A 67,027-nucleotide genomic window follows, 5' to 3' on the forward strand; every position below is an offset into this window, starting at 1 on the left:
TTAAAGCTTTCAAGAAACATCCAAAAAATTATTAAACAAAATTGACTTAAAAAATTTGAGCTTTTCCGCATGCTCCTCCCCCACCCCCCTATCAAGCGCTGTGCTGGCTGGAGTTCCCGGCTCCTGCTATGCTGGCACCGCTGTAGTCTCCTTCCAGCCGTGATCACGATCATCTGCTGGGACCTCATCGCCCATGAATGAGATGTTCTCTACTACCTACCAAGATCTAGGAGGTCCAGGAGGTTGCAGATGGGCTGTGCCTGGAGGTAGGGGGGAAGATGGTAAGTAGCACTGAAGGTTAACATTGATGCTTGCTTATTGGTGGATATGCCTCCACTGAGGGCCCCCCAGGGCAGTAATCACCAGTGATGATATTGTCAGAAACCATCATTTGCAGGAAACCAGCTTCACAAAAGAAGGCTACAAGTACATCAAAGTTAATGAAATCAATCAAAGGGAAACTTGAAGAACAGAGACCAGAAAAGTAAAGCCTATTATGGCAGAGGCTACAGAGCAAATGAAGCACATCCTTGCTAATTTCAAACACTACCAGTTCTTTACTGGCAAAAACATGAATCCAGACGGCATGGCTGCTCTTCGGGACTACCGCGAGGACGGGTGACCCCATATACGATTTTCTTTAAGGGTGATTTAGAAAAGGAAAAAAGTTAACAAATTTGGCAATTTGGGTCTACCACCTGTCATCATGACTGGCTGCTGCTCTTCATATACACACCACGACTAGGGCAAATAGGACTCGGACTCTTCATTTATTTTTGACCTTGATTTTCTGGGGCAGAGGCATTAAGTAAAAAACATGTCATGTAGATTGTCTAAAAATAAAATACATTTAAACTAAAAACAAATTGAATCTTTAGTTAATGTTTTCATACAGAAAACAATCGGCTCAGGCAGTTTTATAGGTGAGTTCTACAAAGCTTTATAGAAATAGATTATTTCAGCCCACTATTAATAAGTCATTTATGAGTCAAACATGTAAATTGATTAAAGAAAAATTTAAATGATATTCTCAACAGATGCAGAAAAATAATTTTCATACCTACTCACATTAAAATTGTTACAAGTTAGGAACAGAAAGAGTAAATATGCTCAATGACGAAGTGTTGGAAGCTTTCCTTTTCTGATCAGAAATGAGACAGGAATACCCAGAATTATTGTTTCCACTCATCATTTTTCTGCAGGTTCTAGCTGGTGCAGTCCAACAAGAAATAAGAAATACGAGGAATAGAACGGGACGAACCAAACTGTCATTGTTCTCAGATGGTAGATGGGTTGTACCCAGAAAGCACCAAAGACTGACAAATTAAGAATTAAGCCCTGACTGGCATGGCTCAGCTGGTTGAGCGTCCTCCCACAAAGTGAATAATTGTTGATTTGCTTCCCAGTCAGGGCACATGCCTGGGTTGCTGGCCCAGTCCTCGGTTGTGGCACATGTGGTTGGGGCGGGTGAGAGGAAACACATCAACGTTTCTCTCCCTCTCTTTCTCCCTCCCTTCCCTTCTAAAAATAAATCTCTTCTTAAAAATTTAAACAGGAATTTAAAAAAAGAATTAAGAAGGTAGTTTATTGCCCTGACTGGTGTGGCTCAGTGGGCTGGGCATCGTCCTGCAAACCGAAAGGTCTCTGGTTCGATTCCCGGGTCAGGGCACATGCCTAGGTTGTAGGCCAGGTTCTAGGTCAGGGGCCTGTGAGAGGCAATCCACTGATGTTTCTTTTTCCCTCCCTTCTCCTCTCTCTAAAAGTAAATAAAATCTAAAAATAAGAACATAGTTTATCAAGTTGCAGGATTGATAAAAAAAATCAATTGCTTTCAAACTTGTTGGAAAACAGAACTTGAAGGAAACCTTCCATTTGCCATAGCATCAAAAAATAACAATAAAGTGAGCAAAAGTTGTGCAAGAGGCTCCTTATGTCCTAGCAGAATGTGGAAACTGAGGCAAACAAATGGAGCCCAGGCTCACTATGCAGACCTGCTCAACTGTCTAACATGTATGAATGTCAAGTCTATTTATTGGCTTGTAAAAATGTTAGTTCAGGGTATTCCTTGTAGAAATCAGAGATGTAAGCCCCATGGAACTGGGAAGGACCAGAACTGACAGGGCACATCTGGCAGGAGCTGAGCTCTGGAGGCTGCTTGTTCTGGGTGTTAAGGATCTAGAGCTACTCCCCATGATTATGTAATCCCTGACTGCCCAGTGCTTCTGGATACTTTGTTCATGCATTGCCTCTCATCGAGGCACACCCCTCAGTGGTCTCCCTGACCCCCAACTAGAACTCCCTGTGTGAACAGCAGCAGGAGGCCTCTGCCCAGGCTGCTCCCTCCAAGACCTTGCCTAGCTATAGCTACAGCTACATCAGGGGTCTGCAAACTTTTTCTGAAATAGCTTAAGACTAAGTATTTTAGACCTTGCAAGCTACGTGGTCTCTGTCACAACTATGAACCACACCATTATAGCATGAAAGCAGTCAAAGACAACATGTAAACAAGTGAGTTTGAGTGTGGCTGTGTTTCAGTGAAACTTCATGAACACAAATTCAAATTTCATACTTTCCACGTGCCAAAATATTACCCTTAAAAAAATTTTCCAAACATTAACAAAATATAAAAAGCCATCCTTACTGACAGACCATACAAAAACAAGCAACAGGCCTATCAGCTGCAGGTGATACTTTGTCTTGCTTCATCTGGCTGCCCTCCGATATGGCAAAAGGTTGGGCTGGGTCTTTGAGGCCTGGTCAGGAATAACTGGTATTTTGGAAACATCAGCATTGCAAGTGCTCCTGGGAATAGGCTTCTGGAGAACTGGGGAGTTTTAAGCCATCTTTAATAGCCTTCGGTGGCTTCTCTCACCCTAAGTTAGGATTGGAATGTCTTAGGATGTTATTTGTGGCCCTCTGTGACTTGACCCCTGCCTGCAGGGTCACTTTCAGCTCCTCCTCCTTCCTCGAAGTTGCGGGACTATAGTCCCTCTGTCAGGGCTGTGGCTTGTCATGCTTCTCTATACCATGGCCTGGCTAGCCATAGCCCTAAGCCTGCTCTCTTCCCCAGGCTGAGTTGGAAAGCCTCCTATCTTCTCCCACACTGCCATGATTCACACTTGGCCTGATGTAGCCCCCAGTGTGCTGTGGACTCTATCCTTAAAAAAAAAAAAAAAAAAAGATTTTATTACTCATTTTTAGAGAAAGAAGGGAGGAAGAGAGGGTGAGACACATCAATGTGAGAAACATGGATCTGTTGCCTCTCACGTGTACTCTAACTGGGGACTGAACCCACAATCCAGACATGTGCCCTGATGGAGAACTGTACCAGGGACCTTTCGCTTTGCAGGACCGCACCCCACCAACTGAGCCACACTGGTGAGTGCTCCCTGTCCTTCTTACACATGTCTGCATCCCCAGGTGGGGAGGCTTCTTGGAAGTCACCTTGGAAGACTTCCAGAGAAAAGGTAGTATTTCGGTGCTGGTACAAGATTTAAGATTTTCCCATTAGGAAACCAGAAGTCTCTGGTCTAGACACTGATCCTCCGGAGCAATTTTTGCTCTGCTTTGGACTTGAGTCCTTGAGAGGGGAAACGGCATTCCCACTCCAGGGCAAGAAGCAAGGGAGTTAGTGGGGCAAAGGCTCTGAGCTGATCCACCCTGGGCCAGTCAGTGAATCCTTTCTTTCCCAGTCCATAAAACGTGCAGGCTCACTTTTACCTCTTCACAGGTTGTGAGATATTTTGAATGCTCTTTGTGAACTGTGGAACAGATTTTTAACTAGCTATGCCCCTCTTGCGAGAGAGGAAGAGAGGGTGTGCTGAGGAATGATGTTCCAAATTTGAGATTTCGATCAGGAATGGAGCATCTTGGGGCCTTCCTGGCAGCAGCACCATGCCTCTTCCCACACTCACTGACATCCTCCAGCCTCAGGCTTCTATACACCATAACGGTGGGGAGTACATGGGTAAGGAGAGATGAAGTTGGGGTGGTGGCGGCGGGGGTGATGAGGTCTGGAACGTGGGGCAAGGAAAGCAAGGGTCCTTTTTTCGCTGGAACTCAACACAGGAACAAAGAAAATATGAAGAAAGGAAGACTGGGCACCAAGGCTAGTGAAGGACTGCGGGTTGCGGTAGGGGGAACCCATTCTCAGCATTACCTGGTGGGACAAAGTGGGCCAGGAAGGGAGTTTGACGAACATCTACAGAGCAGGGAGTCGCCATTCTCTCCAGGAGGGTCTGTGAGTCCCGCTGGCTTCCAAGATGAGGCCTTGGAAAGGCAAGGGTAGATTAGCTGAAAGACATCCAAAATGGCAGAACCTGGAGAGTCATGGCTTCTTGCAGGTCGCTACTGGGTGGGTGCACCACCTGGTGGCCTCTGCGCCACAGCTGGAATCACCTTGGTTCTGGTGTCCTGAAACCAATAGCTAGCTGGCCTCTTCATGAGAGACCTCCAAAAGGTCCTGCCAGCCCTCCTCTGCAGCTACAGAAAGAGAGAAGAGGGTGAGGGAAAAAAAAAAGAAAGAAACCAGATTGAGAAACAGCTCTATGTGCTCTTGGAGCAAGGTTGCGTGTCTCTGCGTTCCCCACACGTGGGCAGCTGCAAAGACTGGGCAGTGTCTCTCCGTTAGCGACCGCATGTCCCTTCCTGGCTCGCTGAAGGCGGCGCCTGCGGAGCGGGGTGCTGTGTGATTGATGCGGGAGAGGAAGGGGTCAATCAATCATTACCTTTACGCTCCACCCCACCCCCGAGGCGGTGTCAGGCTAGTTGGGCCCGGCAGGTTGGCGAAGAGGGTCCGACCAGCGGCTTTCAGTACAGGGGACTGGGGACGCTCAATCACCGCTGGAAACCTGGCAGAACAGTGATGGGGCAGAGCCGCCGCGGAAGCGAGGCCCAGGCCGCAGCGGGCGGGGAGGAGCCCCGGGGAAGGGGGCGGGCTGGGCTGGGCTGGGCGGGGCGAGAGTCCCATCTCCGAGTCATGCTTGGAAACTGCTGGAAGTGATCGCAGTACAGCCACTCTCGCTCCTTCCGCCGCACGCGGACAAAGAGTCCACCCCGCCCCCTTCACCAGCCTAGGCCGCTTGCCTCCCACCCCCCAGCCGAAACCGCGCCCTGCGGCGAAACTCTGGCCCTTCCTCCAGCCCACCAGAGGGCCGGGGGGCGGGGGCTGCCCGTAGTTGCACCTGGAATTCCGCACCTTCCCGCGGGGTGGGGCGAGGGAACCCAAAAAACCTTACCCGTATCGGAGAGTAGCAATGTTTAGGGCAGATTCTAGGAGGGAGGTCGAGGCTGGGAGCGAAGGTCGGAGTGACTGGCCGCCTCCCACTCCCCATTTTTAGGTGTCCGTCGAGGCTGGGACTCACGGGTGGAGGTGCCTGTCCCACAGGTGTTTAGGGTCGTCAATGAGATCTTCCATTCCATGTCCACCGCTTTGTCATCTGAGCATTCCCAATTCCTAGTTCTGGTGGGGTCATGCCTTGGTAGTGCGGAGATAGAACTACGTAAACTAAAGTAGAGAGTGAGACCGACCCCTCCCGCTCTTCGCCAACTCCTTACCTACTTTGGCCATTACGTCTAGGTGGGCGGGAGGCGGCAGGTGCGAGGCTGACAGACAGCCTCCTTTAAGGCGGAGGGATCCGTGGGCGGGCAGCTGGGTGTGCTTCGCCTTATATAGAGCGGCAGGATGCGCACAACCCCTCTCTTGAGTCAACCCCGCGCACGCAGTTTGCTGTGTGTGAGCCAAAAATAGTCCCTGCTCTCTAGTACTTGCATCTCTTCACCTTCAAGGTAAGGCCACAGTCGTCTTCTTCAGACTTTCGGCTTGAAGGTCCTTTCGAGCTGCTTTCGTCTCTCTCTACAGCTCAGATTTTGTAGTACCAGATGGCCTTCCTTGGGGCGGGGGAGGGCAGTAGGCTCTCAAGTGTAGCTTGGTTTTACAAATAATGCGTTTAGGCGGCAAGGTGTCCCCCAAACGACTCGCCCTGGCCGAGGTGGGCCGGGGAGTGGGCTTGGGGTAGTGGGCAGTTGCACGTGGTGGCCGCGCCGGCCTGGAATGCTGCCATCTTTGCCCCTTCATTTCCGCACGCGGCTACGGATGGCTGGAGGGTCCGCAGGAGTGGTAGGTGGTGGGTGTGCGTGCTCGAAGTGACTCAGCACAGCCTGGTATTGCCCTGGCTTTGCCACCTCTGTTTATGGGACGGGTTTTGTCAAATCTGTGAGGGTCCGCGGCTAGGAACGCTTTAGACTTCCACTGGCCCCTCATTCTTCCAGATCTTCCCTGCAGTCCGGTCGGAGAAGGAGAGGGGGAGGGGGCGGACAGGGGAATACTAATCATGGGTTCCTCCTCCCTTAGAGCCGGGATTGTTCTGGAAGCTTCTGGAGCCCAGCGCCCCGCCCAGGTGCCCGGATGCTGGGGCGCAAGGAGGCTGCGCGGTGGCGCCCCCTCCTCGCGTGTTTCTGGCTGACGGTTGTCCCCCTGTGAGGAGGGTCGGCCCGGTGGACCAAGGCCACCATCTTAGTTGTGTTTGGTTTAGGCCTTTGCTTTATAGTCATGTGTGCTGAAGGGTCAGGATTGAGTTTTTTGCTCTGTTCTTTGTTTTAATGGACCCCCAGGCTGGTATCGCACTGATATTTCTAATGAGGGAGCACTTTCTGATCATTGCCATTTAAACAGTAAAACTAGTGACCTTGGGTTTTTTTCCCTCCATTTGGTACCAAGAAAGATAATAGAAGTGTAGTGAGTGATTTCTAGCTATAAATACGTGTGGATTTCCTGGGATTCTTACTTGAGGTAACGTGGGTTGGGGCCACTATTCTGTATTTTTAAGAAGCTGCTAGGTGATGCTGAAGCTTTTGGTCCATGGACCACTTAGAGTAGTTTGGCCTCCAAAAACCCTGATCTTTTATTTTGTTGAAAAACATGTTGGTTTTTCCTCACTCAGTTGGTTTCTGACCAAGCTTACAGCTTGAAATCTTTGAAGAAAAGGCTCTATAGTCTTTTGGAAATGGATAGTACCCAGGTCAAAGCAATTTGAACTAAGTTTTTAAATTTTTTCATTATAATTGTAGTGGACTTTAGTAGTCTCAAATTTGTGCCATCACATTTCTTTGTCATTTTTGACTGTTCTTATTCTAGATGCCTGAGGAAGTACACCATGGAGAGGAGGAGGTGGAGACTTTTGCTTTCCAGGCAGAAATTGCCCAACTCATGTCTCTCATCATCAATACCTTCTACTCTAACAAGGAAATTTTCCTTCGGGAGTTGATTAGTAATGCTTCTGATGTGAGTGCTCTGGCAGTCTTCATGGGTGGTGGTGTTTTGGTTTATTTTGGGGGATTTTGTGGGGTCTACTATTGAAGGGGGGGATAAACCTTGCATTTGAAAAACGTTTGTCTTGCTGTATGTGGTTGGATGGGATATTAAAGGCAACTGTATGTGGTTCTTAAACCTTAAGGGGTTATCAGATTTGAGGCTGTTTTGGGAGTAGATAGCAAAAAAGGGTGTTTTTTTGGATGAAGAGGTATTAAGAAAGCAGAATTGTACAAATTGCAATTTGTGTTTTTAGGCCTTGGACAAGATACGCTATGAGAGCCTGACTGACCCTTCCAAGTTGGACAGTGGTAAAGAGCTGAAAATTGACATCATCCCCAACCCTCAGGAACGCACTTTGACTCTGGTAGACACAGGCATTGGCATGACCAAAGCTGATCTTGTAAATAATCTGGGAACCATTGCCAAGTCCGGTACAAAAGCATTTATGGAAGCTCTTCAGGTACATGGTATTTCAGCTAGGCACACCATTTATCTATGTTCTTTGGCTGTTTTTTCAAAACTTTTTTTTTTTTTTTTTTTTTTGGCAGGCTGGTGCAGACATCTCCATGATTGGGCAGTTTGGTGTTGGCTTTTATTCTGCCTACCTGGTGGCAGAGAAAGTAGTTGTGATCACAAAACACAATGACGATGAGCAGTATGCCTGGGAGTCTTCTGCTGGGGGTTCTTTCACTGTGCGAGCTGACCATGGTAGGCTGGCTTTCCTGTAAAGGTGTTGGGGTTTGAATTTTGGGGAAACCTGAAATAGACGTCTTCAGTGTCCTGTCTGTAAAGCAGTTAACCTTTCACTACAGCTCTGCATTTACTTTCATTTCCTTAATACTCCATTGTGAGTGCCTTTAATTTATTCATTCATTTTTTAGGTGAGCCCATTGGCCGGGGTACCAAAGTGATCCTTCACCTTAAAGAAGACCAGACAGAGTACTTAGAGGAGAGGCGGGTCAAAGAAGTGGTGAAGAAGCACTCACAGTTCATAGGTTATCCCATCACCCTTTATGTGAGTATGGACTGGAAAAAACCTCACATGAATGGTACCTGCTTCTGTGGAGAATTGCAGGGTCCTTGATTTATTTATTTTCCTGGTGTTCTGTACTCTGAAACTATTGTCCTTGGTACTTTCAGTTGGAGAAGGAACGAGAGAAAGAAATCAGTGATGATGAAGCAGAGGAAGAGAAAGGGGAGAAAGATGATGAAGATAAAGATGATGAGGAGAAACCCAAGATTGAAGATGTGGGCTCAGATGAGGAGGATGATAGTGCTAAGGATAAGAAAAAGAAAACAAAGAAGATTAAGGAGAAATACATTGATCATGAAGAACTGAACAAGACCAAGCCCATTTGGACCAGGAACCCTGATGACATCACCCAGGAGGAATATGGAGAGTTCTATAAGAGCCTTACCAATGACTGGGAAGACCACTTGGCAGTCAAGGTAAGCAACCCTTTATGGCGGTTCAATGAGGAACAGGTAGAAGGGTGTTGCTGTTATTAGACAAATGGAACTTGCCCAGCTGGTTGGTAGCTGGGGACTGAATGCCATGGCGCTACAGGAGTTTACTTGTGACTTTAAGGGTGAAGAAATGACATCCTTTCCAGTGACCTCACTTCGTGTCCATGGTAACTTTATACATCGTGGGTTCAAACTTGACTATTCTCATTGACCCAAGTGTTATATACAGCTTGTAGTATTCTAGATTCATTTAGATGAGAGATATTCTCAACAGCTGCCCTATAGAGTGCTCACTCTCTAGTGCTTAGGGAAAATCTTTGTTCCAAACAGTTTGATAATTTGGTGTTGGGTCCAAAAGCTCTGCATAACCTTGAAATGTGTTGTTGGCTTATTTTGAATTTTAGCACTTCTCTGTAGAAGGTCAGTTGGAATTCAGGGCATTGCTGTTCATTCCCCGTCGGGCTCCCTTTGACCTCTTTGAGAACAAGAAGAAGAAGAACAATATCAAACTGTATGTCCGTCGTGTGTTCATCATGGACAGCTGTGATGAGTTGATACCGGAGTATCTCAGTAAGTAACCTCTTGGCCTAATATTACTTAGTTGAGTAAAGTTCTATGAGGATTTAAGCATTCTCGGGGACTGAAGTCTGTATCTTACATAAGTAAGGATATTCTGCAACATAGCCAGTGAAGGTTCAGTGTAAAAATGTATTCTGCTGAATTTAGATGAACTAAATTCGTCTGCCTTTTTTTATCTTTTTTTTTTTTTTAACTGAGCTCTCTTTCCTGTGATTGCAGACTTCATCCGTGGTGTGGTTGACTCTGAGGACCTGCCCCTGAACATCTCCCGAGAAATGCTTCAGCAGAGTAAAATCTTGAAGGTCATTCGTAAAAACATTGTTAAGAAGTGCCTTGAGCTCTTCTCTGAGCTGGCAGAAGACAAGGAGAACTATAAGAAATTCTATGAGGCATTCTCTAAAAACCTAAAGGTAAGGAGGCAGCAAATGCTTGCTTACTTCATAATTAAAATGGGTTTCTTTTTTTCCCCCGTTCACAAGAGAGGGTAAGAGGTTATTTGCAAATGAGACTTTTTCCACCCCCACCCTTAAAGCTTGGGATCCATGAGGACTCAACTAATCGCCGGCGCCTCTCTGAGCTTCTGCGCTATCACACCTCCCAGTCTGGAGATGAAATGACTTCTCTTTCGGAATACGTCTCTCGCATGAAGGAGACCCAGAAGTCTATCTATTACATCACTGGTGCGTTGGAGCCTGGGTCTTAATTAAAGCCTCTCCTTAGAGATGTAGGGATTAGGGTGTGGGGGGGCCCTCAATCGGGTTCATGGGAACTGATGGTATGAAGATTTTGTCTGAGTCACATTTCACTAATAACCCTATAGGTGAGAGCAAAGAGCAGGTTGCCAACTCTGCTTTTGTGGAGCGAGTACGGAAGCGGGGCTTTGAGGTAGTGTATATGACAGAGCCTATCGATGAGTACTGTGTGCAGCAGCTCAAGGAGTTTGATGGGAAGAGTTTGGTCTCGGTTACCAAGGAGGGCCTGGAGCTACCTGAGGATGAGGAGGAGAAGAAGAAAATGGAAGAGAGCAAGGCCAAGTTTGAGAATCTCTGCAAACTCATGAAAGAGATCTTGGATAAGAAGGTTGAGAAGGTAAGCAATTCTGGGGCTGATCTGTTTTGTAACAGATGCCTTTGGATTGTTTCCCTTAGAATCTTGTGTTGTTATATAATTAGTGGTTTTAAGCAACCTAATTTAGAGCCATCTGACCTTGCGCTCTCAAGCAGACAAATTTAAGGTTGAAATTTGGCAAAGGTTAGGCAATTATTTTGAGAATAGAACTTCAAATACTCTTTCATATGGAAGTGGTGATCTGGTTTAATATAACCTAAGGTTTTTATGCCTGTCCATAGGTGACGATCTCCAATAGACTTGTGTCTTCACCCTGCTGCATTGTGACTAGCACGTACGGCTGGACAGCTAACATGGAGCGTATCATGAAAGCCCAGGCACTTCGTGATAACTCCACAATGGGCTACATGATGGCCAAAAAGCACCTGGAGATCAACCCTGACCACCCCATTGTGGAGACACTACGGCAGAAGGCAGAGGCAGACAAGAATGACAAGGCTGTCAAGGACCTTGTAGTGTTGCTGTTTGAAACTGCACTGCTCTCTTCTGGCTTCTCACTTGAAGATCCCCAGACCCACTCCAACCGCATCTATCGCATGATCAAGCTAGGTCTAGGTGAGTACCCATTAGCTGAGTGTGACAAGGAATTTGGGGAGCTGGTCTTGTGGGGACAGGTAGGACTTGGGTCAAATCTCTTGTGACACCCCCCCACCCCCCACTTTTTAGGCATTGATGAAGATGAAGTAACAGCAGAAGAACCCAGTGCTGCCGTTCCTGATGAGATCCCCCCCCTTGAGGGTGATGAGGATGCCTCTCGCATGGAAGAAGTAGACTAGGAGTTTCTACCTGCAGACCTTGTATCCTCTGTGTAGTGTCTTCATGGCTTCCCTAGCAGCCCTGAGTGGCCCTAGTCCACCTGGTTTTCCTATGCTGTTTAGTGGGGTTTTTTTCCTCTCCTGTCTTTGCCCAAGGCAGGTTACAAGGGCCTCAAACCCTTCCCTTCTCATATTTGACATTGGGTTTGGATGTTGTGTATTTTTTATTTTGTTCTGAAATTAAAGTATGCAAAATAAGATGCAGTTTTATGTAGTTTTGTTCTCACAAAGTAGATAGAAGGCTAGTTTTTGAGTTCCCTTGGCTACTCTATCCTGAGTCTCACCATCAGAACAGGTTACGGGGTACATACACACAGTAGTACATCAAAAGCTAATGTAGCAGTTGAAGTCACAACACTGACTAGAGAACTATATATCATGTTAACACTTTCAGTCCCCTCTGTAAAGCATGTACTTGTCAACCAAAGCACAAGACCAAGCCTATTGCAGCAATTTAATAAAATAAAATAGAGCAGAAAGTTACATTTCCAAAGTACCAAAACCTGCAACTGGCTTGGGGATCAGAGCCTAGGGTTCCAGGAGCATAGGTGGTGTTGCTGGGCAGGGCTCTCCCAACCCCTCCCCCTAGCAGAGCACCATCTTTCATTTACCCTAGGAAAGCAGCATACCACCTACAATCACCAGAGTAAGTAATGCAGGTCTCTGGGAAAGAGGCTAGAAGGATGGGTATTTAGGGCATGGGAAAGAGGCTAGAAGGGTGGGTATTTAGGGCAAGGGACAAGCACATGTGAGGTACATAGCAGTGTTAACAGGGCAAGATTTCAGGGGATTTGAGGAGGAAGAGACTCTGGAAGATGGTTCTACCCTGGGGCTCAAGAATCCTGCCTACTAGAAGACTGGTGACTTAAGGCAAAAGGAAAGGCTGCCTCCTGGCCTCCCTGCCCTTAACTGCAGAGCTGGTTTGTGATACTGAGAAAATACCTACACTTTGTCCTTGAACTGGTCGCCTCTGATAAGTTACAGTAGAAAAGGAAAACGGTAAAGTATGGTGAAAGGGTCCTACTTCACTTTGCCCCTCAGGTCCCTCAGACCTTCTGCACTGGGGACTCTACGGGCACAGCCTTCTTTCCCCGTTGCTTTAAACGGCCCCGGGCATAGACTCTGAGCAAGAGGGCAACAAAGACCACAGCCACCCCCAGCCCACCCACCACAGTGATGGTGTGGCCGTAGAGGAGGCAGGAGAGGAGAATGGCGAAGGCCTGGCGGAGGACCATGATGATGGTGAAGACTGCAGCCCCAAACTGTCCAATGGTGTAGAAGATGAAAAGCTGGCCACATGCAGAGCAGATGGAGAGCAGGAGGGCATGTGCAGCAAACTCGCTGTGTCTCCCCATGAAGCGGGTACCCTCCAGGAGGGCCCCCTGTTCTAGCAGGGAGCCCACAGTAAAGAGGCAGGAGAAGAAGTTGACCCCAAACATCATCTGCACTGAGGACATCTTATAGGCGAACAGGGCATCCTGCCAGTTTGAGGTGAAGCTGTCAAAGGCAATGTAGCCTGCCAACAGGATCAGGCCTGAGAGTGTGGTGGCCGGGGAGCTTCGGGGCTCTGGTCCACTGGACAGCAGAAACATGCTCACCCCAATGGAGATGAGGCCTGCTGTCAGGTATTCCCAGTGTTCATAGCTGCGCCGAGACACCAGCTTTCCCATCAGCATGACAGGGATCACCTTAGAGGCCTTGGCCAGCACCTGGGTGGGGAAGCTAACAAACTTGAGAGCTTCATACTGGCACCAGCTGCTAAGTACATTTGACAGGCTGGCAAAGGAGTACCGGTACATGGGTGCCCCATGTCGGGGCTGTTTGCAGAGGAGGCAGTAGAGGCCGGCCACAATCAGTGCCAGCACTCGGTTCATTAGCACCAGGAACTGAGAGTCTGTGAAGCGCTCACCTGCCCACGTGGCTGTGGCCCCATAGCTCCGGGTCATCACTCTTTCCTGCAGCACTCCCCAAGTCAGGTAAGACACCTAGGTGGGGAGGGTAGAAACACAGAAGATAAAAGGAAAAGGCTGGCAAGAAAGGATCTCAACAACCTCCCTCTTCCTCACAATGCTGTTTAAATGACTTAAAAGGACAGCATACATATTTTGGTTCCTCTGGAATAACTAGAAGTTTCCCCTTCCCTCCAAAGCCTGGATTCATCTTGTAAGGAATCAAATGTGTGTGATGTGAACTTTAGAACTATCCAGACCCTGTGTGTCCCCACAGTAGGATTGGTTAGAGCTGACTCCATCCCAAGTATTTTCCTCTTTCCCAACCAATTCAGGGAGGAAAGAATTCTTAAGATCGGACACCTATCAGTTTAACATGTTATATGAGGTGGAACTATTAGCGTTTACTCAAAAATGCGATGAGGTCAACATCTTTGTAACCTCACATATGGGGTGGGGGAAGGAATAGTGGGTTTACAGTATATGAAATATATCATTGCAGGGGAAAGTGTAATAAAGGACAGCAGAAATCACAGAAAAAAGAGGAGGAAAAATTTTTTTCTCAACCACTTTTAAGAGGATAGTGGTGCAGTATGGACACAACACACCAACCAGCACACTGACAGGGTGAAAACTTTGGTTCCAGAAACCCAGCCGACCTGGACCCAACCCAGGAAGAGACGCAGAGCCTGCCTGCCTGCCTGCCTACCTACCTGGAGTCCCACCGCACAGAAGAGCAGCTTCAGGGCCTGCCAAGTAGGAGTGGTCTCTGCTGGCTCTGTCCGGGAAGCCAGGGGGACCTCATCGGAGGCCTTGGGCTCATTGCCAAACACACAAGCTTTCACCAGAGGGAAGCAGAGACCCCTGCCTGAAGAAGGCACACAAGGTCAAGCCCCAGTCTTCTTCCTAGCATCTCATCATCTTCTCCAGAGCAGCCAGCCTGCCCTGCGGTTGGGTCTGCTGCCCTCCCTCCCTCCCTTTCCAAGCCACATCCCTGTTTGGACAGCTGGCCAACACAACATGGACCTAGCACACTTCCCCCACCCTTTCCCCACACACCTGTCTCCAGGTAGTTCCTCTGCTTGAAGTACTGCACCAGCAGGTAGCCGGGTACCATAAAGCTGGCATAGCCAGCAGCATTCACCAAAAAGCGGAAGAACCATAGCTGAGTCCATGACTCCGGAGGGGCTTCGGGGGTCTCCCCACCTGCGCCCAGGGAGGGGAGCGCAACCAGCACCACCACTGCCCACCACCTGCGGGGACAGCGGACAAAAGGATTAGGGTACAGTTCATCATCCGCTGGGTCCTTCAGAGGAGACCACACTAGAGAAGAGCCCGGAGTCACCTCCCCGCCCCCCTCAGCTGCAGCCCGGCCGGGACAAAGAACCTCTCTCTCGCCTTGGGGGGCCGGCGCCGTCCAGGCAAGGCTTCCTCCCTCCCCAGGGACGGACCCGCCCCTCCGGCCACACAGGTTCCCTCTGTTCCCTCCAGAGCTCGCCGGCTGCTCCGGCCAGAGGCGGTGCCCCCTCATTCCCCCCGCCCCCCAGGTTCCCGAGCCCTGGGGTTCCCCAGCTCCTCCGCGTGACACCCTCTAAGTCCCCCTAAAAGCACTAGTCCACGCCGCAAACCGGCCCCGCCGGCTCGGCTGGCTCGGCGTAGCGCTTGGTGGGCCCACCGCTCAGCAGCTGGGTCCCAACCCGGCCCACCCGGCCCACCCGGCCGAGGAGCGGCAGTCACGTGGCCTCGGGGCTGGGTCACGTGGACTCACCACCCCGGAGCCCCCCACCTGGCAACCATGGTCCGGGCCGCGTGGGGCGGAGGGGGGCCGGGGAATGCGAGGCCCCGGGCCGCGCGGTCCCTCCGCTCCCGCCGTCGCCTCCAGAAGCTGCCAGCGAGCCAGCGGCTAGCGGAAGTGCCGCGATCTTCCCGCCTCCCTCCCTGCCCGCGGCCGCCCCTCCGCCCCCTGCCGCGACCACGCAGCGCCCCGGGCCGCAGCGCCCCCGCGCGGCCCGGAGGGAAATGCTGCTCGGTGCCCGGGAGTTTGCTGCTGGGCAGGGGAGGTGGGGAGCCCTAAGCCCTGTGCCTCCCCCTGCTTCTCATCTCCAATAGATCTGACGAGGAGCGGGGAGGCACTGCCATCTTAGGGGCGGGGACATTGCGGTTCTGACCCAAGCACTTCCCCTTATGTTACCGTTTTCTGACAGGAAGATGTCTCCCTTTTTTGGCTGGGCCAGCAGTTCTGTCCCCCCATTGCCCATGACCTTCAAGGCTCTTGCATGACCTGGCCCTAGTCTTCCTCTCCCACTCACCCATCCCCTGTGGAGTCCCACTGGCCTGTTCTCAGTTCCTCTAATTCGCCTCTCCCCCCATCCCTTACTCATCCTTACGTCCAAGTTGAAATGACACTCAGAAGCCTGCCTGACCACCCACAATCTGGCCCTCCACCCTCTCCATTGTTCTTCTTTCCACTATTTTTTTTGTCCTTCACAGCATCCATTGCAACTTGTAATTACATATTTACATATCATATGGAAATAGACGTTTATGATTTTAATGGCTGCCTCACTCACTATATACTCCAAGTAGCTGGAGACTGTTTGTTTATTCCCATATTCTTCATCCCAGCATAGGTCTGACCTAACAGGGCCTCTAAATATGTGTGGAATATGAGAAGAAACATTAAAAAGCCACAGGTCCCTCGTGTCACCCTCCCTAGGCTGGCCCTCCTTCTTAGGCTCCTCCAGGAGGCAACCTCCAAGGCAGTGGTGAGGTCTCCCACTTGTGTCTCCTTATTTCTCTTTTTCCTCCGTCTCTCTGTGTTTCCACAGAAAGGGCAAAGGTCTGTGCTGGACACAGAGGACTGAAGACTGTTAGCCCTCCTTCCCTACCTAGCAAGGTCCTACCCTGCTCAGGTGACAATTTCCTTCTGCCTCTACCACAAGATCACAGGGCACGCCTGTCCAAAAATCCCCAATGTGCACAGGCATGCATTTGTACAAAACAACTATGGGGGGAACTTTTTAGAAGTCTGTGCCTTTTTAGTGTCATGTTATTGAAACTTCCCCTTCCCCAAAGCTCAGTCCAGGCCTTCAGTGTCAGATCTTTAAACAACAGTGTTTAGCAGTCCTCAACAGCAGTGAGATGGAAGCCCTCAGGGCCCTGCTCGCTCTCATTTCCATTTCTCTCCTCACTCCGGAGAGTCCTTGTTTTCCTACTGGCTGGCAGTTTCAGGTTGACCCAACATGGGTAGAAACAAGAGCCCCTGTCATCTTCCAGAGAGGTAAAGAGGCTTCACCCAGGATACCTGGGGCTTTGGCGGGGGCTCTTCCAAGAATCTCCATCCACCTGGGAAGCTCTTCCTTCCCGGCTGGCTCTCCCTTACTTGTGATCCCTCCTCTCAGCTCGGGACTGCGCTGGCCCCAGCAGTCCCCAGGACTCCAGAGGGCACATTGCCTGGGCCCAGACTGCAGCAACTGTGGCTCCAGCTTCCAGGTGGGAAGAGGTGAAGCCTCCAGGGCCCCAGACCCTGCCCTGGCTTCAGTCGGCACACATCAGCGGCTTTCCAGAGATCTTCAGGTCATCGAAGGGCAAAAGAGCAAAGGGCTGAGAAAGAGAGTGGAGAGAAGGAAGATAAGGGCTGGGGCCGGGGGAAAAGGCAGTGGTGGGGGAAGGAAGCTGGGGAGACCTATTGGGCCACTTCCTCCCTATCAACAGACAGTTGAACAGCAGGGAACAAATCTTCCTACTAATTTCCTAAATGGTGGCCCCTCTGGGCTTGAGAGTTAGGCAAGCCCTCACTCTCTAAGGAAATCCCTGAATATTACAGATAAGAAGGATCAAGGAGGCAACCCAGCCTGTGGGTCTGGTTTTCTGGGGGGAGTGAGGGGGAAGGGGACTCACAAAACATTTTGAATATTTTTTACATCAGACATTGAAAAATGGCAGACTGTACAGAAAACCTAGGTTTCACCTCTCAAAACATCCCCAAGAGCTGGAAATACTGGGTCCATATTCCTCCTCTGCAACTATTTGCAGAAGCTGAATAGAGTGAGCTTTGGGAAGAGACTCTGGTGCCACAGACCCCAACACCCTGCTGTCTTACATCTGGCCTGCTTAACTGATCCACTTCAGCTGCAGGGCTCCTGTAGGAGTCCAAGTTTGGGCCCCTGGGCCATGGCCAACTAAAAAAAGAGGCTGAGAGAGGGGCAGTAGCTTGCTCTAGGTCCTACGGTTGGTCAGCGGCAGAGCCTTGGATTGTACCCAGGACCCTAACCTCTTAGCCCTTCCAGCCGTGGCAGCACTTGTCTCTGCTATGGGTGTGGGAGGGACTGGAGAGCAGAGCTGAGTGTATGCCTCTTACATCCTCAGCCAGGTCCTGTGGCGTCTCATCCTCCACATTCCGCAGCAGAGAGTCGGCGCCTGCCTCACGCAGAGTGGATGAGATGCTCTTGAGGCCCCGGCCTGCAGCGAGGTGCAGGGGTGTGCACCCGTTGAGCATACGGGCATCTACCCGGGCCCCAGCCTGGAGCAGGAAGTGCACCAGATCCCGCTCCTGGGTCTCCACAGCCAGGTGCAGCGCTGTCTTCCCACTCGTGCCCTCCTGGAGGAGAATAAGGATGTCAGCCAAGGCCCTCTAGAGGAAGCATGTTGGACCTGGGCCCTGGATAAGGTGTCACCACTTCTTACACTGGAAGCAGACCTGGGGGCTGGACCAGTGGCCACCTCACCTGCACATCAATGTCAGCTCCATTTTCAAGAAGCAGTTCCATAAGTGGCTGGTTCCTCTGCAGGGTGGCAATGTGGAGACAGGTCAGACCTGGAATGGGGGGAACGTAGGGGCTCTCGATCTGCACCCACCAACTCCTTGTCCCCAACTCTTTAGGGACCTCCCTACCCCTCGGCCCCAAGGGACCGACTGCCCACTCAATAACTCTGATCATAGAGCTGTTAAAACACAAACCCAAAAACCCCCTCAAAAGTCTGAGGGGAAAGGAATGCAAAGTTTCCACTGTTTCAGTCATGTTATTGAAACTTTCATGCTTCAGGGGTCAGGTTGCTGAGTGACACCCCCATACATACACTCTCCCCCAAAAGCCTGCCTTCCCCATCCCCTCTAACCCTAACTCTGCCTGCCTTCAAGACCTGCCCAAAGCCATCTTGTTCAGAGGCCTCTGGGATCCTCATGCCCCCAGCCGTTCCCCAGCGCTACTTCCTCCTGTGTGCTCCGCTCGTCTTTTTGCTCTCTCCTTTCTGGCCTGGATTCCCCTCTGCTTAGAGACTAGATTCCGATTCACATGCCTCTCTTCTCTCAAGTCTATGCTCAAATGTCCCTGCTTCATGAACTTTCCCTGGCCAACCTGTTTCATCACATATAATCCCCATTCCCCCGATGCCAGTTCTTCTCACTCTGGTCTACCTTCCCGTAGCCCTTACTGCCTTTTAACCTGCTCGAGAACCCATTTCCTATGATTATTGTCTGTCTCAATCATTCTCTGTTTTACTCACAGATACAGGCCCACCTCCTAGAATAGTGTCTGGCACATAGAGGCCCTCAGTCCATTTTTGTTGAATGAATTACTGATCTTTGTTACAACAGAATACATATCTTAAGGGCAAGGTTTAGCTCTCTGTTTAGCACATAGCAGGTTCTAAGTAAATTCTAAATCAAATTCATTCATTCGGCAAATATGTACTGTGCATCTATGTTCTTAGAATTGGAGGTGCATTGATGTACAAGCCACCGCCTCCCCTTCCCTGAGAGTGGGGACCCTGTCTCCTCTGGGCCCTGCAGCTGCCCCGTGTACCTTGCCAGTTTTGCAGCTGGAGGTCCAGGGAGTGAGCTGGTCCTCTGCCTGGCTCTGGCTGACCCTTCAGCAGGCAGTGGGCGCAGTCTAGGTGCTGGCGCTGGCAGGCCACATGCAGGGCTGTGTCACCATGCCGGTCCTGTAGCATGCGGCTGGCCCCCTTCTGCACTAGGGCCTGAACTGTATCTGGCTGGTTCAGATGTACAGCCAGATGGAGTGCTGTCTGTAGGCACAAACAGAGGGTCACAGGGCCACTGCAGCATGCTCCCACCTTTGGGGACATGCTCAGGTGAGCACAGGAATTGACAACTGCCAGCACCTTCCTTAAGGGCAGCTTATAGAGGCTATGGTCTTCGTCTTCCAAGGCCACCCTACCAAGCCCTTCCCTTTGGCACCCCCCACCAAGCTCTTGCAACCCCTATCTTGGATGCTGGGTAAGGAAAGTGGCCCCCTGCTCTTCCTGTAGGTTCCCTTAGCCCCTGGAGAAGGGACAGATAAGGGCAGGGTCTACCTTCTCACCCTCTAGGGAGACCTCTGTTATCCTCAAGGACTGGGTGACAGAGAGGGGCTGGGGAGAGGAAGGGGAGTCACCAGGCAGTCTCCACCTAGCACACTCCTCTTGGAGGCTCCATGCAGATATCACCACTTATATTAACCCTCCCCTGGCTGCTCCCCACAGGCACTGGATGCCACAGCCACTGGTATATGTCTCCATCACAACTCTTGTCACCATGCTGTGTAACTAGTTGTAGACACAAGTCCCCTAGACTGGGCTCGAGCACCTTGTAGGCAGAGGCTGTGCCTTACTCATATTTGTATCCTCAGCTTCTAGCTCAGTGTCTGCCACATAGTTTCCTGAGTAAGCAACCTAAGGTCACTCATGTGGCTGCTTGGCATGACTGCCAGGGCAGATACGGGTATCTGGGCACTGCCCACCCTTTCCCACCTGGTAAAGGTTGTTCTGAATGTCCAGGACCTCCTGGGGCAGAAAAGCCAGGCAACAGTGCAGCACAGCTGGGGCCTCGTGAATTACGGACAGGTGGATCAGCCTGGAGGGCAGGGGCAGGGTTTTGTGTCAGGGCCCAGGCCAAAGAGAGTGGCCTGGGGTCCTGGGGTTAGAAGGAATACATCCCTAAGAGGCCACTCAGAGCATAGGTGCAGGAAGTGAGAGTTTGGGCCAGGAAGTGAGGGTTGGTTCTGGGAGCCAGGATCCTGGGAGATGGAGGCTCCAAGTCCCCATCTCTGGCCTTCAAGGAGGGCCTTGGCTCAGTGAGAGTGCAGGCAGGGTGCTGACGGGCCAAGGTCTTTCCTGTCCCACACCCCGCTCCCCTCTGGCCCCAAGGCCCCGCCAATCTGCAGCTCCAAAGCCCAACTGAAAGCTGCTAGGGTAGTGCCAAGGTGGTGTGCAGGGCTGAGCTCCCCACTTACCCCCATCCCAATAGAGAGAAGAGGGGGCAGGAGTGGGGTCACCCCGATCCCAGGAACTCAATGTTGTATGTGCCAAGGGAGAGGAAACAGAAGCTCGTGGATGAGGAGCAAGGAGAAGTGCAACATCCTATCCTGCTGCCCCCGACAGGGGAGTGAGTCAAGAGGGCCACTCTTCAGACAGCACAGACTGGTGGGTCTGGCACCTCCAAGGGGAAGTCTGTGCAGTGCAGAAAATGTGTTTGTTGGGGGACAAAGAGCCTTAACCTAGGGCTAGGAGGGCAGCTGGGAGGGGAAGTTCCAGTGCTGGGGTTTCCCCACATCAGGTGGGGAAAATGAAAGCCAGAGCTGGAGGGTCTAGGCCAGTACAGCTGCCTTGAAGCATTAGTGACTGGGGTAGTTTGGCTCAAAGGCCTGTTTGGGCTGGGGAGGGGGCTGCTCAGGCAGGAGCGGGGCAGGCCTGGGGGAGGCGGCAGCGGGAGAGGCCCAGGAGAGAGTGACGGAGGGAGGGAGGAACTGCTCTGGAAATCCCCTCGGCCAGGACTAGCTCTCTGGGTCACATTCCTGCAGCCACCTCCCTCTCTCCCTCAGTCTCCCCTCCTCCCACTTCCTCTTCCTACTTCCATTTGTCCCACACCCCAGACACTTCCAAGGGAAGACACCCCCTGCGGAGTTTTGACACCTCCCCCTGCTGAGTCTAGAAACAACACCTGTCTGTAACTAGAAGCAGTAAAGGCTGGGCTGAGAGGCTGACAAAGGAGGGCAGCACCAGAACTCCCCACTCCCTGGGTCAAAGGTCAGCCACAGGCATTTCACAGGAGCCTCCAAAATCTTGGTTCTGGGCCTGAGGGCTGGTGATCTGGGCACAGAATACAAAAGGCCTGGGGTCACTCCTCTCCTGCCCACTGGGTCTCTAGGTTATCTTTGTCAAAGGTCTCAGGATTAGGACCCTTCCATTTCCAAAAAGCAGGTCAGGACAGGGCATGCCCCTTCTACATCCTCTCAGCACCTTGTTCAGCATCCCAGATCTAGAACCTCAGATCCCTCCACTCTGTTTCTCACTCCCAAATCCCAGCCACCCCCTTTCCTAACTGGCTTTTTCTTTCTGAGGGGAAAATCCTCAACTGGCCCTTTCGCACTGCTGCCTCTTACTTCAACTGTCTCCTGTCCCAGTCCCCACCAAACTCCACCTGGTAAAGTAAGGGAGTCAGACAGGATAGTGAGGGGGACTCTAGGGGCTGCTCAGGAGATAAAAGGCTGACTCCAACCCTCACTTCCCCTTTCTCAGCAGAGAAGGAAGTGAGTTAGGGCACCCAGCTGCCTATCAGTCTGCTGGGGCCAGAGTGCCCCAACCTCGCTCACCACCTCACCCCTCCTCAGGGCCAGCATCGGCTCTGCACCCTGGCAATATTTTCACCGCTTGCTTCCTGGCCTCCATCGGCGGCCTGTAACTGGCACCTCTTGTTCCCTCAGACAGGGCATTCTGAGGTCAGGGGCCGGGAATTCCAGATATTGCCCAAGCAAGGATGCCCTCTCCCCCAGCGAGGGGAGGAAAAAAACAAAAACAAAAACAAAAAAAACCAACCGGACTGGTCAGGGGAATTTCTCTTCCTAGTGGTGGGTTATTGGTAGGTTGCCAAGATTCAAGTTGGGGCTCCAGGTGCCTGGAAAGGGCCCTGCCAGCTCTGCCCTCCTCCAAAAGGGAGGGCAGAGGGACGATTCCAGGTCCTCTGCTCTGGGCCCGGCTAGAGCGCAAAAGGAGGCTGAGAGTTAAGTTTGGAGTTTGGAAGAGAGAGTAGAGGTTGCCCCTTCCAGGGCAGGTGCCTTGAGGGATTATCATAGAGTGGGTAACCGGCCTGTTGCTTCTCCTAGGGAGGCTCCGAGTTAGCATCGGGAAGGGGTGCCGTGTCAGCCTAGCCCCCATACTCACGTGTCTCCGTCCTCAGAGATATAAGTGAGTGCTTCCAGCTGCTGAGGGCTCAGCGCCCCAACTGGAGGTGGCGGCGAGCCTGGGGATGGGTTTTCGGTCTCAGGGCCTCCCCAAAAGGTCAAAGACTCGGTGAGCGACGAGGAACCATAGATGGAGTCAGCCCTCTCCCCGTCTGTGTCTTCCTTCCCCTGTGGCTCTTTGGTTGTTCCCGGAGGATGATGGGTCCAGGGCTGGGGGCCTCCCCGGTCCGAGGGCCCGGAGGCTGAGGCCGGGGTGGACTCGGGCAGGGAGGGCAGGGAGCGCAGAGAGCGCAGACACTCGATACCCGAATCACACTGGCTCTCATCCGGCTCTTCGGTCCCCTTGCGCGCTTCCGACATGCCCGCGACACCGGTCCCCGGGGGCCCTGTCCAAGCAGGATCCGGCTCCGGGCTCCGCCGCACTGTCTTTCCGGGTTGCAGGTCTGCCTGGCGGAACGGGCACCTGGCCTGGAATGACGTCCTTCCCGGGCTGCGGGGGTCCGAGCAGTCAGCGAGAAGCGCGGGGATGGCTCGGAGCGCTGGTGGGGTCCACCTTAGTGGCTACTCTGGGAAGCCGGGATGCCGAGTCTGACGCACTCCCTCCACCCGCCCCTCAGGCCCCGCCCCCGACAGGCGCTTCCGGACAGAAACCCCGCCCTCCGGAATCCCCCTTACACCGCCCTCTGGAGTCAGGGGTTACCCCGTCCTGACTCATCCCTGCGTTAATGCACCCATTCATCATTCATCATGCATGCATCCATCCATCCATCGGTCCGTCCGTCCATCCATCTGTCCGTCCGCCTTCTACCCTCCCACCTTCCCTCCATTCATTCATTCGTCCCTCCGTACATTTATTCATTCACTTTTTCCCACTTCCTTCACTCCATTCATAATTCCAATCATTCTTTCCTTCCTTCACTTCCTCCATTTCTTCATTTATTGTTTCCATTCATTTACTCATTCATTTGTTGTTAAATAATTTTTTTAAAAGATTTTACTTATTTATTTTTAGGCAGAGGGGAAGGGAGAGAGAAAGAGAGGGAAGCATTAATGTGTGGTCGCTGCTCGATCGCCCCTCACTGGGGACCTGACCCACATCCCAGGGATGTGCCCTGACTGGGAATCGAACCGGAGACCCCTTGGTTCGCAGGCCAGCGCTCAATCCACTGAGCCACACCAACCAGGACTATTAAATAAGTATTCATTAATTGTACAAACTAGGCATCTTGTGGGGACTGGGCACGTGGCTGGTGGGATCAGGAAGCATTGCTTCCTATCTCCCATTTATTTCTCTCCATTTCTCTCGACTTGTCTACCAGTTCCCAGGAGTTTGGGGAGGGGAAAGGGACACTCGTTGTCTTTAGAGAACAGATTCTCCCTTTGGGTCCTGGATAGAGGATTTTGTTTGAACTTCCCAGATCACATAGAATTGGACATAAGGATGTGTTTTTCAGAAGTGGGTTTTCTCAGGAAGACTGTTGTCTAAAAGAAGGAGGTTGATTATTATTTTTTGTTGTCTAAAAAAGCAGAGTGGTCATTCCTCACAGAGGTGAAGCACTGGTCTCGGTGGTGACAATATTTGGTTACCTCCACCTGTCAGGGAAGTTTAGTTCCTCGGGGTGGGGACAGGATAGGGAGGCCCCAGACATACTGGGCCACACTGCTGAGCTGACCACCCCGACCCCAGCACCAGTGCCAACACATCGTTCCTTCTTCCCTATCCCTGCTTTCCCTGGGCCCAGGGAGGCCATAGGCAAACCCCACCCACATGGTAAGCCCCAAACCAGTGCCCCATGATTTACCCCCTACCCTGTGATTTCCCCCCTGCCCCAAGTGCCATTGACCATGGGCTAGCAATGCCTTTAGAAGATCATCCCCAAGGGAGCATCCTTTTCTATCTCTGGCATTGGGGGAAGAATCCTGGGGTGAATGTAGACAGCTACTAACCAGCTTCCCTACTGCCCTTCCTCATGCAACCTCATTTTATTCATCCATTTGACAAACATGTATGGAACTTCGCATACATGTATGACATTGTTCTCTCTCCTGGAAGCCAAACCGAGTATCACAGTGACAGTAATATCCACCAACCACCAAGCCCACCAGCCACCATCCCCACCACTACCAAAACTGCCCCATGACTCCAACCTCCAAAAAGCTCCCTGGCAATTAAAACACGGTGATTGTGCTAAGACAGGAGAGAGAACAGGTGCTGTGGCGGCACATGGTGAGACCAACTACTCAGGGGGGTGAAGGGCAAGAAAGTTTCCATTTGAGCTGGAAATGGGAAGGGAAGAGGTCTGGGGAGAGGAGAAGTACCTAGTCTTTGGGAGGAGGGGGTTAGTAAAGAGAGAGGAGAGAGGGGAGAGCAGATGGGAGGAGATGACCCACTGCTTGCTCTCCATCTCCCTGGAGGACCAGAGAGGGAGGATATGTTGAGCATGAGGCAGTAAGAAGTGATTAGGGAAAAGCCCAAGGAAATTGAGGCATCTTCTTCCCTTGGGGTCATGTGATTTCAGGTTTTCAGCTTCCTCCTCTGACATGTTCCTCTCCTATTCTCAAAAGCCAGAATAAAAATACAGTCCTAAACTCAGACCCAGACCACTGGGGTTCAAAACCTGGCACTATCTCCATTTTAAAGTTGGGAAGCTGAGGCTCAGAGAGGTGAGTGGACTTTCCTAAGGTAACACAAAGTGCAGAGCCAGGTTCTCCTGTCCCTCATCAATACTTATTATTTTTTCAGTGGTTTTTTTTCCTTTAGGAAGGCCTAAGGGCTTGGAGCATCTGAGCCTTTTGCAAGGACACAAGAACTCAGGAATATTCTGTGGCCACACTTCTCATTCATACAGAAGTTGAGTTTAAGGAAAAATCTACCCCATCCAGCCCTGTCTGGCACTGAACGGTAACAGCTATGTCGCAGCCCCTTTTCTGGCCACATGAGGTCAGGATTGAGTCACCCACTGCTTCCAGCACCTAACCTACACTCTGACAGGAAGCCTTTCTGGGGAAACTTCAGGAATAGAGGGACTGTGAGGTATCATCTGGAAAGATGATGGCCAGGGAACTTTGACTTAGGCCACGGTGTGGTCAGGATCCTGACTTTGTTTCCTCAGCCCCGGTCTTCTTCGAGCCTGGGTCCCTCGCAGCATTTCTCTCTCTCTCTCTCTCTCTCTCCATGCCCCCTCCCTCCCCATGCTGGTGTTTTCTAGTTCTCTTAGTTGTTCTCCCACTCCCAGCTTCCACCCACCCCAGCAAGGCTCATCTTTTGGAAGCAGGCCCAGTTGCCATGGTGACCAGCTGGTCAGCTGGCTCCTTCAAAGACCCCTCCCTTCGCCCCTCTTTTCCCTGGGCTTTAAAGGAAGGGTAATGTGTGTGAATGGGGGGCGGTGGTGTTCTTTTATATCTTGGGTGCTCTGGGATTGGCCAAAAAGAGTTGGCCTATCTCTCTTCCAAAGCCCCCTGAAGTGAGAAAGGGAAGGCTGTGGGGGTGGGAACAGGAGGAAGATTATACAACTAAATGGGGAGTGTGAGGATTTTATCTGGGTTAGGAAATGGCAAGGTAGGACCTCTGTTCTCTGTCTGCAGCTGGGACTGAACGAGGTGGAAGAGAATGAAACCAGAAGTAGAAGGATCAGAGTTAGCTGTGAGGCAGGACTTTCCAAAAAGCACAGATGGGAGATATTGGAATGAGCCACTCCTCCTCTGCCACCGGAGTGAAAGAACACCCTTGCCTTTTCAAGAGCACACCCTTCCTCTGTTTGGGCAGGGAGGATGGACTCACTGATCTGGGGAGGATTATGCAGGCTGGATAGTTCTGAAGCAACTGGCAGACAGAGTCACCTTCACCTCGCCTGGAAAGGGAACAGCAGAAACATGGATAAGGGATCAGGATTGGGAAAGTGAGTGTGTGTAGAGTGGAGGCAGTGGCCTTTCTGCCCTAATGAGGTGCAGGGCTATCCAGCGGAGCAGTGTGCTTGTCCCCTACCCCCAAAGATCAGATATCCAGGCTTTGCCTCAAGGTACCTTCCTACTCCCAAGACTTTTGAATGGGGAAGATCTGGATTCTAGGACTAGCTCTGTGAGTACTAGCAGGTGACCTTGAGTAAGTCACTCATCCTCCCTCTGCCTCAGTTCCTAAAGGGTAAAGGGGGAAACAGTTACTATATGTCCAAGACTACAACATAGCACATGACACACAGTAGAATTCCAGTTTACTGTGCACAGAAATGGATCATGCATAGCGTTTATCCAATTCTATCATAATGATTGATTCCCATGTCCCCTCTCCCCACTGGACTATGCTCCTTGAGGGTAGGACATTGTGTATTTCATTTCTGAACAGGACACACAGTAGGTACCTAATACTTGTCAATTGAATGGCTGCATCCAGGAATGAATGACTGTTAGTTTCTTGCTGTCCTAGGTGTGGCAGGGAAGAGCAGTGCAGATGGGTGGTGTGAAGGGGTAGGCTACCTGCAGTCACTGAGACTGCCCTATGGTCTATGATTTTGCCTCCAACACCCAGAGAAGGTCAGAGTCTTAGAGATTTTCCAGTCAATTTCCTCCCTGTACAGATAAGGAAACAAGAAAGCTCAGAGAAAGGAAGGCACTTGTACAAGGTCACACAACTTGTTAATGGAATTAATCCTCCAGGATTAAGAATTATAACTCTGATTTCCTGGTCTCCAGCACAGGGCAACGCACACTCTTCTTTGCTCCTCTGGGGCAGTATTTCCAGTGAAGAATGGTTCCAATGCTCTCTCCTCTGCCCTGTTAGTCCTTTCTCACACATAGCTCCAATCCTTTCCCTTTCGCCCTGTGCCATCCAGTTTCAGTTGGGTCTGGCCTCTTAAGTCTGACTCCTGCCTTAACTCTTTACCACCCAACTGGGAATAAGTGTCTTCCTAGGGTTCCGAGATTCAGTTTTACAAATCTTTCTAGGATGGTGGTGGCGTATGCGTGTCACGCATGCGGTTAGCAGGGTTAGGAGTGGGGAAGGGGTACTGGGAGCCCCTGTTGCTTCTTCTCTTTGAGGGGTGGTTATTCGGTAGGCTTGGGGAAGGCGGAGTTTGGGGGGCTGGGGGCGGGGCTCCTGCGCTGGGAGGAAGAAGGGGGGCGCGCTGGCTTCAGCTCGGCTCAGACAAAAGGCGGCGGCGGGAGCGGGCGGGAGGCGGAGCGGCGCCGCGCGGGCCTCAAGGTGACACCCGCCCCGGCCCCGGCCCCCCCAGCCCGGCCCCCAGCCCGCCTCCCCACCCGAGCCCCTTCCCCCCTGTGCCCTTCACAGGTCCCCTCCCCCCGTGCGGGGGGTGGGGAGCAGAAGGGGCCCCGCCCCCTCTCGTCCTCTCCCCAGGGCCGGCGCAGGATGCCCCCGGCCCCTGGCAGCCCCCCGGGAGGCCCTGAGCTCGACGCACCCCCTCTACGCCATGTCCCCCCCTGGCTCGGCCGCGGGAGAGAGCGCCGGCGGCGGCGGCGGCGGCGGTGGCGGCCCCGGGGTCCCGGAGGAGCCCACAGCAGTGGCAGCGGCGGACGAGGGCCCCGCCCGAGAGGAGGTGAGAGCCGGAGGAGCCCCTTCCCCGGGCGCGGCCGCAGCCTGGCCCCCCATCCCCCTCTGCGCGCGCGGCCCCCACCGGTTCCGCCGCAGCGCGGCCGGCGCCCCGCACCCCGAGCCGACCGCTGCAGCCGCAGTCCCGCGCCACTGTCCCCACCCGGCGGCGGGAGCTGTCCGCTCTGGCAGGGGAAGGGGCCGCGCCAGGGGCGGGGCTCGGGGGTCCTGGGCAGGGGGAGGGGCCTAGGGGCGGAGCCTCGCAGACCCCGGGCGGATCCGGGTGGGTATAGTGGCCGGAATCCGGTATTACGGAGGGGATGCTATCTTGAAGGCCAGGGAGGGCGACTACGGAGGCAGGAGAACACTAGCGGAAAATGGTGATATTACCTCATCTGGGGTCTGAAGAAGGTCAAGTGTGTAGAGGCGACACTCACCTAACCCCCCATCCTACTCCTCCACCTTATCACTGGGAGCTTGTGTGAGCAGCCCCCCACTCCCACCCCCCTCGCCCAGGAATCCTTCATAGTGCTGGTACTAAGCATGTCCCTACTTGGGGGCCTTACTCTTCAGTACTCTGAACCTGGAGACAAAGAGACTGATGAAAGTACCAGGAGCACCCCCACCTCCCATGTACACCCGTGCACACACACGCACACTGCACTAGGGCAGAAGCACACAGGCAGATGGGCCTCCAGGAAGGGCCCCTTTGCTCTCATTGGGATAAGTGCACACCCAGGTAGGTGCACATATGCACACTCTCCAAGGACACAGCTCCCTGAAATGCTCTTGGACCCTAAGCTGGTTTGTATCTACTGTGTGCTATTTCCCTAGTCCACCTACCTCTCTACATTTCCAGATATTTCTTTTGATTTCACACCAGGCCCACTGCCCGTTACTGACCCCTTCTTTTCCATCCGTTTCTCCCTTCCCCTGGCTAGCCTCCAGGCCAGGTCCTGGGAATTGAAAGAATAAGTCTGGATCTCAGCAGGAATGTGCAGGGTTCCTAAAGCTGGACAGCAGGGAGGAAGAGTGGAAAAGCCCAGACACCACCAGAAATCCAACTCAATACCCATCTATTAAGTGACTATTGGGTGCCAGTACCATGGTAGGCAGCCAGGATGCAAACAAATGGGGCCATGCCCTCAGGAACACCCAGTCTAGTAGCAGAGCCAGACATGTAAACAACTCACTGGGGCGACTGTGTGATAGAACCTGCCAAGTGCTGTAGGAAGCTAACAGGCCCCGGGAGAGCACCAAAAATCGTTCTCTCTTGACAAATGGCTGGGCTGCAAACATCTTCCTTCCTACTCCCTAACACCCATTCTCCATCCCCTCTCCCTAGCCCCTTGCCTCTGCCCTTCTAGATATCTCCTCTGGGATGGCCTTCAGGGACACCAGCCCCCCTCCTATCTTAGGACAGGGGAAGGATCTTAGGGTACAAGAGGGAGATTCACAGGGAGGCTGGGGTGCAGAATGTGATGAAAGAGATAGGACCGGGGGTTCCCTGGGGGCTCCCTTCCAAGGGAGGTATGAGGCTATTTGTCTGTGAGGGACATGGAGGTGGATGGGTCAAAGAGGAGTGGCTCTTCCAGAATGTAGGACTGAAAGAATCTGAAAGTGAGGGACCCACCTGTTTAGTGGGAAGGTGATGTCAGTGGAACAGCTGGAAGAGGTCTGGGCTGGGGACCTGCCTTTGCTGATGCCTGTCTGTCCTCCCCTCTCTCTCCCACCACACTTTCTCCTGTTTCATTGCCATCTTTGTGTCTGTCCTTGGACTCTGTTTCTCTGGGTGCCATCCTATCCATCTCTGTCTTTGCCACCTGGGCCTCCTCCCTCCATCTCTGGTGCTGATCCCTTTCTGTTTCTTGGGGTGTCTATTTGCACTTCCCTATGTTGGCACTCTGTTCCCTTTTCCTGTTTCCATGACTCACTCTGGGTCTCTTCTGTGTTTATCTCTGGTCCTTGGCTCTCCTCTCCCTCTTACATGTTCTCTCCACATCCTTGTCTCTGCCTGTCATCTCTGGTGCTGGCCTCTGCCCCTCTGTCCCTGCATCCATCTTTGTTCTGGGCCGTGCCACTGTCTCACTCCCCTCTCACCTCGGCCCCTCTTCCTGCCCCTCTGAGTAGCAGCGTCCCATCCAGCCCTCTTTCACCAAGTCCCTCTGCCGTGAGTCCCACTGGAAGTGCCTGCTGCTCTCCCTGCTCATGTACGGCTGCCTGGGGGCCGTGGCCTGGTGCCACGTCACCACGGTGACCCGCCTCACCTTCAGCAGCGCCTACCAGGGCAACAGCCTCATGTACCATGACAGCCCTTGCTCCAACGGCTATGTCTACATCCCCCTGGCCTTCCTGCTCATGCTGTATGCTGTCTATCTGGTGGAGTGCTGGCACTGCCAAGCCCGCCATGAGCTTCAGCACCGCGTTGATGTGAGCAGTGTTCGGGAGCGTGTGGGCCGCATGCAGCAGGCCACGCCCTGCATCTGGTGGAAGGCTATCAGCTACCACTATGTCCGACGCACCCGCCAGGTCACCCGATACCGCAACGGAGACGCCTACACCACCACCCAGGTGAGGGGCTGGAGGGGAGCACAAGCCAGTCCAGATGGGAGCGGGGTGCACATCTGGTCCACTCTGACTGTCTCCAGAGGGAGGAGCAGGGGCAGCAGTGAGCTCTCACAGGCACTGCAACAGGAGGGCAGTAACAACAATCATAACAATAACAGCAAACACCAGCAGACCGGCTGTTCCAAGTAATTTACAAACATCAAGTCACTTATTATAACCCTCATGACAACCTGATGAGGTAGGTAACTGTTACCCCCATTTTACAGATGAGAAAGCTGAGGCTTGGAGAGGTTAAGTAACTTGCTCAGATTCAAACAGCTAATATGTGAGGGAGCTGGGATTTGAACCCAAGCAGTCTGCTCTAGGGTCTACACTGTTTAGTGCTTAATGGTTGGAGACCGCTTCACATGCACGGTCTCATAGCATGTTCTCACGTGTTCAGTGAGGTGGCTGTTACCAAGTCCTCTTTCACAAGTCAGGAGACCTTAGCTCAAGGACTTGCCTAAGATCTGAAGCTTCTAAGTGGTAGTGGTAGACTCAAACCCAGGGCCCTGGATCTCAAGTCCAAGGCTCCCAGAGGTGGGACTCAGCTGGCAAAAAGGTGGAGGTAGGCACACATGGAGAGTGGCAGTGGTGGGGATGATCGATCAGCACTTCCTGGTCCCTCCAGGATTAGACATATTAAGGGCGCTGGAAGAAGAGAAGGAGGAAGATATTTTTTCCCAGATGAGGGTGTCCTTCATCTCAGTACTGGGACAGGTAAACAGAAGTCTGGGGCCTTGGGAATCAGGAGGGAGGCTGGGCAATAGCTAAGGTGGGAATAGGGAGACCAGAGACAAGCTTCTCTGGGAAGCTTCTCTGGAGGGCCCATCTGGAGACACACTTGTAAAAGGGAAGACAGGCAGGCTTTGATGATGAGGGGGGAGTGTAGGACAATGGAAACAGTGGGAAAAGGCTCAGGCAAGCCCAAGGAGGAGTTCATGGCCAGGGCCTGACCTTCAGATGAAGCAGAGCTTAATTAAAATTAGAATGCACACAGGTTGGAATGAGGTGGATTCCTGCCTGCATTTTTAACTCACTGCTTAAGCTGAGGGCCTTAGTGTCTCTATAAACCAGATGAGAAGATCCTACCGGGCTCCAACAGGGATCAAAGCCAGGGTAGGCTTACGTTCTGACCAGACTGTACAAGAGCAGCAATGGTGCAGATAGACAAGGGTGAGCAGACATAAGAGACCCCCGCCTTCTTCCCCCACGCCGCAGGTCTATCATGAGCGTGTCAACACGCACGTGGCAGAGGCTGAGTTCGACTACGCGCGCTGTGGTGTCCGCGACGTGTCCAAGGCGCTGGTGGGGCTGGAGGGCGCGCCGGCCACGCGGCTGCGTTTCACCAAGTGCTTCAGCTTCGCCAGTGTGGAGGCCGAGAACGCCTATCTGTGCCAGCGGGCGCGCTTCTTCGCTGAGAACGAGGGCCTGGACGACTACATGGAGGCGCGCGAGGGCATGCACCTCAAGAACGTGGACTTCCGCGAGTTCATGGTGGCCTTCCCGGACCCGGCCAGGCCGCCGTGGTACGCCTGCTCGTCGGCCTTCTGGGCTGCGGCGCTGCTGACACTGTCGTGGCCGCTGCGCGTGCTGGCTGAGTACCGCACGGCCTACGCGCACTACCACGTGGAGAAGCTCTTTGGACTGGAGGGCCCGGGCTCGGCCAGCAGCGCGGGCGGCGGCCTGAGCCCCAGCGACGAGCTGCTGCCCCCGCTCACCCACCGCCTGCCGCGGGTTAACACGGTGGACAGCACGGAGCTCGAGTGGCACATCCGTTCCAACCAGCAGCTGGTGCCCAGCTACTCGGAGGCCGTACTCATGGACTTGGCCGGGCTGGGGGCGCGCGGCGCAGGGGACGGGGCCGGCGGCTACACGCCTATGTGCCGCTACGGCGGGGTGGGCGGCCCGGGCGCGGCGGGCGTGGCCCCGTACCGGCGCAGCTGCGAGCACTGTCAGCGTGCGGTCAGCAGCTCGTCCATCTTCTCGCGCAGCGCCCTAAGCATCTGCGCCAGCCCGCGGGTCGGCCCGGGGCCCGGCGGAGGGCCCGGTTGCGGGGGCAGCCGCTTCTCGCTCGGCCGCCTCTATGGCTCGCGGCGCAGCTGCCTGTGGCGCAGCCGAAGCGGAAGCGTCAACGAGGCGAGCTGTCCCACGGAGCAGACGCGGTTGTCGAGCCAGGCCAGCATGGGGGACGACGAGGACGACGACGAGGAGGAGGCTGGGCCGCCGCCGCCCTACCACGACGCCCTCTACTTTCCAGTACTCATCGTGCACAGGCAGGAGGGGTGTCTGGGCCACAGCCACCGGCCGCTGCACCGCCATGGGTCCTGCGTGGAGACCTCACTGTGACCAAAGGCCCGCGACAGGCCCGCCACTCTCCCTCCTGCCCCTCGCCAGACTGTGCCCCCTGCCTGTAGCAGGGGGAGTCACGATGACGACTGAGGCTGTGCTGGGCACGGTGGGTGTTTGGGGGAGGCAAGGGTGAGCGGGACAGACTCCATGGGGATGAGACCCCGCCTGCCCTGTACATAAAGAGACAGATGGGTGGGAGGGGGTCGGCAGTTCCTGCAGAATCCCACCGGGGCAGAGTTGGCTCTTTCATCCCCGCCCCTGAGTTCCTGAGAGTACACCTCCCCTTCCTAGAGGCACAGTCGAGATTTCCTGTCCAGCCTTTCAACGGGTCTTCTGACTGTTATGTGGCGACTGTGCTGTGGGACCCGCCTTGGGCCTGGCCTCGTGTGAGAGGCCCTTGCCGTGCAGCGGGGGAGGTTCAGAGGCTGTGGGGGAGGGCAACTGGGGCTTTCCTTCTTCTGCTGCCTGGCTTCCTAGGGCCTGTCTCTACTAAGGGGGCCCTGGTTTGGTGAACAGCCAGGCTGGCTTCCAACCCGCAACGAATTCTGCAGCCGGGACCGGGTGTCACCCCCCATCTCAAAACCGATACTCCATCTCCAAACCGTGGGAATGTTACTACCCTTTTTTGGCTCGTGCTGCAAAGAAGGGGGTTTTCTTTCTGCCCCTCCCACCACTGTTTATTTCCCTGAGCCCTGGAGCCTGGGTCCTGGAGAGACACAGATGTTGCTCTCCTCCCTTCCCTCCTGTTCCCTGGCTCTGAGGAGCTGTTGCCAGGGGGGCAGGGGCAGGGCAGTGTACCTCAGTGCTTCCTCAGTCCTCTGGGCCGCAGTCTTCTCGCTGGGTTCTAGTGGGGCACCCCCTTCAAAGAGGGTGAGATCCCACCCAGGCAGCATTCTGTAAAGCTGGTCAAAGTGAATGACTGAGTGGCGAGAGTGGGGGTGGGCCTGAGTGACAGTGGGGAGCTCTGGGAGCATGATGGGAGTCAGAGGAGAGGGCAGTGGAGGATGGAGGGGAAGGACCTCCAAAGGAGGACGTGTCTGTGGGGAGCAGCCCACACATCGTCGCCTCTGCGGGGCTGAGGACCTTGTCACAAGCCCCAGTTGGAGAAATACTCAATTCCAGTGGCAGGGTCAGAGTCAGATTCTCTAAATCTTGCCCAATTCCTCCATCCTCCCCTGAGCTGAAGAAGCCCATGTGCCCCAGGGTCTTCAAAGGGGCATTCTGCTGCTACCACAGAGCCCTGCCCCACAGCCTGTTCCCCGAAAGTTCTGATGTCTCCTCCACTCCCACCCTGATGTGCTTCAGTGTGCATGTCTGTGTACAACCATCCCCCACCCCGCCCTCCCAACTCCTCCTGCTAAAGTTTTCCCCGCAGACTTAGTGCCTAGGGATTGAGCTCATATTTCAAGCTGGAGAGGATAACCCTTGAGCTGCCTGACATTGCTCACCCCTGAAGCTTCTCACTTTGCCTAAGCTATCAGAGCTCCTTCTTCCCCGCCTGCACCATCTCCCATCTTCCCCCAGCCAAGCTAGGCCTGTACCCACCAAGGGCATGGCCTCCACCTATGCAACATCTCTGGCTCCCCTGTCCTCCTTCCCCTGGGGGCACTTGGGAGGCACAGGTTGTGGGGACGCCATGGTCTGTGGCCCATTGCAGTTGAGTGTTATTTTCCTGTGGAGATGGCTGAAGGCCGGAGAAGAGGAGGCTTAGGCAGGAGGGTGCTGCTGCCCATTATGGTTCCCTGGACAGCAGTGCCCACCTGCCTACCTGCACTGAACCCGCCTGGACCCCGAGTCTGTGCTCCTCGGAGGCCTGGCGGTTGGAGCACCCCTCTTTCCTCTGAGCGGACATCTGTGAGGTACAGATGGTGAGCTGTGGCCTCAGGCCCCAGTTCTCGGCCAGCTGGCACCTGGATGTCTTGCCCTTGTGTGGGGGTGGCCTGGCTACCTCCTGGCTCCAAGGAGGGAGGAACTCAGCTCCTCCCTCAGGCTCAGTTCTGAGACAGAACCGGAGCTGGGAGGAGGTAAAGGGCGGGGGGGGGGGGCTATTATTACTTTTGCCTGGACTGAACGTTTCTGCCTAGGTTTTCTCACACAGACAGCCTCATCTCCCACACATGCACAGACTTAGAAACGAATTCTTCTTTTTCCTCGGTAGCTTTATTGATTGCCAGGGAAAAGGAAAACCAGAAAATTAATCTAAAATTAAACTTTACACTGAATATTCTTGTTTCTCTAATTAGAACCTCTGCTAGCAGCTGTGGCTATGTACACACACACTCTCCCTCACACCTACACATTTGCACTCTGGAACTGTCAGAGGGTGTCAGGCACAGTCAGACTCTAGGCTGCCCGGACAGGCACACATTTGCAGTCACTCCCAAGCCCCCTCTGGTGCTCTGCTCAGCGCCTGCTTGTTGGGAGGAGTCCCCAGAGAGCAGGCACCTCGAGGCTGTGCTTGCAGCCTATGACCCACCCTTTGAAAACAGATCTGGAGGTTGTGGGGCCCCTCAGCCTGAGGAGGATGGGAGATGGGGCTCAGCCTGAATCCATCAGTCAGGCCCTCTCATGGCCCCGTGGATTGATGCAGTTTCTGTGACTGTGGCTCCAGGGTGGGCAGCCACAGAGTGACGGGGACTCGTGGAGGGGGCCTGGAAGGCTCCCTGTGTCCTGAGGACAAGGGCTTGTGGGGTGGGCTGGGCCTGGCTGGGAGAAGACAGGTCTCTGTCAACTGGGTGCATCACACTGTGGCCTTTCTGTCGTGGATTTCCAAGCGCAAAGATTGTACAAATCAAACTGGTGGATAATAAAGTTTCGGATGACTCACTGACTTCCCTTCCCAGCATGGCACTTCCCCCACCATCTTACCCTCCCATGAGAAGCTGTGTGGGGAGGTTGGCCTGAGTCCCTCCTGTCACCTCTGTTTCCCCCTTCCCAGGCTGTGGGGAACGATTAGGGGATGTCACAGCCTGCAGAACTGGGATTACTCAAGCAGAGTCGAGTAATAGGGAGGCGGCATCTGCAGGGCTGAGGGTGGAAGAGCCAGGCAAGGTTCTGCTTTAGCAGGACTAGGGGCAGGGAGAATAAATGGTGTGTGTGTGTGTGTGTGTGCACACACACGCACGTGTGTGCGCACATACCTGTTTGAAGGAAGTCAAAGATCTGTTCAGTAAAGAGGAAAATGGTGGGCATGGGGGTCAGGGACATAGGTGGGCCTGTGGGAGAGTCTGGGCAGGCACAGTCCCTCAGAGTTCTCTCTGCCTCTCCCTGTACCGGGAAGAAATAATTTATTTTAGGGGGTCTGGTAATACCTTCTCCCTGGCTAGGGGGCTGGGTCCCACTTCATACCCCTTCTCCCTCATTCTGGGCCTCCTCCCTTCCTCACATCTTTATGCACACAACCCTTGATTACACTCCAAAGATCTTCATGGTCTCCCCCTTCCTCCCTGTGAGCCAGTGTGACACTCTGCAGCAGGCAGGGTGGGAGCAAGGAACGAAGGGTGGTGGTGGGGCAGTGACCCCAGCCCGGTTACTGCCCCAGCCCTGCCTCCTACCTTATCCTGCAGGGTTCTCAGAGCCCTTCTCAGTGAGTGGCGACAGGAAGTGGCCGGGATTCAGGACCCGCTGGCGGGCTTCTTCACGGTTGGCACAGAGGGCCTGGCCAATGAGGTACTCACTCTCCTGGGCTACATTGGACAGGCGCAGGTCAAACTCCAGTAGGGTTCTGTTGTCTGACATGCCTTCCAGGAGCTGCTTCCCACCATCCTGAGAGAGAAGTACAAGGAAAGGATCATTTCTTTCTTTCTTTCTTTCTTTCTTTCTTTCTTTCTTTCTTTCTTTCTTTCTTTACACATAGATGTGACTGGAACAGAAGTTCCACAAAATAGTACATAACATATTCGTGCAGCACACTGAAGTTTTTCATTCTATTTTGTTCTATGCGAGGGGCAGCCGCCATCTTGGGACCACAGGAGGAGAGCCAGCGAGGCCACGACCACGTGGCTGGGACGGTAGGAGCAGAGGCTGGCACCGAGCCAAGGAATTTCCCAACCCCCGGAACCCCCTCCCCTGGGGCTTCTGATAATGACATATTATGAATATTCCTCTTGTTTAAGCCAATTCCAAGAGCACCCGCTCCGGAGACACTGTGAGTGTGAGAAAGACTGTTCAATGAGGAGGTTTGGTAGAAGGTACAGGGCCTTAACTGATGCATCCAGAGGGCCCTCCTGCCTACTCCTCACAGCTTCAGCCCCTTCTGGGTTGGGTGGGCTAGGCCCAGTGTGAAGGAGTTTTGCATTGGGAGGCAGGGTGCTGCTGCTTGAGGCTGTGACCCAGCAGTGTGTTGCAGAGTCAGCGTAATACAGAAGCATTTATTTTAAAAAAAAAATAGACTATAAAGGAAAACATCAGCAGACATACCAAGCAGTAAAAGTAAATTTCAATTATATTATATTTACGTATATATTCACTAGGTATTCATGTAAATTGCATTTCTTACTCTGAGATTTGATCAAGAAAATTGAGAAACATTGTCTATTGGAAAGAACCCTGGCTTTCAATCAGTCCTGGGTTTAATCACAGCTCTGCCACTTCCTACGGATTGGATGTTCTCAGGCAAATCACCAATGTCTCTGAGACAATTTGCCACCTGTAAAATGGGCTTAAGAATACACATTTTACTAGACAACTGTGAGGATTAAAGGAAAACTAATGGATATTAGGTACTGAGCATAGTATACTTATATAACCCCTAGTGATACAACAGCTAACAATTACTGAGGACCTAGACAGTGCCTGCAATGGTTAACTGCTTTACAAGTATAACACATTGAACCCTCCCAGTAACAACATTCAGAAGTAGATACTATTATTATCCCCATTTTATGGATGAGAAAATGGAGGCCCAAAAACGTTAAGTAGCTTAACTGAAGTCCTAAATGGCAGAGCTGGGATTCGAACCACGTAAAGTCTGCGATCTTAACAATCACCTGGCATCCAACCCATGACAGCTGGAGTCCACCCCTTACCCTCAAGGCCCCAGGGCCTCTCCTTGGCTCTGCCTGCCCCAGGAGCTCTGGCTCACCGGTCCTATGTGGTTGCAGGACAGGTTGATGCTGGTGAGCGTGGTGTTGACAGAGAGCACCTGGGAGATGAGTGTGGCTGTAGGCTCAGAAAGTTCGTTGCCGCCAAGGTGCAGGGTGGTGAGGCACTTGTTGGTCTGCAAGGCATGGGCAAGTGCCTGGCCGCCCTCATCCTCAATGCAGTTGAGGCGCAGGTTGAGAGAAAGGAGGCTGGTGTTGTGTGCCAGAGCGTGAGCCAGCGACTGGGCACCGGGCGCACGCACCTGGTTGTTGGCCAGGTTGAGCACACGCAGGCGGCTGTGGCTCAGCAGCTTGGCGGCAGCACGTGCACCACGGTCCCCAATGAGGTTGTGTGACAGGTCCAGCTCCTCGAGGGCTGGGTGGTCCAGCAGGCTGCGAATTAGGGTGCGTGCCTTGTCATCACCCACCTTGCTCCGGGTCAGCCTAAAGATCTGTGGGCAAGTAAAGGGTCCATAGCACTTGGTAGCCAGGGGTAACCTGCCTGCCTACCTCCCTTCTGCAGGTAGAAGAGGGAGCCAAAGTGAAGCCTGAGGTTCTGTGCACCTGGTGTTGGCCACCTGGCAAGCTCTTGGGCAGGGCAGGTGCAGCTAGCATGGCAGAGTGGCACAGAATTGATGGCAGGCAGTAGGGGGAAAAGGCTACTATTTCTTGAGAAATAACTATGTGCTGGACATGCTGCTAGAACATTTCACAACCACTATCTCTCTCCCTCAGCATCCCAGTGGGGTAGAATGAGTTATCTCCATTTTACAGACAGAAAATGGAGGCTTAGGGCGAACATATCATGTGTCCAGAGTCACACTGTGATTAAGGTGTGGAGACAAGTTTTGAATCCAGGTCCGTTTGACCCTGCAGTCCCTTGCTGCCCACTCTACAGCTGGCTAAGATCCACCATGGCAAGGAGAGGAACTTTTCAAAAAAGATGGCCAGGGTAAGAACCAGGGAGAAAGTGGGAAGGGTGAGAGCCAGGAAATGGATGGGATGAAGTAAAAAGATAAAAGAGAGGGTGGAGGATAGCATTCTGAATATGAGAGATGGGAACTCCTATCCCTTCTCACTGACTTGTACCACTCCTTTCTCTTTCTTGAGACCTCGGAGTGACTGGCCTGTCTACTCTCTCCTGATCCTTCAGTCTTCTTCTTTCTTTTCACCTCTCTAAGCCAGCTTAGAGTCCTTTGTCTTTCTCACCTTTTCACTGCATCTGTCTGGCAAAGTTCCAACCCTGGATCCAGCCCACTGTCTATTTTCTGCACCCAGACAACTGACATGATGGAAAATGTTATGTGATAGAACTAGCTGGTTTCACTGGAACCACCAATAACACACTCGAGGCTGTGTGCTGATCCAATTCTCTTTCTCTCGCCAACATACTCTGTGATAATCTACAATTTCAACCTTCTCCAGCCTCCTCAAACTTCGGGGACCACCCTGAAGCCTCCTTGCAGCACGTAAATCTCCCCCTGCCTCTGCAGCCATTGAATGGGAATGCCTTATTTTCCTCCACTCTCCCCTCTGCCCAGAGCCAACTGCCCACCTCAGTCCTGGATCCCACCGCACCTGCCTCCCCAGGAACCTTCCATGGTCAATGAACCCGTGCCTCTGTCCTGGACTCAACCCACTTCTTGCAATTGGATGAAAATCACATTGGTTTTAAACACATGCACATTTTTTCTTAAGAAAACCCCAACCCTTCATCTGTTTCTGTTCTTCTGCCTCTCTCCTCTTTCACAACCAAGTTCTTGAAAAAGTTGACCACAGACATCCCGTGTCCTCACTTCCCACTCTCTCCATAAACCACTGTGATCTGGCCATTTTGCTCCTGGCACCCCAGTGACATAGCTTCTTGTCCCTGCCCCCACCACATAACCTTCGTGTTTGCTAAATCCAGCCCTCGCTCCATCCCACCCCATTGCTGCTCGCCTCCTCTCCTTGAAGCGCACTCCTCCCTTGGTTTGGTGACATAAAGAGGGGACACAATGCTATGTCCCCTTTTCTTCTCTGATTTCCTGGCAGGCTCTCCCTCTACCAATCAGAATATTTAGGACATATTTATACTAAAAAAATCATTCAATATGTATCTGGAATTCAAATTTAACTGGACGTCCTGTTTCTTTTTTGTGCTAAATCTGGCAAATATCCTAGTTGCAGTTTTACATTCACATGATTGCTGATTAGTGTCTTTTATTGCACTAGACAGTTAGCTCCAGAGGGCACAAATGGTATAATTTTGCTCAATGCTGAATCTTCAATGCTGAATCTTCAGCACCTAGGACAGAGCCCAGAGCGCAGATGGTTGTTGAATGAATAAATAGCTGGTGAGCCGGGAGGGCAGTGCCTTGTTCATCTCTGCATCCCCAGAACGCAGCTGGGTGCAGGGTGCAGAGAGGGATGGACATTCGGTCAGTGAATAAGGAAATGAGAGGAAGAAGATGACAATAGTTGAGAAAGAGGAAGAGGAGGTGAGAGGGAATCAGAGAAATGCAGAGAATGGGAAATGGGGGAAGGCCTGGCGGGGAGGGGGGATGGATGGTACCTTGAGGGTGCGGCATGCCTTGATGGTAGCCGCCAAGGAGTGGCAGTCACGGTAGGTGAAGAGAAAGAGGTTCCACTCGAAGTTCATGCCACAGTCCTTGACACCATACACCAGGTCCAGCTCCTCCAGCTGGCTCAGGCCAGCCACCAGGTCACCCAGTTGGTAGTGGTCCATGGTGGGCTCCTCCATCTCTCCCTCGCTGCCGGAGTCAGATTGGTCCCCATTGTGTGGCGGAGGTGGTAGCTGCACTGGTGGAAGGAACTGATCCACCCGGACCCTACGCACATAGTGTCTGCAGAGCGGCAGTAGGTTGAGGATCACGGCGGGGTCCGTGGTGCCTGGGATGAAATGCTTTATCAGATTCTCCAGGTGCCGCTCAAAGAACATGCGTTTCCAGCTGCCGCCGTGGCAGTCCAAGTGGCACACGGGCCAGCGCTGCATGCAGCAGCGGTGCCAGTAGCTCTCATCATCGATCAGGTTGGCAGTCACGGCCAGTGGTAGGTCAGGGGACAGGTGGTTCAGGACCTTCTGCTGGTGTCCTGGGAGCAGCTGCTTCAGGACAGGGTTGTCTTTGGGAACGGGAGAAGAAAGCAGAAGTCACAGTGTTGGGGAAACCGCCACAGGGTGACCTGGGCTGGGCCCGCCTGGGGGCCCCGAGAAAAAGGAAAACACCCCCTGCCTTCTGGGAGCCCCAGTCTGGGAGGGAAGACAGACTGTGCTCTCAGGGAGGTGCTGTCTGACAGGGAAGACCCAGCCCCTGGCTTTGGGATTTTCCTTGCCTGAAAGTTGACATCTTAGCTGCTGGTCTCAGGGAACTCCCAGCCTGAGGAAGAATCTTAGGTCCAGCCCTCAGTCATCACTTAGTCTGATGGAGGGGACAATCCCTGACTTCAGAGGCTCCCAATTTGATTTGATCCATTCATTTCAAAACAAACAAACAAACAAACAAAATTCTAGCACCTGCTATTTGCCAGACACTGTTCTAAGTGCTGAGGGTGTAAGAGCGAATGAAACAGAGGAAGCCGCTCCCTCCTAAGAGGGGAGTCAGACAATAAACAAGTGAAACAAGTAAGTTAGGTGGTGATAGATATTGCAGACAAAATTTGGCCCTGTCCTCAGAGAGCTCCTCATCCAGTAGGAGAAGCTCGCAATTTGTCTTTGAAAAGGATGAACGTCTACAGCACACATTGTACAGAACAAACCAAGAAAATATACACACCACGGAAGACTCCAAGAGAGTAAAGGCCAGTTAACCAGAGAGGGCTTTCTAGAGGGGGAGGTAAATAGGGTTTGGGCTGGGTTTTGTTGAAAAGAGTAGGAAAGGTGAGGAGAGGGCATAGACATGGAGGGTACATTGTGGGTAAGACTCTAGTGGGGCTGGAAGTGGGGACAGCAGGAGAAACTGTCTTGGCTCCAGGGACGAAGGGAAGTGTTGAGTATGGGTGAGCACTCTGTGCGGGATGGCACGGCTGCCCCAGGACCCAGCCTCTGAGGCCTCTCCTCCAGGCAGCCCCCACCCACCCTGCCCTGCGCTCCTGGCAGCCTCCCTCCTGCCACCAGCAGGAACAGACTCACTCTGGAAATTCTTGACAATGTGCTGAATGCAGAGCTCTGTGAGCAGGGGCACGGTGGCCAGCGACCACTCAGCATCCTCGGCGATGATCCTGCGCATCTGATGCGCATTGGCCCCAGAATTCGGGCCCCTGGACTTCACGGGGGGTGGGATGGCTGAGGACTTCGAGGTCCTTGAGCCTGAGCTAAAAGCTTGGCCTGCAGTCGTGCACCGGTCCTGGGTGGACTGGTTGCAAGCTGAGGTTGTTGGTGTTAGGATTTTCTGCATGCTGGTATCTGGTGACGTAGGGACAGGCGACCCCTTGGTAGGTCCTTAACGCTGGTGGGAACCTGGAGCCAGGGGAGGGGATAGAGATGTTACTTTGGAGGGTCTTGGCAGGCATTTACCAAGAGAGGTAACACAGAGTGGTTCTTAAGGTTCAGTCTCTGGAGTAGAGTAGATTCAGGTGCAAACCCCTCTGACTAGCTATGTGGCCTTGGGCAAGTTACTAAACCTCTCTGTTTCAGATGCCTCGTCTGTGAAATGAGAATTACAGTTACCAACAAGATGACTGGGAGGAGTGAATGCACCCAAAGAGGTATTGTATACTGTGATACATGAAACTGTAGCAAGAACAACCCCAAATTTTAGATAATGATAACTACATGGTAATTACAAGCAATTACTGTATGCAGGACACTCTTTTTAGTATGCATATTAACTCATTTAATCTTTGCCAAAGACTTTTTGAGATAGGCCCATGTATTATTCCTATTTTTTTCTGATGTGAAGCTGAAGTATAGGGTGATTAATTTACTTGCTCTCTGTCACACAGCTTAAAAATAACAAGAATGGACTTTAACTAGTCTATCAAGTTTATATTCTTACCTCTACATTGTACTACCCCTTTGAGGGTAAGAGGTAGGGGTGTGTATTACCAAAGACCAAGGTATAAGAAAGAACTATTTAGTGCAAAAGAGCTCCCTGCAGTAAGTATTTTACAGAAAAGTAACTCCCTGGCTGGGAGGATGGGCTGAGAACAGCTCTGGCCAACAGAAATGCAATGTAAGCCACATATACTACTTTAGATATTCTAGTAGCCACATTAAAACAGTAAAGAGAAACAGGTGAAATTAATTTTATATTTAACCCAATATGTCCAAAGCATTAACATTTAAATATGACATCGATATTAACATTATTGAAGTATTTTATATTTATTTTTCCATACAAAGCCTTCGAAATCGAAAGTAGCTGGTGGCTACTGTTTGGACAGTGCAGCTGGGACAGTAAGGAGAGGGTAACGGGACTCACTCCCTGTCCAGGGTGCCAGCACCTTCTGTTCCTTCTCCCCTCTGAGGGCTCAAGCTCTGGGCCCCCTCCCTTCAATCTCCCCATCCCAGTCTTCCTTCTAGTTCTCTAGCCTCCCAGCATTCCAGACAGCAGCAGGAAGTCGTGGGAGGTGGAAAGGCAGCTAAATCTGGGGCTGAAGAGAGAAGACAGAAGACAGAGGAGGCATCTGGGGCTGGAGAACCCATTTGTTCATTCCTGCCCTTTGCCCTGAGGCTGTAGGTTGAAGTGGGGCTTCTTAGCATGCAGCAACTCCTCCAGTCAGCTTCCCCTCAGATTTGCTCCCCGACTTGGGGCCCTGTGTAGTGACCGGTGGGAAGGAACACTCTGAACCAGCAAAGGTGTCCTTGGCAGATGGAGGAGACCAGATGGTGCTCCCCAGGCCGCCAAGCATCTCAAGGAGGAGAGCCTGGCTCTGAGCATATATGTGAGTGAGACAGAGAACCAGAGGAGAGAGAAAGACGGGATGGGAGTTGTAGGAAAGATATATGTGTATTTGTGACACCCTTATGCAAATCAAATGCAAATCCACAGACTGTGGCCACAATTGTGGAATAACCAGCTGATGATTTCTGACTAATGGCCCCTCAGAGGGTGTGGCCGGGAGAGGATGCCAGACATCAGGTGACCGCCCTTCTGTTTTTTAAAAAATATATATATTTTATTGATTATGCAATTACAGGTGTCCCATTTTTTTTCCTCCCTTTTCTTCCCCTCTGCCCTGCACCCCCTCCCACCAGCACCCCCCCATATAGTTCATGTCCATGTGTTGTACATATAAATTCTTTGGCTTCTCTATTTCTTATGCTGTTCTTAACCTCCCCCTGTCTATTTTGTACCTACCAATTATGCTTCTTATTCCCTGTACCTTTTACCCCTTTCTTCCTCCTCCCCATCCCTGCTGATAACCCTTCACGTGATCTCCATTTCTGTGATTCTGTTCCTGCTCTAGTTGTTTGATTTGTTTTTAGGATCAGTTGTTGATAGTTGAGAGCTTGCTGTCATTTTTAATAGTTTTGATCTTCTTTTCCTTAGATAAGTCCCTTTAACATTTCATATAATAATGGCTTGGTGATGATGAACTCCTTTAACTTTACCTTGTCTGGGAAGCACTTTATCTGCCTTTCCAGAGTTTGAATAGAGTAACCTTGGATGTAGGTCCTTGTCTTTCATGACTTTGAATACTTTTTTCCAGTTCCTTCTTGCCTATAAGGTTTCTTTTGAGAAATCAGCTGATTGTCTTATGAGAACTCATTTGTAGGTAACTCTCTCCTTTTCTCCTGCTAATTTTAAGATTCTCTCCTTATCTTTTCCCTGGCTGGTGTGGCTAAGTGGATTGAGCATTGGCCTGGTAACCAAAAGGTCACCAGTTTGATTCCCAGTCAGGGCATATGCCTGGGTTGCAGGCCAGATCCACAGTAGGGGGTATGGGAGAGGCAACCATACATTGATTTCTCTCTCTCTCTCTCTCTCTCTCTCCCCCTCTCCCCTTCCCATCCCCTGTGTCTAAAAATAAATAATTAAAATCTTAAAAACAAAATCCTTTCCTTATCTTGAATCTTGGGTAATTTAATTATGATGTGTCTTGGTGTGTTCCTCCTTGGATCCAACTTCTTTGGGACTTTCTGAACTTCCTGGATCTCCTGGAAACCTATTTCCTTGGCTAGATTGGGGAAGTTCTCCTTCATTATTTTTTCCAAATAAGTTTTAAATTTCTTGCTCTTTCTCTTCTCCTTCTGGCACCCCCATGATTCAGATGTTGAAATGTTTAAAGTTGTCCCAGAGGTTCTTAAGCTTCTCCTCATTTTTTTTGAATTCTTGTTTCTTTATTCTGTTCCAATTGAATGTTTATTTTCTTCCTTCTGTTCCAAATCTTTTATTTGAGTTCTGGTTTCCTTCCCGTCACTGTTGGTTCCCTGTATATTTTCCTTTATTTCACTTTGTATAGCCTTCATTTCTTCCTTCATTTTGCGACCAAACTCAATAATTTCTGTAAGCATCCTGCTTACCAGTGTTTTTAACTTGGCGCCTGATATGTTGGCTATCTCTTCATTGCTTGGTTCTTTCTCTGGAATTTTGACCTGTTCTTTCATTTGGGCCATATTTCTTTGTCTCAGCACACCTGTTACATTGTAAGGGGGGGGAGCCTTAGGTATTCACTTTGCTGTGCTGTGGCACTGTATGTGGAGGAACGGTCAGAGAGGGAACAATGCCACTTGCTCTCTTTCTCAGCTCTTGCCCCACTTTCAGTCACTTCCCCTACTACCCAAAAGTGAATCGAGCCCTTTGAGGTCCTTCCCTGGTGCGGATTCCCTGGTGGTTGGGCTTGTGTAGACTCTAAGACTCTGTGGACCCCTCCAGCGGATGCTCCTGTGAGACTGGCAGCTTCTCCTGCCACCGCGACCCTCACAGATTTTTACAGCCAGAGGTTTTGAGGCTTTAGTTTCCCTTGCTGGAACCCCAGGTTGCCCAATCTGTCTGGCTCCCTAGTTGTTCCTCCTGGATTTACCCCCACACAAATGTGGAACCACCTGGACCTCCAACCACTGACTTGTTGCACATCCCCTCTGCCCTGGTTGCCCGTCTCCGCCCCTCCTACTGGATGAATGGTCTGGATGAATGTTTCTTCTTTAACTTCTTGGTTGTTGGACCTCTGTACAGTTCAATTTTCTGGCAGTTCTGGTTGTTTTTTGTTTGTAAGTTTATTGTTCTTCTTCTTTTGGTTGTGCAAGGAGGCAAAGTGTATCTACCTAGACCTCCATCTTGGAGGAGGTAGGAGGGGATTTTTTTTTAATCCTCACATTAGGACATGCTTATTGATTTTAAAGAGGAGGGCGGGAGGGAAAGAAAGAGGGAGAGAAACATTGATGTGAGAGAGAAACATTGAATGGTTGCCTCCCTTATGTGCCCTGACTGGGGACTGAACCTACAACCTAGGTACGTGCCCTGACTGTGAATCAAGCATGCAAACCTTTTGGTTTATGGGTCCATGCTCCAACTAACAAGCCACACTGGCCAGGGCACAGAGGATTCTTCTAAGGAAAATTTTAGTTCCATATTTTAAGAAATCTATTGTTGAAAACTAATAAAATATAAAACAAAGGATATTTAAAATGATATGAACAAACTTTTTGCCTCCCTGTTATTACTGTTGTAAAGATGATGTAAAGTATGGCACCCTCCCTGGCAGGCTGTGACCCTCACCCCTGCTCTCTTCACCACCATAAGGCTGCCGCCCTCTTGGCTCCCCTCCCACCTCTCTCATCACTTTTTCTCCAAGTCTCCAAGTCTCGAAGACTCCTTGCACTCTTCCCATTCCTCCTGTGTTGTAGTTCCTCAGGGTTCTGCATAGACTCCCTGCCTCACTCCCGTTGATGGTTCTCAGCTCTCACTCTCCTCTGGGCTCCACACTCGGGTTTACTGGCCTGCCTCCCAGCTCCCTAAAACTCAACTGCCCTGCGACAAAACTCAGTGCCTCTCCCAAGTTGCTCCTCCTCCTGGCTACCTACCTTGTCCAGGGGCACCATGGTCTGTCCAGATGCCTGAACCAGAAGCCAGGAGTCAGTCCTCTCCTTCCAGCCCTGACATCTGGTTACTGTTGGAGCCCTTTGGTTCTGCTTCCAACCTCAGCAAACATAGTCTCCGTCCTGCTGCTGCCTTAACTCAGGACCTCGCAGTCTGCCTGGATCATAGCTTCAGGTGCTCAGCACCTGCATCTGTCATCCAACCTCTCTCACATCTAGCCTTCCTCCAGCTTCCATGGCAGGTCCCTGGTGGATCACCACTGCTCACTGGGTACAGCTCAGCTTCCTCAGCTCAGTACAGAAAGCTCTCTGTGACTGGACACTCTTTGCATGTGGAACACATCAGGCTAGTTCATACTGCCCAGCCTTTGCTCGTGTGGTTCCCTCTGCTTGGAATGCCTTTCCCACCATTTCAGATCAGGAAGCAGGGATCCTTTGAAGTCTGAGTGGAAGTACCACTTCATTTATGAAGGCTGTCAGCCTTTCTTGTCCCTCATCCCCCAAACAGTCCTTCCCTTTACCAGACTCCGAGTACTTGTGTCACCTCAGAGATGTGATCGACCGCTCTCTCCCCACAACCACACTAAACTAGACCGTGAGCTCCTGGGGGTGCAGGGACTGTTTGCCACTCATTTTGATCTCTGGTCCGCAGCCAGCGTCCGGTCTGCATTCGGTGAGGTAGCTGTTGTTTTGGGCTGCTCCATACCTTTCTGATAATAGATTCTGGCCAATAGGAGTATCCTATACTGGCCAGGGTGATTGGTTCAGGGTGACCACCTGCTGCAAGCCAATCAGAGCCCTGCTTGGGGTTTGTCCAAGTAAAGGTAGACTGAAGGACACATGTCCTTGAAGGATACGGATCCCTTACTGCAGGCAGCTGTTTCCCTTCCCATGGAAGAGACCTGTCTACAGTGGGGGAGTGAAGCCAGGTGGAGACCAGTGAGAATAAGAGGTGGAGAGCACCTGGCTACCTTCAGTCCCCACTCCAGTCTCTGAGGCCCCAGAACTGTATGATTCTTCGGCAGTTCCTTCAGTTCTGAGACCTAACTTGTCACCTTCTAATGAGTCTCTTTTGCTGAAGCTAAGAGTTGGATTTCTGCCCGTTTCTGAACAAAGGGTCCTGACTGTTTTGATAGGTTCACCGTTTGGTGAATTAAATTATGGGGAAAATCCTAAATCGGTAGATAGAATAGCTCAATGGGATGGTTGAAAAGGGCCAAAGGCTCCCAGCTTATTACACACGGGGCCTGACATTTAACTCCTGTGGCCTGTTTTTTTCTCCTGAAAATCCTGAGCCTCCAGTCTTACCTCCGTGTCTCCAGCCATAGGACCATATCAGCTACTAACGTCTGCTCAGCACTTAACAGTTAAAAGCTCCTTTCAGAACTCTTCTCTCATTTGAGTCTTACAAACACTCCACAGCGGAGGCAGGGCAGGTTTCGTAGCCCCATTCTAATAATGAAGACACTGAGGACGAGAGCAGGAACCGACTGGCCCTAGGACACCTGGCGGGGCTGGGGCCGGGCCGTGAGGGCAGGGGCTGCCTCTAAGCACAACGCACTGCTCTTTCACAGTCACGTGGTGTGTCCCCTTCCCCACACTTTCCTACGCTCCACTCAGAAGGAAGAAAGCCTGTCCACTGGGAAGCAGGGGCCCTATCTTCACGCAGAGAAGACTTGTCAGGGAGGGCCTCCCAGGTTGGGAGAGCAGCTAGGCCTTGGCACCTCACTGTGGGAATTTCAGGCCCCTAACATAAGGCCTGCATCCCTGTTACATTACAATGTACTTCCTGCCCTGTCTGGTGTAGCACAGTGGGTTGGGCGTTGTCCTGTAAACTGATAGGTTGCCACTTTGATTCCCTGGTCAGGACACACGCCAGGGTCATGGGCCAGGACCCCAGCTGAGGGCAAGCAAAGGGCAACCAATCGGAAACGGATCGATGTTTCTCTCTGTCTCTGTCTCCCTCCCTTTCCCTCTCTCTAAAAATAAATAAAATCTTATAAAAAAATAAAATGCACTTCTCCCTCAATGAAACAAAATATTACATACATGGGCATATTCTCATATGTTAACCTTGAACTGCTTTTTAAAAATACATCTCATTTTAGGTCAAACATAGTAAAATATGAAATAGGTACTGACACTCATGCTACAAACTTTAAAAATGTTGAAGTCATTTGACATAATATGCTGACAGTTTAAGTGCATAGAATTTATATATCTTCTTATCAGTCATGCATGCCTCGGTGTGAATGTTTCAGATCCAAAAACAAAGTTAGGAAGTGGGGGGGAGAAATGTTCTTCTGAGTGGGGAGAAGGTGGGGAGGGCTCACGGGAGAATGAGAAGGCAGGACGCCTGAGGTAAGTCCACCTACTTTACCGGGTGGCCTTACCCTGGCCCAGGCATCACCCGTGTTCAGCTGAGAGTGGTAGTAGGTGGCACTATTTTCCCTGCAGGGATGGGTAGACACGCATTAGCCAGGGGCCGAGGGACATCCAGAAAGCCCCCGAGGGCCCATAGAGGATAGCCCCAGAGGTGACAGACCAGTCCCCTTACTGTCTGGAGCATTCTTTCCCTGGGGAACCCACAGGGCAGGCAGAGAATCCAAGTTTGAAGGCTGGAAGTGTGTTCAAGACACTGGTCCTTCTCTGGGACAGAAATTCCCTCTGACATTCCAGAGAGGAGGTTGGGGCCCCAGGACTGAGTGTCTTTTGTGCCACCATCTGGCGTCCTCATCTAAGGGATGGAGAAAGTGGGGTCGTGCCCAGTGCCCTTTCATCTCCGGGAGCGCGTCTCCTGGGCCTTTCAGGCTTCGCATTCTATGCCTCTGGCATCAATCCAACCCAGCCCGGGGCCCAGAGCCCCTGGAGAAAGGCCCAATCTCCTTCTCTCAGCTCCCCACACTGTGTCCTCAGCCAAGGTCCAGGGTCCTGAAGCCACATTCAGGACGTAACTCAAAGGGTTAGGTGTTAAGTTCTGCTTTCGATAGCCCAAGCCCAGGTAATGTAAGTGATGAGATGACCCAGTTCGGCCAGTGTTGTCCTCACTTTTGATGGCTTGTGTCTGGTGGACAAGCGTTCTGGGAACCACGTCCTTGCCTATACTATTCATTGACTTTTAAGCTCTCAGTAGCATGTGCAGAGCGGGAGGCAGTGTAGCAACTGAGTAAGGATTCAGGAGTTGTAATGTCTAAGGCCAAATCTCCGCTCTGCCCCCTAGCATCTGAGAGACCTTGGGCAAGTCATTTTGCCTCACTAAGCCCCCATTTCTTTCTCTATAAATCGGGATGGCAATTAATGGTACCTTCGTAGGACTATCCAGAGGATTAAGGAGCTAATGTGTATGAGGCCTTTCATGTACTTGTAGTACTGGGCTCAGAGTTAGCACTCAAGGCATGTGTTAGATATGAAGAAGATGTTAGATGCCATACCCAAGTTTATTCAATCTTCAAATTTATTATTGAGGATTATTATTGTTGTTATGACATCATTGTCTCCATTTCGCAAATGAGGAAACAGATGCTTAGAAAGGTTAAGTCACTTGCTAAGCTTTATACGGTTAGGAAGTGGAGAAGCTAAGTTTTGAGTTGATGTCTGTCTGAGGCTCTCTCGTACTGTCATGAACAAAAGCATCACAAGTAATAAGGTGTTGGGGTTGCTTCAAAGCATTTTTCCGGTGGACCTCCCGCTTTCCTTGGCTCAAGAGCTCTCTCGTCTTGTTACCAGTGTGGCATGGCGAGGGTTCCTTTTTGGTGCTGCCCAGGCTCCCTCACCCCCTAAATCACTGCCAGGCACAGGGTCTTTCCACAGAACTGGATTGTTGCTTGTATCCTCCAGCTTAATGCTCCACGGGACCCATAAGACTCCTACAGAGCTCTACTCTCCTGCCCCACACAGCTCATGCTACCCTCGACATTCTTCACAGACCTAGGATTCAAAGCTTGAACCTCTAGCACACTCCCTCCTCTCAGAGTAAGTCTCAGACCTTCTCCATCCTTCTGAAGTCCCCAGTTAAACAGAACCACTTTGGGCAGAGGCTCCTCCCCCCTGCCCAAATGGGAAAGTTGAAAATGCTGGAGGAAAGCCCTTCCTGCTCATCACCCCCCTGGACCTCAGCTGTCCTCACCTCCCTTCCTCTGAACTGAGAAGCTGAAGCCAGTGGCCCTCTTTAGGCCCATGAGCATCTCTGTGCCCCTAGACGCTCTGATGGGCTACCTGACACAGCACCCACTGGGCCGCCAGTGCTCCACTCACTTCTCTGGTGCTTCCTGTGCCTTCAGACCCAGCCTCCCTTCCACCTCGGCATCTGTCCTCAGGGTCTTGGGTTTTTGCCTACAGTTCCCTAATCTTTTTCATGCCGACCACCATGTCACATCCTACTTCAGGCCAGGCCACTCCAAAATTCTCATTTGGGAATCCCCAATTAGTGGAATCACAAAAGAGAGGTAAAAAAGTTTCTCTGACAGAGCCCAGGCCCGGCCTGCTTGGTCTCTGCTGAGTGAAAAGGCACACCTTTCACGCCTCTGGGCCTGGCCCTGGCCCTTCTTCCACTCCTGCACACTTAGGTCTGTTGCTTTAAAAAAGACTCCAGTGGCTTCACTCCACAGCCCTCATCCCTCCCAACAGCTCAGACTCTGCAAGCGGGGAATCTCAGCACCACGGGTCAGAGTCCCTCCCCCAATTGCCTAGGGTGATAAGGCCCCTGTTTCTCCTAGGTAACCAAGGGAAACCAGCCCTGCTGTGGGAGGGAGGGAGGGAGGTGCTAAGCTTCTGGACCTGCAGGAGGGATTGCAGCCCGCAGAGGCTGGGGTAGGGGTCAGCCTTTCTGAGAAAACTGGGGCCGGCGCTAATGCTGCTCTCCTCCACGACCTACCCAGTGCCCCATTTCCCCTTTCCTCCTTCTCATGCGAACCTCCTCCCCTTAGGTGCAAACCCTAAGCCTTTGGGCCAGTTTGCTGACAGTGACTGGCAGGGGTTGGGGGGCAGGGGGAAGGGAGGAGGCACGGGCCCCACCTTCAAATGGTTAGGGGTTGGGGAGCCTCCTGAAGTTACAGACCAGCCCATCCCTCCACTCTAAGTGTGGGAGCCAAGGCTGGGGCCGCCTGCGAGCTTTGAGCCTGGGTGAGTTGAGGGCATCCCGTGGACAGGAGTCGGGGGGGGGGGGCAGGGAGAGTTCAGTCCGACAGGGGAGACCCAGAGTTGAGTGTCCTCTCCCCCAGAGATTGCCTCACCGGTTCCTGGTCCCCTGGTGCTCGCCTTTTCCGCAAGCTCTCCTGCGGTCTGCGCCTGTCGTTAGGGACGCCCCACGTCTCCAGGGGGCGGGTCCAGGGCGGGTGTGCACGTGGACGGGTTCACGACCCGCCTGCACACCGTCTCCGCCACGTGCCTCGCTGGCGCAAGGCTGTCCTTTCAAGGCTGTCATTATGTGCCTGGGCAGGGGGTCGACACAGGAAATATCTGGCTAATGTGCTGTGTGCGGCTGCTGTGCGGGCAGAGGGAACCCTGTGACCATGGGACATACTTTGTCCTTCTGGGGGACACGTTTAGGAACGGGGTGGGGCCCCCCCCGGGCAGGCTTCCTGGACGGGAATACCGTTCCTTCTTGGTACCTTTTGTGTGGATGTGGGGGCGGGGGGTGGCAAGTGTCAGGACACTCCAGGAGAAAAGCATCAGCAGCGTCCCTTTTGGAAGATGAGGAGGGGGAAGGGCACCTGCAGGTGGTGCTGGGACTCCTCTGGGGCAGGCCCCGCAGGAGAGCTGTGGGCTGCAGCATCCCTGCAGAGTGGCTCCTTCCGCTTTTCTCTAACATGTAAACAAGGCTGATGTCTGGCAGTAGGCAGGAAGGTTCCAGCCTCACGGCCCTCCTTCACACAGCTCTAAGCCTGATGCCAACCCGCCCCCGCAGCCGAGTCACAGGATGTGCTGTTCTGAGGGTCACGGGTGACCAACCTCACCAGGAAGAAAAAGAAATTTTCCTTCAGGAGGTAAGAGGCAACCAGGGTGGTGGGAAGTTTCACAAGGAGGCAGTTTAGCTTTCTTTCATTTCAGCTGTGCGGATGATTATGTATTTTTGATGCCTGGCTGCACGTGCACACATGTGGAGGGCAGATCTAAGTTATGGGTGGATTTTCGACTGCATGGGTGGTTGGCACCTTGAACCCCCGTGTTGCTCAAGGAAAAACTGTACCAGTTGGTTACTCTGGATAACATCTTAGAAGCTCGGTTAACTCGAGAAAAGTGAGGGCCCCATGCTTCACCTGGGTGTCCCTGTGTTAAAAGCCGGACCTTCGGTGAGCATCACTGCTGCTGCAGCTGCAAAGATTCTGAGGTGAAGCTTTGCACCTCCACAGAGCTGAGCAAGTGGTCAGGGCTGGGCATGAGGACTCAGGTCCCTTTCAGGCCCTTAACAGTGATTTACCAGCAAATCACGGGTGCCTCAAAAGAATGAGTCATGCAGGAGAAAATGCTAGCAAGGCCTGCTCTGCTCTAATAATTTTAATTAAAAAGCCCCAGAACTTGGTAGCCAGGGAGCCTTTGACTTGAGGATGGGTCCCCTGAGGTCCTTTCCTTCCTACAACAACAGGGATTTTGGAACAGAGGTGGAGCTCCGGCATCTGGATAGGTCCTGGATAAATTTACTCTGGAAGAGAAGGGCTGTCCTCTGTCCTCCGGCTTCTTCCTGCTCCGAGCTGCCAGTTTTCAGCTTCAGCTCAGGAATGGGGCAGGTGCTGTGCAACTTGTTTTTAAAGAGCAGCGCTGCTCTGGTTCCTGCTCTTTGACCCCATCCCCTGCCACCCTCCCAGCTCACTGTGCCTGCCCTCCTGCTCAGCGCCACTGCACTGGCTGTTCCCTCAGACACCACCTCTCAGTGAGGAAATACCACCACCCCACTGCCCTGATCCCCTTTGCTCTTTCTTCACAGACCTCATCACCGGCTGACACCCTTCTCTTTATTGCCTCCTTCCTACTAGAAGCAAGCTCCACAGCGACAGGAAGTTTTGTCTGGTTCTCACTACGTTCTCAGCAACTGACCTGTACCTGTTACTCATTTTATCAACAAATCTCCAGGGCTTTCAGTAAGACAAGTCACTGTTAAAGAACTAAGGGACACCAGAGAGGACCTGTCCTGCTGTAACAACTTCCACATGACAGTTCTGGATCGTGGTGGCCAGGGAGGCCTTCGTGGGTGCCCAGAGCAGGCTGGGATAGAGAGCCTGACAGCTTTTGTGGCCATGAGGATGGTTCTGATAGGTGCTGGGGTGGCCTTTCCGTCCAGTGTGAGGAGGCCGCTGGTGATGGGGCTCCCACACCAGGTTGCTGGGAGGGGAAAGCCTGATCTCTTTTAAAGCAGAACCTTCTGGAACTTCCTCTCTTCTAGGAAATACTTTTTATTGAGCAATCACAGCTAGGACAGCCCACGTTTCCATATTCACCTAGTGTGGGGGTCTCTGGGCTCACTGCTGCCTTTGCCAACCCACATCTCCTTGTGTCCGTGAAGGACCCAGCCCAGGCCGGCCCTCCGCAGCTCAGCTGCTGGGCCTCCAGCCTCTAGTCTCCCCTTCAGCCTCCAAGGAGGTTCTGCTGGTTCCTTCAGGACGTTTTGTCTGATTGGTTCTCGCCACATTGAGCAACTGTCCCGGATCTGTCACTGGCTTTTCTGCTGTCTCTTTAGTCTACGTGAGTCCCTGGGTCAGAGCTGGTTGAGGGCATAGGCTCGGGCAGTACTGAGGGCTGCTTCCAGGTCAGCAGTGCTTCCGGTGCCCTGGGCAACCACTCGAGAGCCCCAGGCCTTGCCCCCCATGTGGCCGCACACGGCCAGCGCCCAGGCCTCTGCTGTGAAAGATGGCGTGGGACTCTGGGGATAGAAACAGAAGGGACAGCAGCAGAGTCACCTCCCCTGTCACCATCCACTTGGTGTACCCTTAAGAGTGGAGTCACAGTGATTAGCAACCCCTGCCCGGCCAGGCACATCATGGGGCACGTGGGGTGAAGACGGGTGAAGGGTGGGCTGGGAATGTGTATAGCGGTTGATGAACGTCTGCTACTTGTTTTCAAGGCATGTGCAGCCTGGAGGGGGACGGTGGTAATTAGGGAATCTCACAGTATACTCTAGTGGGGTTGTGTGGTGGTTAGGGACAAGGAGATGGCCCTATCTGTGTCCTGGGGTGTCCTCATAGATCACCTCCTCCCAGCCTTGGCTCCCTTGTCTGGGAGGAATAAAAGCAGTGGAATCAGAGGGCTGGACTAGGAGATGGGAGGGGTAGGGGCTGCCCTCCCACTTCCCCCACTTCCCTCACCTGGGCCACCTGACAGGCACACAGCACTTGCCCCAAGGGCTGGGGGCTGAGTAGCAGCACGGAAGTGCTGGGCACCTGCTCACACAGCTGCCGGACCACTTTCACCAGCACCTGGGCAACGGAGGGCAGATGGTGACCTTGTAGGCCCTAGACTCCTGGGTACCTCCCTGTCAGGACTTTCCCTTCCCCAGACCCCGGGGCCACCCCCAACCCCAATACTCACAGAGAGGGACTCAGTGGAAACTGTGTCCACAATCAGGGGCCCCTCTGAGTGACGCTGCAGCAGCTCCTGGGTTTTCTGTGCAGCCTGTGGGGCAGGAAGGACAGCGTAGGGGTCAAGTTGGAAGAAAACTGGCCCCTACTTCTGAACTGAACCCCAGTCCAGAAATCCCCTCCCCCCTTCCCTCTTCTCCCCCAGCAAAGGTCTTCAGCTTTAAGCAGAGGGGCCAAGGGTTCCACCTATAATGACTTCCTTTTTTTTGGGTCCCACCTGGTCCTTCCTCTCCTCCCTCACCTCCTCCCTTTCATCTTAGCTCCAGGCCCCGACAAATAGGTCAATGAAGGTGAAAGGACTAAGGCTGGAGCACAGATGGAGGAGATGGGGCAGGAGGAAGGAGAATGCACAGTCAAAGAGTAATTAGGACTGAATGGAAAAATCAGCTTCCTGGAAGGAGTGCCTGAACCAAACTTGGGTGTTAGGGAGACAGTTTGGCAGAGAGAAGTGGGGGCCTGGTGATGGTGCCCACCTGGCAAGAGAGGGAGCCGATACCCAGCCCCACCCCCACGCCAAGCCCTGAGGCTTTTCGGTGTTCATACTAGAGTGTTTCTTGCCCTTGTTTGGTATGCCTGGTATCTGCCCCAATGGGTGCAGCAAACCCCCTCCTACCTGCTTCATTTCCAGCTTCCGGACAGCAGTGTTGGCCCGTCGCTGCAGCACCTTCAGTGCGGCCTGCAGCTCCCGCCGCTGCCACTGGGGTATCACAGTGGTGGCCACAGCCTAAGGCCAGAAGCAGTATATCATCCTCACTCCTCCCTGAGCCACAGATCCCCGCAGGGGTAGGGAAGAGACCACACCCACCACACCCCGCCCTGCAGACAAGACAAACATCGAGGCCAGCTGGAGTCCAACAGGAATGGTGAGGAGACTGGAGAAGTCCAGGGAGGCATGGGGAAGGGCAAAGGACCAGGATACTTGGCGTGTGTGTGTGCGCGCGCATGCACGCATACAGCCCTCACATCAATGAGTCGTCCCATGTCCTTGGACAGCCGCTGAGCCTCCATCACATCCCGGCTGCCCCGACTCAGCCGCTCTGTGGCTGCTTCCACCTCCTGGGCCAGGCTCTGGCCCACTTCTCGGGCCTGCAGGGAGGGAACAGGATGGTCAGGGATGCTCAGCTTATTTTCAAGGCTCTCAATCTATTGCTACTCAGGGCCAAATCAGATATATTTCACATTCAGGACCAGTTAAGATACCAACTAATCACAACAGACGCCAGCTGCCAGCAGTGCACATGTAGGAACACTGGTTCCGCGGCTGGGCATCCCCCAGCCTGAGAGGATCCGCTGTATGTGTCCCCTGCCCCTCACCCATACTCAGAGCCTCCTGGGCCCCGCTGGCATGCTGACCTGCTGGGCCTGCTCCCCAGTGACGGCCAGCAGGCGGGTGGTGCCCTTGGCGAGCTGGCGCTCCCCAATGATGACCAGGTCCCCTACAGCCCCTGTGCGTAGCAAGTGCCTGTGGGCACAGGGAGAGAGGAGAAAATCCAGGGGGTAATACGGAAGAGAAAGGAGCAGCCTGAGCTCCAAACCAGGGGCCGATGGCTCCAAAGACCAAGGGAAGGGTGAGCGTCCAGCCCCAGGCCAGGGCAGGCAGAAGGGGCGACTCACGTCCCACAGCACAGCTCCACAGAAGCCTGCAGTGCAGCTTGAGAGGCTGAGTCCAGTGCACGGGCCACAGGCACCCCCACGGACACCACCCGCACCGGGTCTGGGTAGACCTGTGGGTGAGAGGGGACAAGTCTGTTAACTGGCCTGTGCGGGGAAGGTGATCTCCACTAAGAGGACTCCCTCGACTCACTTCATCCAGACAGCGCAGGCCAGGGACATGTGCAGTGTATGCCAGGGGTACCTCCTCCATGTACACGGCCTCATCCCGCCTCACAACCTCCTGCACAGTGCTCTCCACTGCCTGGAGCTTCTCTGGGGTCAGCGGGGCCTGAGGGGGTGGGAGGGAAATCGATGGACCGACAGGCAGTCAGCCCCATGCCTGCAAATGATGCATTAAGAGGTAGCCGCTGAGGAAGAGATAAGGAGGATAAATGGTAATGGAAAAAATACAAAAAAAAAAAGGCAGGCACTGTTCACTGAACTACCCCAGGGTTCTAGAACAGTGGCTAGCACGTAACAGGTGTTCAATAAACATTTGTGGAGCAAACAATTCTTTTCTTCAGAAAACTACCTTGAAGTTGGGCCCACTGAAAGCTGCAGCCCCTTCATCAGGCAGTGAAAGTCAATGGAGAGACAGGAAACGGAGGCTCTGGACTCCGGGAGCGCACCACAAGGGGCCGCCCAATGGAAGACAGGTGCGGGGTGGGGGGATGCAGGCGCAAGGAGTAGTCAGGTACAGCGGGATTTAACCACAGAGTGCTTCCTGGAGAAAGTACTGAGCCAGACAGGCAAGAGGAGGGAAAGAGGGTGGTAGGGAAGGGAGAAGGCAGCTCCATTTGAGCAACAATGGCTTTGGTGACAGCAGGAACAAGGAAGATGGGTGGCTGGAGGTGGAGAGAGGACTCCAGGCACTATCTAGCCATCCCTTGCTGTGTAGGAGGAGCCTGATAGGAAGACACCCAGCCAAGTTCCCACAGTGACTGAGTGACAGTGAGACCAGGCCCTCGGATTGGCCAGACTCCCCATACCACCAACTTTCTCACTTTGAGCCTATTGCCTCACTTGAAGCCCGTCTTTCTGTGCCCTGCTCACCTGGGTGGCCACATCAAAGCGTAGTCGCTCGGGATTGAGATGGGCGCCTCGCTGTTCTGTGCCAGGGCCCAGAGATTGCCGCAGTGCCCAGTTTAGCAGGTGAGTGGCCGTGTGCTTCTCCATGCAGCCCAGACGCCAGGCCTGAAATGCTTTTGTCACCCAGCATCCTGGGTGAAAGTAGGGGGTAGAGAGAGAAAAGGGGCTACAAGGTACCAAGAACAGCAGGGGTGGGATTCTTCCTTACCTTATCCACATGCAACTGCACCTGGTCCCCCACCTTCAGGCACTCAGGGGCCACAGCCTCATGTAGGATGAAGCCTCCACAGACCTGGGCCCGGGCCACGGGGAACAGCACATCCTAGGGAAGGCCAGGGGCCATGGTACTGGGGTGACTGCCCATAGCCTTTCCCTCCCTTTGGCTACCTTTCTGGCTCAGGTCTGCCTCCTGAAGAACTTAGCATCTCTGTGTGGGCGGGGACTCACCTGCTGCCCCACCCGCACCAGGTAGCCTCGGTCTGAAGCCTGACCCCCTTGTTCAGCGTAGAAGTTGGTTTTGTCTAAGAGGAGGCCACAGCGCTGGCCTTCCCCCACAGAGGCCACAGCTCTTCCGTCCTCTGCATACAGCTGGAGCACCTGGGCCTCGCAGGGGCCAAACTCTGCCGGCGGGGGGAAGGAGAATGGCTATCAGTGCTAGGCAGGGGCTTAAGATGTACATGCGTGTGCATCTATGCTTTATTTGAAGACAAAAGGCACCTGGGCAGGGGTGGGGGAGCGGGCTGGCTTGGCAGGGAACCAAGTGAGGGCCACAGAGACCCCTGGTGGCTACCCTGGGGAATGCATAGGGCAACCAGCTGCCTGTCCCTCCCAACCACAGCCGGGGAAGCTTGTGGCCACCCGCCTCAGTCCAGATTCTCACCATAACCCCCGCTGGGTTGAAGGCAGTAGTTGTACTTGGGGCTGTCATCGGTTGGGGGTACCCCTCGGCGATGCAGCTCCCCCATCGCATGGATGTCAAGCTTCAGTCCCTGCTCCTCAACTGGCTCAGCCTGCTGGGCCCGGTGCTGCAGGATGGGTGTTTGTACGTGTGTACATGTGTGTGGAGAATGCAATGGGACTAGAGCCTCTGCAGAGCCCTGTCCTTGCCACACCACCCTTTGGACCCTGCAACCCCTCTGGAATAAGTGCTCAGGGCTTGGCTGGCTGCTAGAGACCTGGGCTGGCTGGTGACCCACTGGTGACCCACCCACCGTGAAGGGTTTCAAGATCAGGCCTCCCTCACCCAATTCTGCCCCTGGAGGTGCCTCCTAGGATACTGTGCGGACCCTTCCACCCCTCTGTTTAGCGCACTGTACTAGTGCTCCTCTCTAAGGCTGTATGAAGGACAGAGCCCACCTCAGTACCCCGCTTCCCTCAGTACCCCGGGAACTCAGAGCTGGGGAATGAGCTGACTGTCCCAACAGAACCCTGGCAGGGTGCCCAGCTTGTACCTGGGCTTCCTCCTGGGCCAGCCGTGCCAGCCCAGCAGAATCCAGCTGCACCCCTTTCTCCTCCAGCATCAGCTCTACCAGGTCCAGGGGGAGCCCCAGGTCACCAGACATTGACAAGGACCAGGCCACTTCGGCTTTTTGGAAGGAAAACAAGGGGTTTTGAGTGGGGAGGGACAGAATAGAGGGAGGGGGAAGAGTAAGGGAGAAGGGCCAGGGCTTTCCTAACCACACCAGATGTCAAATACAAGTGCTCTCTCTCCACACTGGGTTGGCCCAGGACAGAGGTCGCCTTCAGGCTTCATGCTCAAGGGCCAGGTTGAGGGGTAGCTCAGGCTACCCCCTTGGCAATTGTCATTTCAGAGGAGAGAAGCTCATTCTAGACATAAAGCCAGCCCTGGAAAGCAGAGACTGAGGCAGGGCCAGCTGGGTAGAGAGGAAGTGGGGAAATGGGGAGTAGGGTGGTGTTCCCAGAACAGAGAGGTCAAGTGTTGGAAGTATAGGAAGAAGGACATAGGAGGAAGAGGGGATGGATATGAGGCCTGGCCCAGAGCTCACCTCATGCCTTGAGAGGCACCCCACTCACCAGGGAAGACATCAGAAGGTCCCAGGCGCCTCAGTGTCCGATCGATGATCTGCCGACCCCGCTGCAGGGACGCCAGGAAGGCTGTCTCTTCCTCCGACACCAGGTTGGTTATCTGAACCGGGGGTGGGACAGGACTGGAGAGCCTCTCTCTACCACTCTCTTGTCAGCCCGTCCCTCCCCTATCCAAATCCAGTACCTGGGCTGAGTTCTTCTGTAGTTCTGGGTAGGTGTCTCCCTGGAGGAGGTAGAGAGGGCTCAGGAGGTGTGAAAGGCAAGTCTGCTCTCTACCTCTGCCCCGTAGGCCATCCTGAGGACAGCTGTCCTGGAGGCTCAGGTGGGCTGATGGACAGGCAGAGGGACTCAAATGAAAAATCAATTTCCATGTGGGGTCGGGACACAGGCAGAGGGTGTCCCCAGGTCAAAGGTTCAACAGCCTGGGCAAGGAGGCCTCCTGAAGGCCCTCTGCTTTTTGTGAGCAGTTTCATCTATCTCAGCCTGCCGACAGGACATTGGGGTGGACATCTGGGTGGTGAGCCTGGGCTGGGGGTGCTGCATGGGCTCAGCGGCGGATGCCCCAAGTACCCAGGGAGGCCCAGAGGAGTGAGGAGGCTCTGTCCTTACCAGTGTCTCCACCACTACAGGTACAAGGTCGCCTAGGAAGCCAGGTGGTGCCCGCAACACCTCTGTAGAGAACCGTACTGCTCGACGGAGGATCCGACGAACAACCAGTCTAGAGGGGTTTGGAACCCAGATATGAACCTCCAGCAGCCCCTGGTCTGCAGTACAGGGACTGTGGAGGGCAAGGTCCAGCGTGTGCTCCCATCCCACAGTCCTCTCCCTTCCTGGCTTCTCATGGCATCTCAACCCGACCCACCTCTCCCCTGCAAGCCCCAGCTGCACCTCCCCTCTCAATAGTCCTTCCAGACTCACGGGGCGCCTGACATTCCAGTGGAGATTCCATCGGCTATGCAGACGCTGAGCGTGCGAATGTGGTCAGCCACTACGCGGTATGCCATGTCTGTGCGACCCTCATCTGCTGCCCCTACCCGGCCCAAGTAAGGGGGTGCCCTGCAACCCTGGAAAGCAGGAGAGAAAAAGACATGGCTGCTAGCCCTGCCTGACCTGGCCTAGGCGGGATGCTTTTCATTGCCCCCAAAGTTGACTACGTCTGGAATGACCTGGCTGGAGAAGTTTCAAAGATGAATGGGAGTCAGACTCGGCCCTCAAGGGGCCCACATTCCCACTAACAGTAATCACAGGCATGATTATTTACTGAATTTGTACTACAGAACTGTGCGAGTGTTTGTATAATGTAACATCTAATCCCTAAAACATCCTGTTCTGGGGGGTATTACTATCCTCACTTTAAGAGAGAGCAGAGGCTCAGAGAATCTAAGTGCCATAAGGCCACACAACTCAGCAGGAGCAGATCTGAGATCTGACCCAGGCCTGACTGACTCCAGTGCTCTCCATTACCCACACCTCCCTCTGCAGGCTTTATGGGGGGCAGAAAGGGATGGTGTAAGCTGTGTGTACATGTGTGATCTCCAGAGCAGAGTGCTAGATTCATGCAGCTCCAGACATGTCTCTTCCCCAAGCTACCCCTCCCTCTCAGTAACCAGTCCGGCCGTTCACCTCATTGCTCAAGTCAAACACTTGGGAACCAGTCTTTTCTTTCCCCCTTCCCATCCAACCCATCAGTGTGGCCTTTACTTCTACCTCCATGAGATCTCTCAAATCAATCTACTTTTCTCCACTTGGATCTCTAATTGGATCGTAAACTCTTTGATGGGCAGGACTGTACCTGCTGCCTAATGGCTCGTCAGTAACTGTTGTATGAGTAAATAGACAGCAATGCAGGAGTTAAAAATCATCCCAGGCTAGACCGGTTAGAGAATTTCATGGAGAAGGTGGGACTTAAAAGAAAGGAGGAAGGAATATTTCTGGGCAGGAGAAAACTCAAAGTAGAAATGATCATGGCTTATTTTAGAAAAAAGGTGAACAGTGGAAATGGTTTTGTCCACTACTACCAGCCTAAGCCATACCCATTGTTTCTTCCCTGGATTATGACATAGCCTCCCAATTGGTTTCTCAGCTTCTACTCTTGTCTCCCTCCAGCCCATCCTCCACACAACAAAAGGAGAGGCCTTTTAAAAGTGTCAGTCAGATCATGCTCTTCTCCACTCAGCGGCCTGCTCACCGCACTTAGAATAAAAGCCCCACTTGGGACTTCTAGATCCCACAAGATTGGACTCTAGCCTTCTTCTCTGTGGTAGAATGTTTGCAAAAGTGGCCACAATCCTTCCCTTTTCTGTGTGCATGCTGCTTTGCAGTCTGACTTTAACATTGCTTTCTATCAAGGGATAGAGTCTATTTCTCCATCTCTTGAATCTGGGCTCACCTGTGACTTGCTTTGGTCAATAGAATGTGGTGGAAATGACACTGTTCTAAGCCTAGGCCTCAAGAGGCCTTGTGTGCGTCTGCTCTCTTTCTTGGAATCTTGCTGAGCTGGGATGTGAACAAGTCTAAGCCAGCCTACTGGAGGATAACAGACACATGGCCTGGTCACCCCCATTGCCCCAAAATGACAGCCAGCCAACCCCTAGAAGTACTGCTGCCACCACTCTCCTGACTGCTACTTTTTCACTTCCAGCCAGGGATTTTCCTCCTGCTTCAGCACCCCATTCCCTGTTGTGGTGCATGAAGACCAGATTCCAAAAGCACTGGTGATGACCAGGCCAGAGAGGCTTCCGGAAGGGAAGAGGCAGGCTCACCTGGTGTATAGCGCTGAGCAGTGGGGAAAAGAGGTCGGTGTCGTAGGTGGAGCGCCTGCCTTGCAGCACAGCTACCAGCCTTTCCAGGCCCATTCCCGTGTCCACGTGTCGCTGGGGCAGGGGCTGCAGACTTCCATCTGCCTCTCTGGCCAGGGAAGGTGTGCAGCGTTAGGCCCCGCACACGATTACAGGTGTGAGGCAGATGCTCAAGTGCAGTAGAGGAATGAGGAAGGGTTCAAGGAGGCTGACAGAGGGAGGAACCAGAGGGCAGTACAGTCCCCTATCCCCCTTTCAAACACAGACGATGATGGCTTTGGGTTCTGTCCTTTCTCATAAATGGTGATAACTACCCTTGCTGTTCTTGGGCCCTTGCGTGGAACAGACATCCCCTTTCTGAGACAGAATTCTTTTCCCTTAGAAAGAGGCATGTCAAGGCTGGAAGAAAAGCTTAGAGATCATCAAGATCGACTCCATCATTTGATAAGAAAGCAGGGGCCAAAGAGCAGCAGTGACTAGTCTAAACTGTTATGGCAAAGACTAGGATTAAATCAAATCAGTTATTATCTGAAAAGTGTTCAGAAGTGTGCTTGGCACACAGTAAATGCTGTTTAAGCTTTTTAAAATTTTATTTATTTCATTTATTTTTAGAGAGAGGGAAAGGGGAGAGAGAAAGGGAGAGAAACATCCATGTAAGAGAGAAACACTGACTGGTTGCCTCTTGAACATGTCCTGACCAGGGACAGAACCCGCAACCCAGGCATGTGCCCTGACTGGGAAGCAAACTAGCAACCTTTAGCTTTGCAGGACGATGCCCAGCCAAATAAGCCATACCAGTCAGGGCTTAAGTTTCTGTTTTTATAAGAAATGGGTCAAAGTGTCCTGATTGCTAGTTTTTTCATTTTCAGCTAGACATTTTCCTCCTACTTTAGCTCCCCATTACCTGTTGTGTTGAATGAAGACCAGATTCCAAAGCTCCACCAGCTGGGGGGCTCCTACCCCACCGGCCAGGTCATAGTGGATCTCAGTACAGGGCCCACAAGGGCCAGTATCCCCCATCTCCCAGAAATTCTCTTCAGGTCCAAAGGAAAGCACATGGCTGGCTGGCACCCTAGATAGAAAGCAAGGCAGGTAGTGGTGAGACAAGCCAGAAGCTGAACCCTCTGTGCCACGAGGACCTCTCCATAAAGCTCAGCAAGAGGAGAAACAGGACCCCACAGTCTCCTGGGACATATTGTTGATAGTCCCTGTTTTCCAGGCCTCCTGCCCTCCAGGAATTTAGGGAGGGCAGGAGGGCTGGACATTAGGGCGGGTGAACTTACCCTAAGTTGAGCCAGATGTCCCTGCATTCCAGGTCTGGGTCCAGCCCTGCCTTGGGGTCACCACCAAAGTAGGAGACCCATAGCCTGTCCTTAGGGATCCCATAGACCTGAGTCAGCAGCTCCCAGGCCATACTGCAAGCCTCCTCCTGCAGTGGGAACCCACATGGGGTGGGAAGAGGAAGATGGGTGACAAGAAAGCCTCACTGAAGAGTTAATGAAGCCACAAGTTCAGCCCTCAGCTTAAGACAAAACCATTTCCACTGTTCACCTTTTTTCTAAAATAAGCCATGATCATTTCTACTTTGAGTTTTCTCCTGCCCAGAAATATTCCTTCCTCCTTTCTTTTAAGTCCCACCTTCTCCATGAAATTCTCTAACCGGTCTAGCCTGGGATGATTTTTAACTCCTGCATTGCTGTCTATTTACTCATACAACAGTTACTGACGAGCCATTAGGCAGCAGGTACAGTCCTGCCCATCAAAGAGTTTACGATCCAATTAGGGACATGAGACACATTCCTACTATATGTGTTCATCTTGCACTTCGCCTGTGTCTGGTATGAAGTCCTGCCTAAATAGACTCTAGGAGTGGAGAGCAGACTAACCTTAACCCCCTTCTTGGTTGACTGCTGACCCTTTCCTAACTCCAGGACTTTCTGGAGACTCACCTTAAAATATTCACCCCCAAATGCCCAGTTGCCAAGCATCTCAAAGAAGGTATGATGGGAAAGGTCTCGGCCCACATCCTCTAGGTCGTTGTGGCGGCCTCCAGCCCTCACACATTTCTGGCTGTTGGCCACACGTCGGAAGCCTGCCATCTCACTTCGTGGATCCACGGTGCCCAGGAAGATTGGCTTGAACTGGAACACGTGAAGATGGGGGAATGGGATATCCCGGTTCCTCATTAGAAGGGAAATGTGGGGAGTGAGGACAGAGATGGCTGTTTTGACTGAAGGCTGACTGTGCCCCTGAGAGTGCGGTGTGGTCTTGGCCAGGAGGGCAACCTGGGAGCCTAGGGGCACCCATCTCTGGTGCGTGGGAGGCACACAAGGGGTAAATAAGTCATGAAACAGAGATCCTCTGCTAGTGAGAGAGACAAGATAAAAGGAGGAGGGATATGTTGATGGCTTGAAATAAGGCAATGAATGGCTACATCCTCCATCTCAACTTCTTCAACCACACCCCATAACTTTAGGGCACAAAGCAAACCACAGGGTACTGGGCATGCCTAACAATGTCAGTATTTAATAGGGATCTTGGACTGCCTCTAATGTTAACCAGTTCCCCCCTCTACCACTCCTCTGCCCATTTTACAGACGAAGACAACCGAGTCTAGGGATGGTACCGAGTGCTCAAAGGCAAAGGTTTAGAGAACATAGTCTAGCATTTGGCATGTGCTCAACACCACATAACAAATGAGTTATCTTTATTCAAAGAATGAATAAATGAGGCTTCCTCCACCAGTCTCCCGTCTTGGGCCTCCACACCCTCCATTCCGGGGCCTAAAACTCAATCCCAAACTAAAAGTTCCCAGGTTGTATCTTCCCCAAACCCTAACTCGTGCTCCTAATCCCTTAACCCAACCCCGTGAAGCTACAGCTCCGCCTCTTGTTTCTTCTGTCCAATCCTGTAGTGCCTTTCTCACGAAAAATCACAAACTCCACCCCCCACCTGGTTCATGCCGGCATTGACGAAAAGTAAACTGGGGTCGCCGCGGGGTCGCACGGAAGCAGACGGCACGAGTCGGTGGCCATGGCGGTCCCGAAAAAAGCTCAGGAAGGCGTCACGTACGTCCGTCGCCTGGGTTGGAGGGGGCTCAGATGAGAGCGCCCGACCGCTGGGTCCCAGCCACGAGGGCGACCTTCGAATGGCCCGCCGCAGTCCTCCGACTGCAGCTGCCACTGACGCCGCCATCTTAACTGGGGGCAGAGAATTTACGGGGTCAAAGGGCACCGCGGGGATAAACGGTAACGTGGGAAGGAAGCTGGGCGTTTCCTACAGCGGCTCCTCGTGGTGGGAGGACTCCAGGTAGCCTCTGCCGCCAAAGTGGAAATGATCGCGAAGAGGACCTTTGCAGGAGTGACCTAGCACAACGGCCTTGCATATTGCAGGTCCTTAATTCATTTGGCGTTAAGCAAATATTCATTGAGAGCCTGTGATGTGCCATGCATTGTTTTAGGCTCTTAAGGTACATTAGTAACAAAACTAACAAAAATTCCTGCCCCCCAGAAATCTGTATTGTAGCAGTAATTGTTAATTTTATTAGTTTTGCAAGGTTATATACAAATACAGCTGCAGTGAACAGAAGTGGGTTCAAGTTCGTGTACGCACGCGCATGTTTCCAGGCTAAGGGAAGAAGGCAAGAGTGCTGAGGGAGGTATTATCAGCATTCATTCAAGAAGCATTCAACAAATTTATTGAGTACCTGTTCTGTGCCCCCCATTCTTCTAGGTTCTTGCTAGTTCCCCGTGTCCTTGACATTGGAAATAGTCACTTTGTTCTTAGGGACTGAAGCAGATCCTTTAGAACAGGAATCTAGAAGAGAGGCAGAGGCCAAACAGCATCTGCTCCATTATTAATTAATAACATTTGGCTGATA

The 67,027-nt window shown here is 52.6% G+C and overlaps 6 protein-coding genes and 1 pseudogene across 7 annotated transcripts; 3 read left to right on the plus strand and 4 right to left on the minus strand.

Moving 5' to 3' along the window:
• The first annotated feature begins 278 nt into the window (after positions 1–278).
• LOC129067955 (translationally-controlled tumor protein-like) lies at positions 279–672 on the plus strand (annotated as a pseudogene).
• Positions 673–5,659: 4,987 nt separating this feature from the next.
• HSP90AB1 (heat shock protein 90 alpha family class B member 1) lies at positions 5,660–11,499 on the plus strand. The gene is made up of 12 exons (XM_054569434.1): positions 5,660–5,787; positions 7,136–7,282; positions 7,566–7,772; positions 7,861–8,020; positions 8,194–8,327; positions 8,453–8,761; positions 9,184–9,349; positions 9,578–9,768; positions 9,891–10,038; positions 10,179–10,447; positions 10,708–11,041; positions 11,153–11,499. The coding sequence occupies exons 2-12, from the start codon at positions 7,136–7,138 to the stop codon at positions 11,260–11,262; spliced, it is 2,175 nt and encodes a 724-aa protein (XP_054425409.1). The 5' UTR covers positions 5,660–5,787; the 3' UTR covers positions 11,263–11,499.
• Positions 11,500–15,150, minus strand: SLC35B2 (solute carrier family 35 member B2). 2 transcript variants are annotated; one of them, XM_054569435.1, is made up of 4 exons: positions 15,037–15,150; positions 14,310–14,503; positions 13,964–14,118; positions 11,500–13,286 (listed from the first exon to the last, which is right to left on the minus strand). In XM_054569435.1, the coding sequence occupies exons 1-4, from the start codon at positions 15,045–15,047 to the stop codon at positions 12,348–12,350; spliced, it is 1,299 nt and encodes a 432-aa protein (XP_054425410.1). In that variant the 5' UTR covers positions 15,048–15,150; the 3' UTR covers positions 11,500–12,347. The 2 variants fall into 2 exon arrangements, with proteins under 2 accessions (XP_054425410.1, XP_054425411.1); XM_054569436.1 differs by lacking the exon at positions 13,964–14,118.
• A 904-nt stretch (positions 15,151–16,054) lies between these two features.
• On the minus strand, positions 16,055–22,975 carry NFKBIE (NFKB inhibitor epsilon). The gene is made up of 6 exons (XM_054568783.1): positions 22,410–22,975; positions 20,001–20,103; positions 19,055–19,277; positions 17,978–18,066; positions 17,611–17,850; positions 16,055–16,853 (listed from the first exon to the last, which is right to left on the minus strand). The coding sequence occupies exons 1-6, from the start codon at positions 22,787–22,789 to the stop codon at positions 16,788–16,790; spliced, it is 1,101 nt and encodes a 366-aa protein (XP_054424758.1). The 5' UTR covers positions 22,790–22,975; the 3' UTR covers positions 16,055–16,787.
• A 4,727-nt stretch (positions 22,976–27,702) lies between these two features.
• TMEM151B (transmembrane protein 151B) lies at positions 27,703–34,927 on the plus strand. The gene is made up of 3 exons (XM_054568784.1): positions 27,703–27,978; positions 30,102–30,542; positions 31,800–34,927. The coding sequence occupies exons 1-3, from the start codon at positions 27,853–27,855 to the stop codon at positions 32,925–32,927; spliced, it is 1,695 nt and encodes a 564-aa protein (XP_054424759.1). The 5' UTR covers positions 27,703–27,852; the 3' UTR covers positions 32,928–34,927.
• A 1,558-nt stretch (positions 34,928–36,485) lies between these two features.
• TCTE1 (t-complex-associated-testis-expressed 1) lies at positions 36,486–42,405 on the minus strand. Its single transcript, XM_054568785.1, has 4 exons — positions 42,141–42,405; positions 40,566–41,134; positions 38,014–38,463; positions 36,486–36,695 (listed from the first exon to the last, which is right to left on the minus strand). Exons 1-4 carry the CDS (start codon positions 42,403–42,405, stop codon positions 36,486–36,488), a joined length of 1,494 nt encoding a protein of 497 aa, XP_054424760.1.
• Positions 42,406–54,361: 11,956 nt separating this feature from the next.
• On the minus strand, positions 54,362–66,369 carry AARS2 (alanyl-tRNA synthetase 2, mitochondrial). The gene is made up of 22 exons (XM_054569437.1): positions 66,100–66,369; positions 65,097–65,288; positions 64,431–64,576; positions 64,052–64,219; positions 63,112–63,256; positions 61,268–61,413; positions 60,959–61,067; positions 60,534–60,572; positions 60,338–60,449; positions 59,755–59,888; positions 59,184–59,328; positions 58,751–58,923; positions 58,512–58,625; positions 58,268–58,408; positions 57,366–57,503; positions 57,176–57,285; positions 56,915–57,023; positions 56,525–56,647; positions 56,175–56,285; positions 55,512–55,595; positions 55,289–55,399; positions 54,362–54,846 (listed from the first exon to the last, which is right to left on the minus strand). The coding sequence occupies exons 1-22, from the start codon at positions 66,340–66,342 to the stop codon at positions 54,682–54,684; spliced, it is 2,958 nt and encodes a 985-aa protein (XP_054425412.1). The 5' UTR covers positions 66,343–66,369; the 3' UTR covers positions 54,362–54,681.
• Positions 66,370–67,027: the final 658 nt, after the last annotated feature.

This window comes from Pteronotus mesoamericanus, unplaced genomic scaffold (genome assembly GCF_021234165.1).
Source record: "Pteronotus mesoamericanus isolate MK-2021 breed Mesoamerican mustached bat unplaced genomic scaffold, CSHL_Meso_final contig_20, whole genome shotgun sequence".
Classification (NCBI taxonomy): Eukaryota; Metazoa; Chordata; class Mammalia; order Chiroptera; family Mormoopidae; genus Pteronotus; species Pteronotus mesoamericanus.

Bases quoted from the DNA above. Each gene is read 5' to 3' on its own strand.
- HSP90AB1 (XM_054569434.1), top strand. From the start codon at position 7,136: ATGCCTGAGGAAGTACACCATGGAGAGGAGGAGGTGGAGACTTTTGCT. The intron at 7,773-7,860 runs GTACATGGTATT...TTTTTTTGGCAG, and splicing joins CATTTATGGAAGCTCTTCAG to GCTGGTGCAGACATCTCCAT. The intron at 9,769-9,890 runs GTAAGGAGGCAG...CCACCCTTAAAG, and splicing joins CATTCTCTAAAAACCTAAAG to CTTGGGATCCATGAGGACTC.
- SLC35B2 (XM_054569435.1), bottom strand. The intron at 14,119-14,309 runs GTGTGTGGGGAA...TGCCTTCTTCAG, and splicing joins GAGGAACTACCTGGAGACAG to GCAGGGGTCTCTGCTTCCCT. The intron at 13,287-13,963 runs GTAGGTAGGCAG...CTCCCCACCTAG, and splicing joins TCTGTGCGGTGGGACTCCAG to GTGTCTTACCTGACTTGGGG.
- NFKBIE (XM_054568783.1), bottom strand. From the start codon at position 22,789: ATGTCGGAAGCGCGCAAGGGGACCGAAGAGCCGGATGAGAGCCAGTGT. The intron at 20,104-22,409 runs GTGAGTATGGGG...CCTGCCCTCCAG, and splicing joins ATCTCTGAGGACGGAGACAC to GCTGATCCACCTGTCCGTAA. The intron at 18,067-19,054 runs GTACACGGGGCA...CCCCCATTCCAG, and splicing joins CCAGCTGCAAAACTGGCAAG to GTCTGACCTGTCTCCACATT.
- TMEM151B (XM_054568784.1), top strand. From the start codon at position 27,853: ATGTCCCCCCCTGGCTCGGCCGCGGGAGAGAGCGCCGGCGGCGGCGGC. The intron at 27,979-30,101 runs GTGAGAGCCGGA...CCCTCTGAGTAG, and splicing joins AGGGCCCCGCCCGAGAGGAG to CAGCGTCCCATCCAGCCCTC. The intron at 30,543-31,799 runs GTGAGGGGCTGG...CCCACGCCGCAG, and splicing joins ACGCCTACACCACCACCCAG to GTCTATCATGAGCGTGTCAA.
- TCTE1 (XM_054568785.1), bottom strand. From the start codon at position 42,405: ATGCAGAAAATCCTAACACCAACAACCTCAGCTTGCAACCAGTCCACC. The intron at 41,135-42,140 runs GTGAGTCTGTTC...CCGTTCCCAAAG, and splicing joins CATTGTCAAGAATTTCCAGA to ACAACCCTGTCCTGAAGCAG. The intron at 38,464-40,565 runs GTACCATCCATC...ACTTGCCCACAG, and splicing joins AGGCATGCCGCACCCTCAAG to ATCTTTAGGCTGACCCGGAG.
- AARS2 (XM_054569437.1), bottom strand. From the start codon at position 66,342: ATGGCGGCGTCAGTGGCAGCTGCAGTCGGAGGACTGCGGCGGGCCATT. The intron at 55,596-56,174 runs GTAGGAGGGGGT...CCTGCCCCACAG, and splicing joins GGAAGCTGGAAATGAAGCAG to GCTGCACAGAAAACCCAGGA. The intron at 54,847-55,288 runs GTGAGGGAAGTG...TTCTATCCCCAG, and splicing joins GTGCCTGTCAGGTGGCCCAG to AGTCCCACGCCATCTTTCAC.